At 40.8% G+C, this 72,089-nt stretch overlaps 2 protein-coding genes across 5 annotated transcripts; both read right to left on the bottom strand.

Annotated features, from left to right (window-relative positions):
- Positions 1–10,714: 10,714 nt before the first annotated feature.
- On the bottom strand, positions 10,715–29,935 carry LOC146671295 (uncharacterized). 4 transcript variants are annotated; one of them, XM_085403498.1, is made up of 6 exons: positions 29,694–29,935; positions 29,127–29,601; positions 28,079–28,246; positions 19,748–19,872; positions 16,172–19,409; positions 10,716–12,577 (listed from the first exon to the last, which is right to left on the bottom strand). In XM_085403498.1, exons 2-6 carry the CDS (start codon positions 29,577–29,579, stop codon positions 12,146–12,148), a joined length of 4,416 nt encoding a protein of 1,471 aa, XP_085259624.1. In that variant the 5' UTR covers positions 29,580–29,601; positions 29,694–29,935; the 3' UTR covers positions 10,716–12,145. The 4 variants fall into 4 exon arrangements, with proteins under 4 accessions (XP_085259626.1, XP_085259624.1, XP_085259627.1 ...); XM_085403499.1 differs by adding an exon at positions 13,002–13,078 and having other exon boundaries at positions 12,438–12,577; positions 29,127–29,935; XM_085403501.1 differs by having other exon boundaries at positions 17,213–19,409; positions 29,127–29,935.
- Positions 29,936–35,303: 5,368 nt separating this feature from the next.
- On the bottom strand, positions 35,304–70,194 carry grapa (GRB2 related adaptor protein a). Its single transcript, XM_085403497.1, has 5 exons — positions 69,770–70,194; positions 62,930–63,027; positions 61,714–61,833; positions 49,559–49,727; positions 35,304–36,606 (listed from the first exon to the last, which is right to left on the bottom strand). Exons 1-5 carry the CDS (start codon positions 69,845–69,847, stop codon positions 36,421–36,423), a joined length of 651 nt encoding a protein of 216 aa, XP_085259623.1. The 5' UTR covers positions 69,848–70,194; the 3' UTR covers positions 35,304–36,420.
- Between the last annotated feature and the right edge of the window lie 1,895 nt (positions 70,195–72,089).

Genomic DNA, 72,089 nt, shown 5'->3' with positions numbered 1-72,089 from the left:
AGACTGTTTTTCCCCATAGACCACAATAAAAGAAAGGTGTGTAAAGCTGTCTACATTTAGGAGAGAGGGTTATGATGTCATTAAAATGTAAAGAAAATCAATCAAGTGCACCATGGAATACCTAATTTTGTCGCCACAGCTCCTTTGACAAAAATGTGAGTTGGAATTTTAATGGACTTCTCTATTATTGCAGAGAATAAGCATCAGATACAGAGAAGACACTCTTTACTGTCAAAACACTACAACTGCTAAGCTAACTGTCGTCATATTTAGCCCTCTTATAGGACACATAAAAAGCTTCAAAATATAAGATTATAATTTTCTAACTTAAATATTGCATGTTGTAGAGTGAAATGAGAACATATCTTTAGACTTAATTTTAGGCACAGTACCAAAAACCTGTTGTTATGAAATCGAGGTAACTCGAAGCTAGCAGCTACGAAGCTAACAGCTAGTGAATATCCTGGATATCCTTCCTTCTTGCGCTTAGAATAACCAACATTTACAAAGGGGACTTTATGCTTTATACAATGTTTAAAGACAATTTATGTTTTAAGACCATCTCAAAGTCCTTTCAGAATACAAAGATGGATGTAGTTTGTAGGTCTGAAGAGTGGAAGCGCTTAGTCAGTCGTTTTAACTGCCTACCCTCTTGAAAGCTTAGCAGTAACTCTTAAAGCTTTTTTTTTTTTAACTGAGTGGTCATTTTGTAAAACAACATTTTGTGAAACAAATGGACTGGGTGTGCATCAAGTTAATGAGGGTGGCCTCTACCTATGCAGAGACCACCGTCATTAACTAGGTTGGTAGTTAGGCAGAAAACCCGGGAAAGTATTCTGATGGTCCTCATGCATCTTTATTAAAATATACTGATGTGTCAAAACGCGTCGTTAAGGGTACTGGAGAGTTTGCCAAAAATTGTCTTTATGAGGAAAAGACTTAAACCTAGATTCCCTTTAATGGCCAGCAGGGGGAAATACCTGTGGTTACAAAGAGACTTCTAGTTCTATAGAAGTATGGGAAATCAGCCCTCTGTCCAGACAGCTGTGACAACTCGTTTCTGATCATACAGACAAAATCAGTAAGTCCATTTAATACATTTTGGTCAATCTAGGAGTCAGAAAACAGGATTGTCAAGGGTTTGCTCAGGTATGTCATTGCCTAATGAGGTTGCTGTTTTACAATCAGGTGGGAAAAAATAGTAAACTGACTGAAGGGCCTGATGACTAGCTTCCATCATCCTTTTGAAGGTTGATGTAGTTCAGCTGAATTATGTTGTAAATAAAGTAATTTTTTAAAAAAAAGTTTATAGAGAGATATTTGTCAAGCATAAAGTATACTTTTCCAATAATAACATCTGTGGCATTGAATATGTTGCAAATGCTTTGCTGTGGTTTATGCTGTACATAATTACATAGAAGTATTCCATCAAACCAGTGTCCACAATGACACTGGTCCTTAGCTCCTGAGTTAGTTTAAAATGTGGCTAATACTGTGAGTGGATGAATGAGGGAACTGGTGGACAACTGGAACTCAGCCCATGATTTCACAAAGGAAAGTTACAGTTAATGTTTACATGCAGTGGGTCTTGTGAATGTACAGTGATGTGAAAAAGACTCTCTGCAAACCTGTGAAAAGTAAGTACAGTGCCATGATTCAAAAGCTTGAACCAACTTAAGCAATTACTGTGTGATTTTATCAGTCTCTTACATTACTGTGGAGGGATTTTGGCCCGGTCTTCTTTAGAGCATTGCTCCAGTTCATCGTTTGCAGCTTTTATTTATCAGAGCTCTCTTAAGGTCCCATCACAGCATTTCAATCAGGTTGAGGTCAGGACTTTGACTGGGTCATTGCAACAGTTCCACCCATTCTGTTGTAGATTTGCTGCTGTGCCTGGGATCAATGTCCTCTTACATGACCCAGTTTCAGCCAAGCTTTTGTAGAGGTGCTCACACTTTCTGATTGTCAGTTATTCAAGTGCCTATGATTAGCTGCACCAAGCTATTGCTTACCCTCTCAATTCCAGGAAGCACTTGGACTTAGTTTCCAACAGGAGTGCATAGTTGCATGACTGTGAATGCCTCTTTTGGTCTTAGACAGAATCAACAGTTTAATGGTATTTCCCCTTCTGCATATAATAGAAAGCAGGTTAGCTGATTAACTATGATACATTAAACCAACAATGAAAATGAACTGTAACAAGGTTGTGATCTTAAAAAACTTCGCAAACAAGCCCATGCACCTGATTGCCCCGTGAAGTATGTAACACGCCCTTCCTCCCGGAGGATCCAGACACATAATTCATCTGGGTGAGGTGCATCTTATTTTGTAAAGGACTGACTCTGTCTTTGTTAGCAGGGATTGCCTTTTTTCTTTTCTACCCAAATAGGTAGTCTGATCCTGTGCCAGATACTTTCTGCAGCACAGTGTCAGCTGATACTATAAACTGTAGGGTCCCCAGAGTACAAGAGAACATGAGAGAGTTGCGTTTAATGAAGTCTGTGCATTCAGCGTCTGAGTCCGTGGTGTTTTATACCTGCTGTTCCCTCCCTAAGGAAAGTAGTCAAACTGAAGTCAGGTGATAAAACTACTGGGCAGCTAAACAATTGTGTGATGGGATGAGCCCTGCAGCTTCTGCAAGCTGCTACCGCTATTTTTAATGTTGCTTCAAAGAACTGAGCACAATCACACCTATATTCTCACTAAATCTACAAATGTTCAATATCTGTGACTGCAGAGACACTTTAAAATTAGACATTTTTATTAGAATTTGCTGCTTAAAGAGAATATTAATCCACTGCAGGTTGTCTCTCTAGGGGTACATTTAAATCTTTATAATTTAGTTGGTTTAGGCTGTGATTTAGCTGGTGAATGCAGAAAACAAATAAGTCATATGGTTTGCAGTCAGTCGTCACTGGCATGATGGTCATTGTAATTGTGGGCCTTTAATTATTTCTTTTACTTGCTCTTTTTCCAGGATGGAATGACTGTACAGCACACATCTTTAATGACTTCAAAAACAAGAATTGGGTGTACAATTGGAATTTATTTAGGATTTTCTCTCATCCACCCATGGTCAAAAGTGTACATATAGACTCAAATTAGTGAAAGGGGGATTTGTTTGACAGCACTCATCAATTTGACCAACACTCAGAACAATGGGAAACTAAAGAACTAAGTTAAGATGTAAGAGGGAAAATTTTAACTCTACACATGTTGGGAAAGTCTCTTGGAGCCATTTTTAACCAACTGCAGACTCTGAGATCATCACTTCAAACAACTGCACACAAGTAAAAGTTATTCAGATGTGTCATCACTTGTTGTGGATAAATGGCCTGCATTTGTATAGCGCTTTTCTAGTCCATAGGACCCCAAAGCGCTTTACACTACATTCAGTCATTCACACACACATTCACACACTGGCGATAGCAAGCTACACTGTAGCCACAGCTGCCCTGGGGCGCACTGACAGAGGCGAGGCTGCCGGACACAGGCGCCACCGGGCCCTCTGACCACCACCAGTAGGCAAACACGGGGTTAGTATCTTGCCCAAGGACATTTGGCATGCAGCCAGGATGCAGCCTGGGATCGAACCACCGACCTTCTGATTAGTGGCTGACCTGCTCTGCCACCTGAGCTACAGCCACCCCATATTCAGGAATAACCCAGGTGGTAGCATCATAATGGTGGTAGCATCATGCTTGTGGCTGTTTTGCTGCCAGTGCTACTGGTACATTGCATAAAGTGGCTAGAATAAAGAGAAAAGAAGACTACAGCCAAAAAAAACTTCACCTTAAATCAACAGCTAGACGGGTGAAACTGGACACAGTTGGGTGCTCCAGTAAGACAATGATCCTAAACACACAAACTGTTTTTTGAATGGATAAGGCTAACATTAAGCTTCTGGAATAGTCTTCACAAAGCCCTGACCTCGAGGACTATGCTTGAAAGCCAGATTCATGCCAGGAAACAACCGATTCAAATTAACTCTACCAATTGTACCAAGAAGAGTGGTTAAATATCCAGACGGAGCTTTGGCAGAAGCTTGTCGATAGCTACCAAAAGCATCTGGTTGAGCTGCAACTTGCTAAACAACATTTAATCAGATATTAGTGGGGTATATGTGCATATTTGAATCCATGTATACTTTTTACCCTGTGTGGATTCAAGAAAATCCAAAATAAATTCAAACCTTGGTTTTTAAAGTCATTAAAGATGTATGCTGTACAATTATCCCACCATCGGAAAATAGCAGTTCAGAGGAACCATTAAAAGCCCCGATGAGTGGATGCAAATGTCTCACCACAACTGCCATCTGCACAGCCTTTTATTTCTTAATGTGTCAGTACTTTGTATTACGTGTATCAGTGATAGGTTCAATGAAGTGAAACATTTTCAACAAACATATTTCACTATCAGACATTAGTATGTCATCATCCGCTGCTGCTCAGAAAGGATGATATGAACATTTCTCCAGCTATTTAAAGAACCAGAGCATTACTTTCCTCTTCATTCACACAGCTGATCCAAGAGTTAAACAGAGACACCCAGAAAAACTGAAGCTTACATCATTAAATGACACGTGTGTCCACAGTCGAGTCCAAACTGGCTAAAGGGACACTTCATTACACAGAGGGTGGGCCGAGCATGAAAAGGCACTAATTACAGAATTACTCGTGTCAAGTGTCAGAAACGTTTGGCATCAAAGGATGTCTCGAATTAATCCCCAGGTCACCTGCACCTTACCTTGCCCACAGACACAAGACTCTCAGACCTGTGCATCTGTACAGCAGTGCAAACAATGCTTTCATTTGTGTGTGTGTGTGTGTGTGTGTGTGTGTGTGTGTGTGTGAGTGGGACACTTGGCAGCTAAAGGGCCCAAAGGGCTGTACACAAAGCAGTGACCTAAAACAGTTTTGACTCAGTGTGTGTGTGTTTGTGTGTGTGAGAGAGAGAGAGCCCATTGTGTCATTCTTCTCTGTGTTGCAACCTCTGAGAGTAAATCTGGCATTTTCATTTATGATGAGCTTGGAGCGATCAGCTGAATGGATGATGTTACGCTGACTTCTACGCTCTCACGCGCGCCTGTGTGCGTGCATGTTCACCATGTATTCAAGGCTCTCATCTCCATATAAATAGCCAAGAGGAGAGTGGATGGTTTCTATTTAAATTGTGCGTGTGTGTGTGTGTTTCATTGTGCATGGTGTGCTATTCTGGGACTGAGCCATCCCAATCTTACACTCATCTACAAAAACAAAACCATCATCATGACAGTGCTGTCGCATGTTTGAGGGTGTGTGTGTGTGTGTGTGTGTGTGTGTGTGTGTGTGTGTGTGTGTGTGTGTGTGAGTGTGTCTCACTAAACAAAAAAGATCTGGATTATTTTTGAGCTGGGCAGAGAGGTAATGAATAAGTCTTATGCGTAGGTGCTGATCCCAGTTAACACTGCACAGCTTACTGACAATATAGGTTATGTATCTGGCACACATTCATGTCGCTGATGCATTTTTCTTCTGTTTCGTTCCCCTTGGGGTTGCTGCATGTCTGAACCATCCAAACCCCGGATCCACCCACTTGCTTAGATCCTAATTTTCTGGCTTTAGTCGAGATAGCAACAAGCAGTGAACACAAAGTCAGGATCAGATCATCTAGCATCACAAGTAGATAACATAAAAGATGCTATTTGCAAGCTTATGGCATGTTTAATTGAAACACATTCTTATCCTATAGCAGCTGCATTATATAATGTTGTTTTATCAAATTCCAACTACATATTGCCGTTATGCATAAGGTGTGTTTTGGCTTCTGGTGCCTGGGCGCCTAGCCACCAAGAGATAGTGGTCCTGTTTTAAGTTGTAGGTTTATCAGCCAGGAGGTCTTTGTTTTTGTCTTGTTTGTGTTTTGTTGTTTTTTTCCTCACTTTGAACAAAAACTGGTGATGATTTGGGCTTTTTGTAGCCACAGGACATGGGCAGCTTGCAGTCACTGTGTCAACCATGAAGTCCTTCGGCTAGCGAAGAATTCTTGAGTCAAATGTGAGGCCATCTATGTGACAGGAGTCCAAACTCATCCAGTGATCCAAACACAGCAGCAAATCTAGAGCAGAATAAGTGAGAAAGATAAGAATCATGGTGTTGCAATGCCCCAGACCTCAAGTCCGGACCTCACCCTGATTGAAGTGCTGCAGCAGGACTTGTAGATGTAGATAAACTAATGCCTGCAAACTTCATGAACTGGCCCAAAATTTCTCCACAACGATCGGAGAGACTGATAGTCACATATAAACTGATTAGTCTAGGTCATTGCTCCTGAAGGTGGTTCTGCAAGCATGTAAAATGATGGGATGCACTTATTTTTTCACAGGTCTGCAGGTCTGTAAAAACTTCATGACTGTAGATGCATCAAGTTTCAAGAGCACTGTGGTCACATGCACAACAACACAAGTGGCACGTGGAAGACATTCACATTCGCCTTGTCACATGGGTTTTGACCACCTGATTCGTTTTAAGTTTGGATGCGTGACCCAGAAAACATTTTTAAGGCATATTGCATATCGAAAATATGTATTATTTTCTTTTATGGTTTTTGTAATGTTGCTAAAACTTGCATATAGACCATATTAACCTTACATGATCTGACAGGACAAAAGTACTATTCCAAAATACTGTGTAATTACACTTTATTGCATACATACTGTCTCAGCTGAACTCTGGACACGCACACACATACATATACACTGATATGCACACACTCATCCCCCCTCCCTTCGACGCTTATTCCCTTCCGATGCTGACAGTGGATCAAGGAGACCAGCGCACAGGCTTCAGGCCCGGATGTACTGTCTAAATCGGCTGTCTCTCACCCTTTACCCACCCCTGTTGCTTGTCATGTGTTTCTTTGGTGTATTAAGAGTTTTTTCATGTGCTATGTGCAGAGGTGTTTTTTTTTCTGTTCTCGAACTGATCTCCCTGTTGGAGCTCAGTCTGGGGGGAGTTATTTTTTTCTCCTTATGTTTCCTCATGTGGTGCATTTTTCCATTGTTATACCTCTCTGACCTGTCTTCCCCATGTGATGTTTTGTGTAATGTATGTATGGTCGGAGGGTAAGATGGCGCCGCCATTGCGTGCAATAGGTCGGCAGCCTTATGAAATTTCCCCTTGTGGGACTAATAAAGGTATATCAAACATATAATCATCTAATCCTATATTTTTCTATGAGCCATGTGCTTAGCAAACAATGTATTTTTAAGTGAAAATATGATTCAACAAATGCGTGGAGGCAAGCCACACCCAGGACCTGACCTCCAATGACTTGTAACATGTGAAACCTAGTGTAGGAATGTGTTAGCGTGTTTGCACAACTGCATTAGACGTCTCCTGTTACTTTCCCTTCCTCTTCTTATCTAAAACATGCAGAGCAGTGTCATGGATCATTGCATGCCTTTAACGGAAAGAAGACTTAAATTACATGCCTCACATTTCACAGATTAAAACACACATATTTCCCAGCAGATTTTCATAACTCACATAACTTCCTTTACTTTGTTGTCAATCTGAATATTAATTGACAAAAACTTTGTCGCGGTCTAGAAGAAGATCCAAACTGTCACCCACAGATGAGATGAAATTGGAAGCAACTCAGGAACCACCAAGGCTCAACCCTGCCATGAACTGGAAACAGCTGGAACACCAATGTCGCCATAGAGAGTGAAATAAGTTTTATCTCACAATGGAGTGCAAGGTTGTTGACCAAAAAAGAAGCCAATGCTCCAAAATCAGAACCTTCACGCTTGAATGAAATTTTCTGAAGCTGCTCACTTGGACAAGCCAAATGTTATTAAGAGAAAATTCTTTAGTCAGACAAGACAAAGATTGAGGCATTTGGCCACAATGACAAGAAGTATGTCTGGAGGAGTAAAGGGGAGTTCTTAGGTTTTCAAACCTAAGAACACCGTAGCAGCTGTCAAGCATGGTGGAGGTATCATCATGTTTGTGGCTGTTGTGCTCCTAGCAGTGTTGGGTAAGTTACTTTTACATCCAACACAAAAACTGCAGTCGTGGTGCTTTCGATTGTACTCAGACCTCGGAAATTCTGCCTTCTGAATAGGAAGATGTAGGCAACACCAGACTGCAGATGAGCTGCATACAGGGCTGGACTGGGACAAAAAAATCGTCCCGGGCATTTTGACTAAAGACCGGCCCACCATTATAGGAAAAATCATAAAGCCTTTGAATGAAAACAAACGCTGTTGTGACAGTGATGTACACTGTTTTGATGGTATATATGCATCAATCTATCAATCGTTTGTTGTAAGATTCAGATAATTATTTTTTAAAAGCTAGACATTTTAAATGAGAATAAGAAAGAAAAGTATTTCTTTGTGCCCCCCTTTCCCTGTTAATGCCCTACCTTGCCCCCTGGCAACACTTTGCTAGACCCGCCCCTGCACAGTTACCAGCTGTCAGCTACCTAAAAAAGGATCCTGGGGTTATTTGTCTCTCAGAAACAGTTCATAACTTCCCTTCAACTCATTCATGTCACCTGTTCAGCTCTGATGATTCAGTAAGGACATCTCCTGGTTTCATCTTCATGTTTCCCTCTCACCAGATAACCAAACCATATCATGACCAGCAGCTTTTTTGCAGATGTGGCTCCAGCAAACATCAGCTGATACTAGAAATTAATATTAAATAAATTCTAACAACAGCTGATCAAGCTTAAAAGTGCTGCTGTTGTTTAGCGCGACATCCGCTGGTTTCCTCTTTCGGCGCAAAGTGAGCGATAAACAAACAAGAGAGCCGATCAGCTGATCACTGATCAGTTTTCATGATTGAAGTAGAAACAGGAGAGGGAGGGGGCAGAGGATGAGAGAAGAAGAGGCAGCTGTGCAGCGTAAACACAGAATAACTCCAGCTTTGTGCCTTTTTCATTGTAGCTGAATTACGGCACACACTGTTCCTTTTCACCTCAATAAGAAACGCGTAATATTTTCTCTGAATACCAGACGGGACGGTTGGCAACTCTAATAACTTATGAACAAAATAAAGTTCAACATCATTAACTTCATAGCACCACCCAGCTGTATAGAAACTCCGTCATGCTAGCTAGCACGCAGTATGGAAAAAGTCAGCATAACGAAAATAAACTCCACCTAAACTTGGTTCATTTCTGACCCAGATAGACTGCAGGTCATAACTTCTTACCTGAAGTTCAATTCACACTTGGACCGGCGGCCGCCTCGGGTCTCTTTTCCTTCTGCGTCCCCTTTCCTTCATCCACCTGCTGGCTTCCACCACTTGCTAATGTTACTGAATCTGTGGAAGCTCCGCGATAGCCACCACACGAAGTAACGAGTAACGAGCCTATCTAAATCCCAGTAACGACTAACGCGTTCCTGATTTTGGCATAATAACTAGTTACCGTGCTCGTTATCACAATAATAACGTAGTTACTGTAACGCGTTACTTAATAACGCGTTAGTCCCAACACTGGCTCCTAGTGATACTGGTACGTTGTACAAAGTGGATGGAATAATGAAGAAGCAGGGCTTCCTCCAATTTATTCAACTTCACCTCAAATCAACAGCTAGATGGTTGAAACTTGGACTCACCTGGGTGTTCCAACAGGACAATCCAAACACACAGCAAAACTGGTTTTGGGCTGGATAAAGCAGGCTAACGTTAATGTACTGGAATGGCCTTCCCAAAGCCCCGACCTAAACTATCATCTATTTAGTCTTTCATTTCTTAATGTATCTGTACTTCATGTTACGTGCATCAGTGATAGTTTCCTATCAAGTGAAACATTTTTAACTATCCGGTTGTTCAGTGATGACGTGACGAATCCTACTTCCGGGTCTAAAGTAGTCTGCGTTTAATATGGCTTTTGTGTTGTTAACATGTTTAATGTTATGTATTTTCTTCTATTTGATCTTAAAAAGCTCCTAAAACAGTTAGTGATCCCTGTTGACCTCCCTCGGCTTTTATTACCACTAATCATTTATTTAAGCTCAGTTTTTAAAACCTTAGGATGGAACCACAGCCCAGCCCATGCAGCAGTATATGAATGACTAACCTCGTATTGTGGATGGATTATCTCAGTTGTTCTCCTGGCTGAAGTTTGGTCCTTTTACAGCATCCTGCCATGCGATTACATTTGTTTCTGACCACTGAGAACACTCACGTTAACTTTTATCGAGTGGAAAAAAAGTTAGCTTGTTTATATTATGCTAACATAGCTGTGTCGCTAGCGGTCACGTAGCACATCATTATATACCAGCTAGCCCAACTTCAGTAACCCTACAAACGTCACTGCTGTTTAGTTTTCTGTCTTCATTTATGCTGGAAGTGATAACAGAGCTGTACGTTTGAATTTGTTTTCAAAACCCGCAGTCAGGACATGCTATATTGTATTTAGATAGAAGCTAGCGAGCTAACTCCCTGCTAACTTCTAACTCCGTTAAATGTCATAAATTCCGTTTTCATGGATGCCTGGATGTTAAACTCGATTGTTACACCTGGTAGAGCAGAACGCTGATCATTTTATTAAAGATGAAAGACTTTAGACAGTTTTTCAACTCTCAGTAATGCCACAGTGATCGTTTGATATATGGACCTGCAGCGGAGTTTAGACCCAGACACGGCTAGTGACGTCAGACTGAACAACCGGATAAGATGTTAGTATGTTGCTCAGAAAGGATATTCATTTTTTTCCAGCCATTTAAAGACACAGAGCTTTATTTTCCTCTATTTGCATAATTCAACCCTTGCTACAAATCTGAATCTAATTTGAAGTCAGAAATATGGTGACAGCTCATGACCATATGTGTAAGCTCACATGAAGTGAGCTCTGAAGTCGTGCTTGCAGATGTCTACCTGTCTGCAGTGGATTCAAAAGAGCTGAATTCATCTTAAATCTATGTAAATCCACTACAAACACACCAATGTGGACACTTAACAGTTAAATACAAAATCTTTGGCAAAGGCGTAAACATGCTGCACATTCATTAAAAATGCATTGTCCATTAACTATAACATTACAGACAGAAGATGCTTCTATATTTATTTTATTTTTTACCATCAAACGACATATGATATTTGTGATTTTTAGCATCTTGGACATCCTGCACATTTCCACTCTCATTTGGAAAAACCTGTGCACTATCTGGTGCATTCCTGCAGCAATTCTTCAGAACATCTTTATCTGTCTTCAGAGGTAGCAAGTCTGTTGGCACAGTCACTTCCAGGACAAAAATATTAAGAATCTAAAAAAATACTTTTGATGTGAAAAAAAGAAAACTGCTCTTTAGCCTTTCAGTGTAACAATACCAAATGACCTAAATAAAATTATAATTGTTTTCACTTTTTTAACATGCACCCCCTTTTTGAATGTACAGATATACAGAGGAGAAAAAATATATTACAAATTCAGGACAAATGCTCCAGATTGCTGTAAAAAAAAAAAAGTCACAAAATGCTGAGCGTTTTCTTTATTAACTGTAAAGTAATGTTAGATAACAGCCGGAACTTTAATATGGTATATAATATAGTCCTATGTAAATGCAGTTAGGTGTGTACCAGTTTTAAACACTATTAACGTACATTTTCATCAATCCCCATTAATCAAACAGCAAAAATTTTAAAAAATAGAAAATACGATATTAAAGCCGTACGTTAATCCACAAAAACATATGGGAGTCATCCAGTAATGCCAATAATATATTGTTTTTCTTTTTGCTTTATCTGCTGTATATGTGCAGCATGTTTAAATACAGTAAGTCAAAGAGCTGATTGATGTAAGAGTTTTTGTTTTTTTTGACTGACGCCTGAGGTTGGAGAATGAAAACACACTATTTCAGTTTCCTCATCCAAGTTATTAAAAATGTATGCAAACTCTGGTCTAGTCTTTTTATTGCACCTGAAGTCATGACCTCCCGGGGAAGAAAGCTCGCTGTAAACTGGCAGGCAGCTGGATTTAAATATGAAAAATAAATCTCCACGAGTTTAAATGCAGACATGAAAAATTAGTCATACAACACGAGGAGTCAAGAAAGAGGTAACAACATGTGTTGGTATATAAACATTGGCCCAGTGGTGATTTCGCCTGACGCAGTAACATTAAAAAGACGTGATGACCAGTGACCACGTTAACTGGTGGTTTTACTCTCATGTGCTGGAGTGGCCACGCTGCCTCTTTTACTGTGTGCTGGAGTCTTGTTCACTTTGCCATTCATCCCCTTAAGGTTGTACAGCCGGCTGAAACTCAAGTTAAATGGAGTTCTCCCATCCTGCACTTCCGGTCCAGATGCCGTCTGGTTGTGAGACTGAGTACTGAGCTGGATCTGTGGGTTCATATGGAGTAAGGAGGAGTTTGGATAAGGAGTTTGGTTCTGTGCTGCTGAATCCTGGCTCTGCTGGCTTTGGGAGACCCGTTTCCGTCCGGCTATAGATCCCACAGTACCCGTCACCAGTGGTTGAGGTGGTCTGGTTGACGTTTTGTGAAGAGATGACATATTATCAAAGAAATTCGGATTACGTTGGACCCTCTGTTTTTGAGGTTTGGGTGAAGAGTGTGAAAGCTGCAGAAAAAAGAAAGACAGAGGAGATGTCTGACTCAGGGTGTGTGTAACACTTCTGCAGCCAACAGTTTCTCATATTTAATCTATTATATGTGGGGCAACTTATCTATAATGCAGTGTAGGATTCTTACACTCACACACGCATTAGCAAGTGACATATAAGCTTTGTTGCAAATGGAAAAGAGAGGGTGCAAAGTGTCTGTGTTATTTTCACGTTCATTAATATTACATGACTGAAATAAGCTAAAACATGCAAACAACACTTCACTGACTCAGACTGAGTACTCTGAGATGAAAGGCAGTGGATTCGGGGCAAGAGTGAGTGAGTTAAACACCAATAAATGTGAAACCTATTCATCTTTTAGACTCCTTTAAATACTCTATCAGTGCAAACACGCACAGCACGTCATTATAAATATGCCACCTTTATTCGCACGAGGCATCCTTCTTCAATAATGAACAAAGCATGGTTGTGCTGCTGTGTTTCAACTTAGTGATGCTCTGCTGGTGAAAGGTTCATGGATCAACACACAAACACAGAAACAAATGCTGTAAATTATATTACATAGGATTTCAATTATATACAGTACTGTGCAAAACTCTTGATCCAACCCTGAATTTGTTATATATTTTGTACTCTTTTTTTTTTTTTAAGTGATCTTGAGCAATAGTTCTTGAGGCTTTAAGAGTCTTTCTTTGAACAACGGCTACTTTTCACATGTTTAACAATAATGGAATTCCTAAAGAGCTATAAGCCAAAAAAGAATATGATGTGCAGTGTGAGGAACAGTATCTGAAAGTCATGTCCTTCAGAAACAGGGGGGGGGGGGATCCAGCATAAACCTGAGAGAAGCTGGGCCTTCAATGATCTACTGTTCACTGAAGCCTCATCAGAAATGGCCTCAATGGAAAGGTGTCTGTCAAGAAGCCATTCCAGAAGGGAAGCAGAGAGAATGGGCTGAGATATACAAATCACATAATAACTGGACTGAAAATCAGGGTCAGCAGGTCTTATAGAGTGATGAATCCAAATTTGAAAATTTAGTTTAAATCATCATGAGCCAGCTGAGGTGCAAGGTAAAACAGTAAGTCTACACGGTGGAGGCGCTGTCACGGTTTGGATCTGAATTTTAGATGGTGGGGATCTTACTGGAACTGATGGAATTTATGAATGCAGAAAAAAATCCACCATGCATTACCTTCTGGAAAGCATTTTATTAGCATGACAATATGACAACGATCCAAAACACACTACCAAGGCAGTAAAAGAATACCTGATTAAAGCCCAGAGCTCACACCTTCAAGTTATTGAAGCAGTATGGGATCATCTTGACAGAACAAAAGAAAAGGCAGCCAACATCCAAAGAAGCCTGGAGAACTATTCCTGAAGACTACTTCAAGAAATTGCAGAAAGGCTGCCTATCAGACTTCAGACTGTGTTGAAAAAAACATGCAGTCATATAAATGTTCAAAATTAGAATTGTGCAAACTCTGTTTTTGCTTTATATACTTTTCCTGCCCAAGCATAAAGAAATGAGGGGCGGCTCAAGACTTTAGCACAATACTGTATGTTATTAAAGCCTTTCACATTCAATTTTTCTAAACTTTGATGAAACTTAATATACAAAACTGTCAGTGAAGAACAAAAAGGCACTTTGATAAATGCAGTATTTCAAGTTTCTTTATATAGCACATTTCATATGACAGGCATAGACTTAACAAGCTTCAAAGCAGAAGGAAAAAGGACATCACACATGGCAAAAACTTCTAAAATAAGAGATTAAATGGTCTGTATTTGTATAGCGCTTTACTCAGTCCCTAAGGACCCCAAAGCGCTTTACACATTCAGTCATCCACCCATTCACACACAGGTGCACACAGCACTGACAGCGCCACCAGGCCCTCCACCACCAGTAGGCAACGGGTGAAGTGTCTTGCCCACGGACACAATGACTGAGACTATCAGAGCCGGGGCTCGAACCGGCAACCTTCCGATTACAAGACAAACTGCCAACTCTTGAGCCACAATCGCCTTTTACACTTTAAAAAGGGATTTTGATCAGCAGGATAAAAAAATATAGGAATAAAAATAACACTGATCCTGAAAAATTTCCCCATTGATCACACACGTGCAAAAAGAGATACGCTTTGAGTCTCTTTTTAAAAGAACACACTGGTGTAGCAGTAGTAGTTGTAGTAGTAAGTGGTAGAGTGGGACCATAAAACTAGATGATTTAGAAATCATTCAGTATTTGCTTTGTGATTCAAGCGATGCCAGGAGGTCTAGATTCAGTAAGCACACCGACAGAGTGAAAAGAGGCTGTCATTCATCGATTTTACAAGCAGTGAGAAATTATTTTACTGGGAGGCGAAGAGAAGAAGAAATAAGAAGGACGTTTAAACTTTTTGGTTTTATTTAAGACTCTCCCTGCAGCACTGCCGTCAGCTTTCAGGCCCCACTTCTGTGGAACCAACTCCCAGTTCAGATATAAAAGACACCCACCCTTTGTTACAGCTTATAGTTACAGCTGGATCAGATGACCCTGAATCCTCCCTTAGTTACACTGTAATAGGCCTAGACTGCTGAGGGCTTCCTATGATGCACTGATTCTTCTTCCCTTATTTCTTTTCATTCTATGTGTTTAAACACATCTCTGCATTTAATCATTAGTTATTAATCTCTTACTATGGCTCTCTTCCACAGCATGTGTTTTATCTTGTCTACCACACCTCACCCCCAACCGGTCACACCAGATGGCTGCCCCTGCCTGAGCCTGGCTATGCTTGAGTTTTCTTCCTGTTGAATGGGAGTTTTTCTTCCCTGCTGTCGCCAAGTCAATGTTTGACTGTTGGGGTTATTCCTTTGATTTGGTGAAATATAATTATGCATATATTTACTTAATACCTGCATTGTTACAGTAGGAAAAGGTGCATAATTTTCTATTGAAAATAAAAGCATCAGAAAAGGCTGAGACTGTGACAGGAAGCACCTACAACTGTAGATATGTTGTTTTTAAAGATGATAAAAGGCCGGCTTAGAGATAGTGAGCATGTGCTTCTACAAGCTAAGATCACACCCACATTTTTGGCATGCTTCGGGTTTTTTCCGTCACGCAAGTTAACACAGAGTAAAGCCTTGGGATCTACTAAAACATTTATTTTGCCCTCATTTAGTTGTAAAATACATTTGGGCATCTAATTATGAACCCTGGCAATGCAATGGGTGCGTTTCTTCAAGAGACTAAGGATGTTGGCGGATACAGATATGTTTACCAAGGCTCCAATGGAAGATTGACACCACTTTCATGTTTGCATACTAAACAGTTTCAGCTGCTTAGCTCAGCTTAGCACAGAGACTGGAAACGATGGACATACAGCAGCAACTAAGTGTCTCAAGGTCACCAATTGAAAAACTGTGTTTTTTTTAATTAAGTTGTCAAAGAAGGAAAAATGTGTTACCTTAATTTCAATTAATTAGTGTGATGTTTTTGTTTTTTAACAAAATCCAGTTGTATATATACCCATTTGGATATGATTGGCAAACTAAAGAAACGTTTTGTTGGTTTTAAATGTTATTCTGATCAGTGCTCATACCTTCTGTCCCTCTGTCTGCCTCTTTGACTGGGGGCTCGCTCTCCTCTCTGTACCCCTGGGTCTTATTTCCACCTGGTTTGAAGCGTTCTCCCTCCCCTCTCTGTCTGGTCTCCCTCCCTCTGTTGATTTAATGTCACCAGCGGACGATCGCTTTGGCTTTGATCTCTCTTTACTTGACCCTCCTGCAGTCATTCCTCCATCCACCAGTCTGTCTGCAGCTGACTGGCTCCTTGCCACCTTTCTCGTAGGCGTTTGGACCTCTTTGCCTTTTCCTCCTGTTTCAGTTGAATCTTTGCCTCGTTTAATTTGCACCATTATTCTATTAGTATCCTCACTGCCTCTCATCTCTGTCCCCTGGGATTCTTGCTCTTCCCTCGTCTCGGCCACACTCAGTTTCCTCCCATGTTCGTCCTCTTCACTCGCTTCTTCTTCACTTGCCTTGTTCTCTACCTCCCTAGTTTCCACTTTTTTTCCAAGTAAAGAAGAACTGGGGACTTTAGCGGCCCCAGTCAAAGTCTGTGTTTCACTGTGTGCCGTACCTAATGTAGCATCACTTGAGCTGTAATTTATGTGTGCAGGACCGGTGCCAGTGGCGGGAGAATTTAGACTATTTGTGTGTGCGAAATTAATGTGATCCGCTATCATCCCCTGGTCACGAGAAGCCATGTGGTCAAAAACAGGCTCATTAAAAAGCGAGTCGCTACATTCATAATACTCTTCAGAGGTGGTGGAGAGAGTGGAGTCCTCTCGTGAGGAGATATAACCATCAAAAATGTCTGGCGATAGAGAATCCAAGGCTGGCGTGCGTGGAGAAAATCCATCAGGAGTGGGAGTGTGTGCTTTAAGCGACTGTGATCGGTGCACAGGTGTTTGCGAACGGAAGTCCGGCAGGTGTGTTTCGGTGAGGTGTAAACGCAGGGCTTTTTCGGGCGTGTGTGTGCCAACACGTCCTGTAGAAGTTTGTTCTTGAAAGGTGCTGTGCGTGTTGTGATTTGCAGTATTTCGCATATTAACCTCATTGTCTACATGTGTGAGTCTTACTTGTTCACCTTGCTGGCTGTGGGTGTCTGTAGCAGATGTGTGTGCGCCATCGCCGTTATGAGGTCGCAGACATGAGGTCGAGAACACTGGCGCTGTCGAAGAATTCAGAGCCTCCATCTGATCCATGTCCTGTGGTTTAGAAAATGATATCCTTTGGGGTTCATGTACTCTTGCGAGAAATGTTCTGCACTGTGTCACATTTTCACCTTTTCTGTCTGACACGTCACCAGATTCAGAGCCTGTCAGAGTCCTTTCAGGGCTCGCTGTATCTGCCTGCGCTGTTGCTACACAGCGTGCGTCCATCTTCCCAATAATCCTGCAATCTTCGGAAGTTTCGAGGTCAACATCTTTTGGAATGATTTCTTGAATTTTCAATGCGGCTGCCTTTGGTGCATCATTAATCAAAGCGTCTGACTTGTGCAGCTCGCTTCCAGCGACCGTCTGGGATGCTGCTCCGTCATCGTCTTGCTCATCTGCTTCCACACTTGTCTCTTTAGATTCTTGCTTTGAAGTTTCTTCAGGATTCCCTGTGTTCTCTGTGTCTTTTTGTGCCCCTGCCTTACTGGTACTGTCGTCCTGCAGCTCAGGGACAGTTTGACACTCTTTTACCAGAGATGTCTGCTCAACAGCTGCCACATCAAACGCACTGTGGGCCACGAGGGGCCCTGTGCTGGCCTCGGGCCTCCTAACAAGACGGATCTCCGGCAGTTTCTGCCCATTGCTGGTGCTGCTGTCACTCATAACTATCTGTATGGTACGAGGTTTAGGGATAGGGGGAGCTGGGGTCAAAGAAGAGGATGCAGGGAGGGGTGGATTTGGTGTTGTAACGGAAGAAGTAAGAGGAAGGGCAGAGGAGCTGGTGGAGGGAACAGAAGTGCTAGAAGATGTGCTTGAGTGCACTGTAGTAATAGGAATGTGGTTATTTTTAGACTGTGTGGCAGAAACCAGGGAGGTGGAAATGTTGCTGTGGACAGTTGGAGTCTGGATGCTAGAAGCCACTTCAGTAGAGATTTGCGGTTGCTTGTGAACAGCTCGTGTTTGTGAATCCGCCTGTGGTGGTGGGGTCTTTTCTTTCGTACCTTGTTCTGTGTTTAATTCTGGGGAGTCGGGAATCTGAGGGGTGTGTGCACCGTTTGGTGTTGGGGTGTGTGTCCTGTGCACAGCAGAACTTTGTGTGCTCAATCTACTTGTAGGTTCTGCTTTCTTTTCTGTGTTTAATTCTGGGAGCGAGCCTGACTCAGCGTGACTGTTTGATGAGACGGGTTGTTCTGCGTGGGAAATCTTCCCCTCGTCAGAAGCGGGTGCTTCGCTGCTGGATTGGGGAAGTGCTTGTGCACCGAGGGGAGTATCAAGGCCTGCCTCTTGGTTAGTGGTTGTGCTTAAATCAAATTTATTCTTGGGGCTGACAGAATTAGCGGCGTCTGACTGCAGGTCAGACTTTTCCTCAGATGCAGGTGATTTCTGTTCAGATGCCTCTTTGTTATGTGTGACATCACTGAGTTGTGCTTGCTGTGCTTTTTCTACAGCATCATCAACCATGGATTTAGCCTGTGCTGGTTGGAGTGCATTCACCTCCTCTTGTTTAGGAGTCGCCTGTGTGGGCTTGGCGACTTCTTCCTTGGATTCCTTTGTGCTGCTGAACGGACTGCTAAACCTGATCGCCTGGCTGGTTTCAAACATCTCTGAACGCTGCAAGTGGACTTGAGTTGGTTTTTTGGCATCCCGAACATTAATGAACCCTATGACATCACTGGGGGGGTCAGGTTCTGGCCATGTGGGCAGGTATGCGATTAAGCATGCTTTTTCTAGATTTATTAATCCAGGATGGAGAGGAGGAGATTCTTTTGTCGATTCTTCACTAGCCTTGCCTCGCCTCTTCTTCTTGGAGTTCTCTGGATTTTGGGGTTCTTTGGGGCTTTCTTGGTTAACAGAGGTGGTGGGGCCGGGGTTGGTCAAAGCAACCAGGGCATATTTTGGGCTGTACAACTTCCTCGCAATCTCAGCAGAAGGGGGTATGACAGGGGCGGGCTGTGGGAGGGGTTCCGGCTCAGGTTCAGGCTCTGTGATGGTCTGCCGGAGGTCAACAGAACTGGAGGACAGATAGAGGAAGCGAAACAGTCGGTCGAAGCCATCCACAGCCTGGCCTGTAACCACGGTGATGAGATTCCTATCCAGACGTGAGGCCATCCAAGTGAAGCTGCACAAAAAACAAATATGAACAAATAAAAAATGCAAATTCAGACTTATTTAAACTGCACCACGATACCACAAAACAAACTACACTACACTGCAAGCATAATGAAGTAATCAGCAATGACTGCAAACGTAAAAGTATAATAATCCAGTCACTTAGGAACTGCACGGTTACTCTAGTAGATTGGATACATTTACAACCTGTTTGTCTGCTATGTCGACAAGCCATTGTTTATTTATCTCTTGTGCCAAGTTGGCAGTTTCAAAAGCAGGTGGAGCACAAGGGGATAATCTTTTTCTGACACATTCTCCCTCCTTCTCACACACGTGATGTGCACTGACCTGTACGACCCAGACACAGCTTTGTCTCCATCAACGAACATGAATCTGTGACCCATTCGCCCTCTGACCTTGGTGCAGGACCTCGTGTAGAACTCCGCTCCTTCTGAGCAGCGGACACGAAGGTGCTGAAACACAAACAAACACGCAATTTTTGTACATATTAAAGACCTAAAACTGCCTTCATAACCTGTGACCTGCATTATAGAATAAAAGCCTGCCAAACAATGTGAGTAGAGACCGTGAGTCACACTACGTCAGCCAAAGAACAATAACATCCACAAATAATAGTAATATCAAACATTTACAACTCAAATGTAGCCAATGTAGAATTTTCTTTTTTTGCTAACAAACAACTGTTTGCAGCCAAGTGGCAGAGGGCTTTCGCTTTGGTGGCCTCAGAATCTCAACTCTGATTTTTGCAGATGATGTGGTTCTGTTGGCTTCATCGGGTGATGGCCTCCAGCTCGCACTGGAACGGTTCGCAGCCGAGTGTGAAGCAGCGGGAATGAGGATCAGCACCTCCAAATCTGAGGCCATGGTTCTCAGCCGGAAAAGGGTGGAGTGCCCACTCCGGGTCGGGGATGAGTTCCTGCCCCAAGTGGAGGAGTTCAAGTATCTCGGGGTCTTGTTCGCGAGTGATGGGAGAAGGGAGCCGGAGATCGACAGACGGATTGGGGCTGCAGCTGCAGTAATGCGGACGCTGCACCGGTCCGTCGTGGTGAAGAGGGAGCTGAGTGTAAAAGCGAAGCTCTCAATTTACCGGTCGATCTACGTCCCTACCCTCACCTATGGCCACGAGCTGTGGGTAGTGACCGAAAGAACGAGATCGTGGATACAAGCGGCAGAAATGAGCTTCCTCCAAAGGATGGCTGGCCTCTCCCTTAGAGATAGGGTGAGAAGTTCGGCCATCCGGGAGGGGCTCAGAGTAGAGCAGCTGCTGCTCCACATCGAAAGGAGCCAGCTGAGGTGGTTCGGGCATCTGACAAGGATGCCCCCTGGGCGCCTCCTGGGTGAGGTGTTCCAGGCATGTCCCACCGGGAGGAGGCCCCGGGGCAGACCCAGGACACGCTGGAGAGATTATATCTCTCGGCTGGCCTGGGAACGCCTTGGTATTCCCCCGGATAAGCTGGAGGAGGTGGCTGGGGAGAGGGAGGTCTGGGCCTCTTTGCTTAGGCTGCTGCCCCCGCGACCCGGCCCCGGACAAAGCGGATGAAGATGGATGGATGGATAGATGGATGGAACAACTGTTTGCCTTAATAATAATCCCTAAAACATAGATACAGAAGTCATTAGCAGTCATTTTCCACTTACTGCCTTAATCTAAGGCAATTGCTCCATGTGTTCAAACATCTAAGCAATCACACAAACTACAGCCAGTGTAAACACTCTGCTTAAAACTTACACAACCCACAATATGATGTCTGGCTTGTCTTTACTTGATTTGAAAACCTATATTCCCCACCTTTGTTGGAAACTGTCTGTTTTTCATGCCTCTTAAAAGCACAGCATATGTGTTATAAAATAAGCCTTCTGAGTCAATTTTCCTGCACCTGCTTTTGCCACACTACAAATAAAAGGTGACAGCAAACGCGCTCTAGTGTGAATCCTCAAAGCGCAAAAGAAGACGTCACACACACTGCACTCTGTTTAGATCCAGACCAAGCAGTATGGTTTGACTGATGGCTGTTAATATAAAGACTTGTTTCGGACTTTACGTTTCCCAATTTTTGCTTCAAGTTATTTTGTAAAATGTAATAATTATCCTTATTGCTGTTTTAGAGAGGAGCGGTGCTTCAAAGGATTATACAGTACAAATAAAATGTTCACGTTTCTCCAACGTTGTCTTCTCAACAGTTTCACTGACATCTACACTGGATAACCAGGAAGCGTTCGCGATGTCTTCTCGGGCGCTTCTCCGGAGCTGATAATTGGCGTCTGTCTTGTGTCCGTGACGTAAAAGATGGATTTAATGCGACATGACTGTTCAAACAGCAGTTGCTTTCTAAAAAATCGGATATGTATCGGATTCAGTACCACATACGAAAGTGACCCAGATCGGATTTAAAAATATCGGATTTGTGCCGTTCATACTGTCATACCATGATCGGATATGGGTCGCATAGCAAAAAAGTCGGATTTGATGCGCTTTCGCCTGCAGTGTGAACGTAGCCTTAGTGTTAAAAAAGTCTGTACTGTTTTTAGGTTAAAACACAATGATCCATGCGTTTATTTTCCCAGATGTTACAATAAAGTTTAACGTTCAGGTATCCATGACAAGAGGATTTATAAGGTTAGCTGTGTTATAAGCTAGCACAACATTAGCTAGCTAGTTTCTAAAGATGTTCGACCATGTTTTGACAGAGACAGAAAACTAAATAGTAGCAACATTTGGAGGGTTAGTGAAGTTGTGCTAGTTGGCACACAATTATGTCCTACCTCTGTGGCTAGCTACAATGAAGAGGATTAGGCCCACCGGGGGGGGGGGGGGGGGTGGCCACATCTTTTTCTTTTCTTTTTTTTTTGCAGAATTCTGAGATTAAAGTCAGAATTCTGGAAAAGAAAAAAGACATGTCCACTTTTTTTCTTTGTTTCTCCTGTGGCCCTAATCCTCTTCCATACTGCAGAGTTATGGTTAGGATAATATAAAACATTAGCACAGGGAAGATGGAGGATGAGTTAAACTGTTTTCAGTAAAAGTTCACGGTTCCAGTTAGTAGAGACAAACGTCATAATATGGCAAATAGAAGATGACGAAAATGTCTGAAATTATTCATCCACAACAAAAGATTAGCCGTTAATATCCCAAACACATTGAATAGCAATCAACTTTTTCTCAGCAGCTAGTGGTGGCTGAAAATAAAAAAAAATAATTCCAAAATAAAAGTTGAACTGATGCCTTGGTTTAAGGTGCTTCTTAAACAATATCTGGATGTCCTTGTTAGACTTTCTATCAACAGTAATTTTGTGTTCAAGGATAGTTTTCTAAAACCTCTGCATCAATTAAAATTAAATGAACGAAATTTAAAAATGAAATGAATGAGAACTATATATATTTACACAGACTGCTGTGGTGACTGAAACCTGTGACCTCATCACTTATCCTACTGAGCTTAATGGCACATTTGAATAATATCATTCCTGACTGTATGATGCTAACATTGTGGAAAGAGCCTGATGTTAGGTTCAACATGCAACAAATGAAATACAACAGAGGTATACAAAACTGTGACTACCTTAAAAGTGTCTATTTCTTAAAATCAGGTTGCAGTAATACTAGTTTGTGTACATGGAGAAGACCAAGTTGCATTAAAGTCTCATCACAATCATGTACTAAAAAAACAAAACAGAGACAAATGCCTTTTATTTCTTCTTTGCAGTAATCTGATCTACATTTCTTACTTTGTAAGAGACGGGCTGACGCAACAACTATTCTACGTGACACAACATCAACATCCATATATGTACGGTTCAGTTTCTGGCATCAATCATTGACAAGTTTTGACCAAGGAGATGACGCCGCAGTTTTAATCATGTTTGCTGGGTGTTGCTGCACGGTTTGGATTACTCACTAAAACAAACGTCTGATCCTGAGCTTACTTTCACTTTGAAATTTTGTTCAGACTGAAAGTGATTCCTTTCTGAAACGTTCAAATATTTGGAGTCTGGGACACCGTGAAGCCTGGGAGTTTTTAGAAACAGCTTAAAAACATGCTGTACATGAACAGTGCTAACAGAAAAACTGGAGCGCTTGAAAGTAACCACAGTAACTGAATCCTCACATCATCATCTAACCCAATGCACTTTCAGAAAGCAAAAGACAAATAGATACCAACTAAGCCTATGCAATCTCTGTGCATATGCATGTGCAAACATGACCTCTGTGAAAAGCCTGTTTTCAACTATACACCAAACATATAAAATAATGTATGTTGCAATGCTAACATTTAACCAGTGTAAGGTTCATAATAACTGAATGGTACAATATCATTGTTGCAATCATAATCTGATATTAGAAAGTCTGACTCAGTCAAACTTTTCAGAGTTAAATGTTGCAAATATTTTTTATCCTAATACTTGCATGGTGATATTGTATCAATACAGGAACACTAAATATTGATATTTTATTAAAGAAATTAAAATATGGTGGGAACGCTGTGAACAAAAGGCACATGCAACACTACCACCCTAAAAGTACCCCAAAAGGTGCTTTTAGGGTGTTTTTCTTCATTGTCTGTAGTGTTTAAGAGCTAAAAGTCTGTATAAAACTAGTTTAAAAAACATGGTTTCCTTCCATCACTTTTCTACATCACTAGCTGCTTGTCAACTCTGTTGTCATTGACCATTTATAGGTCCAATTGCTTCTTCAGTTCTCAAATATTAAGATACCGCTGAGTGTTAAAAACAATTTATTTCGTTTCAGCTCCAACAAAAAGATCCCAGTTGTTACAATAAAAAAAATAAAGGTTTAGGTATCCATGAACAGGTTTACAAAGTTAGGCAGTGCTATAAGCTCGCAGGACGCAAGCAAACTCTCATTAAATCGACTGAACTGAAAGACCATCTGACAGACTTAACCTCCTAATTTGCAACAAGCTAATACCTAAGTTACATGATTAAACATAGGACATCAATCTCCTTGCATCTACAAAATAAGAAGAAAAAAAAAAAGCGTGGCTTCCTGGTGACAATATTGAATTTTTTCACATTCTGCGACCGAGTGCAACTTGTGGTGACTCAGTGGTTGCCCAGAGATTGAGGGTGTTGCACTCATGACCATGTGGACTGACTGAGGTCACTCTCAGAGAGACTGTTGGAGGTTTGCAAAGAATTGCTGTCTAATTTATAAATGCAGACAGATTGCCAGCATGTTGCCATCAGTCTGATTGAGTTTTTGTCAATGAGTGCAACTTGAGGGACTCGACTCAACAGGCTGCCAGCTGGTTGGATTCTGGTTATATTCATGTAGAAGAAGAAATGTTCATGTAATAGTTAAATGTGAATTTCAATCTATGTAGACAGCAACACATATATATTCATGGATGATTTATCACAGTTAATTGTTGTATTATCCAAAAAAGAATGCATGGAAGTGTTAGACTGACAATCTCATTTTACAAACATAATACAGTAACGTTGGAGAGAGAAAAAAAAAAATCACACCATTACACATATTGACCTTAAGTTGTGTGGTTCTTGTTGTCGTTACTCAGCAGTACATAAATAAGCTCCATAAGCCCAGCAAGGTGTGTAACAGACCCTCAAGTCACCTTGACACACTAGTCCTTTGGTTTGTTGTAAGTGTAGACTTACACTGTCTGATCTGGGGATTTTCAGCCTGCCCTTCCGGATGCCTTGACACAACTTTGAGTGCTAAGTCTGTCTGAAAGCCACATGATGCAGCCAAAACATCATGCAGTCAGTCTTCTTGTTTCAGCTCCTCCTCGTTTCTTTTTTTCTGGCATGCTTTGTCTCACAGTAGAAACACTTGTTTTCCTCCTTCGTTTAGGCACACCCTAAACTTTCTCCTTCCCCCAGTGCATTCCTTTGGTTAACCGATTCGATAAATTGCATTGCATGCTCCAAGTTCATGACGACGAGCATTTGAGCAGTTGTTCAATGCATTTTATGCGGAAATAAAACCACCTCCGAGTGCACTGTGGTTTCAACAGTCTCTACAGTCAATGTGCACACTTTGCTAAACTACTTAAATTAAGCTCTGTCAGCTTGAAGTGTGGCAGTTGGATATTTTCCTAGAAAACCTTCCTGAATAACTGATGGGTAAGAAGAATTTAGTACCTTATTGCCCACTCAGGTGCCAGATTCCACTTACTCTCACTCACTTGGCAACTCATTTCACCACTCATCTGCTCCTCCTCCCATCCCTCCCCTCCAGCCGCTCTATCTCGTCACTTACGGCTTGTGGTAAATTCCCAAACTATCACCTGTTTCCTGCAAGTCATCCTCTGATTGTCTTTCTTGACAGACTTGTCGCTTTTAGAGATGTTTGTGTTAGCTGCTCATCGTCGTCACGTACTCCTGTCTCTTCAGATTTTCCACATAGATGAGCATCTATTGGTGCACTGTTAATGTTAATGTCATAAATGGCTATGTAGTTTTACTTGGTGAAATAGGCCCCACGCCAAAGGTTGCCTGCCAGTATAACAAAGCAGCAGTATATGACACATCAGGGAGCAAGCCCCTCCAGTGCACTTCATAGGAGAACCTAACAGACTCGCAGTGTATGACTAAGAGAAAGGAAGCACGCTGGCTGTCAAACAAACAAGATTGTGTCCTACTACACTGGATCCATCTCTTAACAGCGTTGTTTTACTTGCTGCAGAGCCACCGTGGATTAAACAGAATAGCAGCTTTGCATGTCATTTTAAAACTCTCTGTCAGGTGTACGTTGTACGCTCCTGTTGGCTAAAACCAGAGAGTGACCTACCTGAAGGAGATACACTTGTCTCTCCATAAATATTAGAAGAAACTGTGGCACAGAATGTCTTTTCTTCATACAGAGCCACTGTGCTATCAAATATTTAATTTAGCAGAGCAACTTCAGCCTGTGTGTCTACTGTGAAGCAAGTAGGAGTAAAACTGTTAAAGACAGATTCTCAGTGCTTATGAATCTAAAGCAAGAAAAAGGTCTGGGACGTCTTAGTAGGAAATAATAACATGGCATTTAATTCAAAAGGCAAATGCAGTGAGTATGAATCGCATATGAAAAACTCATTAAACTGAGCAACCGCTTTCACTTATCATGTCATGTGCCACACAAACGTGTGCTTTTGTTGACAAAGCAAACACTGCTGCTATTGAATTTCTTGCTGTTTTGTTGGCAAATTGGATCCAGATGGTACTGAAAGACTGTCAAGCCTGTTTAACTTTAGTTACTCTGAGGCATAAAGTGACAAGTGTGAGTGTTTGTGCATCTTTTCTTATCAGCATGATCTGCACGCATGCATGCTACTTTAGATATTTTGAAATATTTCTGCAGTATTACAGGGACCACTAAGCACACAGGTCGAGCCAATAAGGTACGGCTAATGCTGCAGACGGTAGGCGTGATCATGGCTAAAAAAAATTATTCTTCAATTCTGACCAAAATGTAAGTGAAATACATGAAATCAAACATTTATTTAATCAAATAAAGAGCTGTTGAGGACAATGTGCTTGGTGTAAACTGTATAACAATCAGGTGAATTTCATTTTGCCAATTTCATGGAAAATTTCCATTAAATTTTCTTCTGTACTCATGGAAAATTTCAATCCTTTACAGTTGAACCAAACACTCCAACTGGAAACACCTTGCGTTGGATGATTTCAGCTCCTTCTTCCACCTGTCAAGCAAAACTGTGTCCAAGTGAAACAAGCAGACCTTGTGAGAGGCCCCATCTAATGCTGACTAAGCCATTAAAAAACACTACACAGTGAAGTAATATGAGAGAACATTAATCCTGCACAACGACACTTTAACCAGTAATCTATCCTAAACTGTTCTTGAGAAATGATCACACCTAACAGAAAGCAATTGTTTCTTTTGGTTGACTTGAGTTAAAATGATTGTGTTTGCTTTGGCAGCTTTCTACAAAAGATTTATGCCCCAAGAAAACAGTTCAGTGAAAACGCATTTTTATATTCCATGCAACTCCCTTTTAACATGTCCCGGCACGAGAAAGATCTGTTTCATATCTGTGTTTTGATCGTAGCTAGCTACTTACAATATGTAACAATAAAGGTAGGCAGAATGGGATTTATCTGCGTTGCAGTACCAGCTGGGTGGATCTACTGGTGGTTGTGTGGACTCTAGCGTGTGTGCGTGTGAGGGAGACAGCGAGAGACAAAAGAGAGAGGGGAAGCCGGCATGTGCTTCTGTTTATCCGTGCATAACAGAAGTCTCTTGACTTCAGTTGCTTATTTTGCGAGATAATCTGTCCTTGTGTTCTACATCAACAGCCTTACAAAGTTATTTCAGGCTCAAAAACACAGCAAGACTTTCCATTTTGTCCCAAAGGTTTCAATGCACGCGTTTGGGGCCAACAGGCAAAGACGCTCAACTCGTCAGTGAAACATTTACCCTGTAACATTTTGACCTCACATGTCACACAATGAAATTTCGCTTTCTATCTCATTATCATTTGAGTCGTAATCACCTTTTATTGCCTAGGTGGACCGCTTTGAATGGCGACGTCTGTCCAACAGCGTGCTGTGGGAAAACTGAACGGCTGACTTTTATGACTGTTTTCAGCTTTACTTAGAATTTGGACTCACTCTTTCATGATAAGATTCAAATTGCTATGCAAAATGACGAAGTGGGTGGTACCGGCTCACCTTGAGGTGTCCGGCGTGCATGTTGGCCCTCCGACACATGGCCAAGAAATGAGGTAGCGTTGCACGTTCCAGCAGGATGTAAACAGAAACTCTCCTTTTGAAACCAGCATCAAGCAAATCTCTGAAGATGTCGACATCAGTGAAGACGTCCATCACCACTGCGATTACCTGGAGACGCAGAAGCACAGGCACAGAACCTAGATCAGCCTCAGATACTCCTATGTAGTTCATGCATGAAAATGAAAACAAAATTCATTACAGAGCAGAAGGATAAAAGCCTCAGCCTTAAGGTTACTGCGCGGACACATTTTTATGCCAAAACAAATAACACTCAAGTTGTTTTTCAGGTTTAAGTAAAATAAGTGTTTCCTATGCAGAGGGAAAGTTCTCCCAGCTCTCACAGCTACTTATACAACCGATAACTCGTTTTCTGTCTGAAGCTCTTGAGGAAAATGATCCAGCGAGCTCGTTTCAGGCAAATAACACGTCACAGAGAAGTGATGCTAAGAAATAAGACATGTCATAAATTTCTGCCTCCAGATGACTCAGCCGCATAAACAGACACAAACACTGACTGATAGGCATGAGCGCTGCAAATTACCCATGCAAATACCCCACCTAGCACACATAGTCCACTGTTAGTGGCATAGCTGATAATGGCCATAAATCAAGCTGCACTTTACTCATTTGGTCAGCAGTCTGTAGTCTGACTATACTGACTTCTTTAGACTTTATGCCAGCACTGTGGGTAATTTCAGGACTATGCACAGCTGATTAAAGAAAAAAAAAGTTAGTTAGATGGCTAGAAATCAATATTTTCGGATTTTTATTCAGTCATTAAATGAACTCAGGTGAGTAAACATTAGCATGCTTTGAAGATGAACCAACACACAAGTCATCCAGGAAGCTCAAAACACACATAAATATTGATGAGAAAACAAAGTTTTCATCCGCACTTAAACATGGTTATTTTTATATATTATTTAATGCACAATGTGATGATGAATAGTGCCATTTAATATTATCATAACTGCATTGGCCCACCTACCTTTTGCGCCTGTGCGATCATTTTTCTGACAACCTCTTTGATGTGAGCGTGACCATCCAGCGGCGGCTGCGTGTACACCGTAGTGCGCGTCACCCCCCGGTACGCATCGCTGTCGGGCCAGCCCAGGTCCATCTGCGGGATGGACGTGTCCGACAGCTCTGGCCAGTAGTGAAGCGACAGCGGGGTCTGCACGTCTTCGGCATCCCCCGAGAACAGCTCCAAGCCCGGGTCATAGGGTTCGACGGCGCCGGTGAGAGCTTCCAGCTCCGGGTCTGAGAGGAAACCCCGGAGGCCGCGAGCCTCCAGGTATTTAAAGAACGCCTCGCGACCATCCTGCAGGAGAGCCTCCAGCGCGAGCCGCTGGTCCTCACAGTAGAAGAACTCGGGCTTGGACTCGTGCGTCCGCGGGTTCACGTGGTTATCATCCAGGCACTGAAGCTGGGATAGAGCCATGTCGCGAGCCCGAAATAGTTAACTGAAAAAAAGCAATACAACTTTCATGAACCACCCAGTTCTACGAGGCAGTTCTCCAAAACGTCTCCAGACTTTGGCTGAAGACAGACGCACCTGTGTGCTTTAATTCCTCGCGTTTCTTTAAAAGAGCTGAGCAGCTTAGCTCGAGGTCTGGTAAATATCTTTCATCGTGTCGCCTGCTTCGGTCAGCGCTATAATTCCGCTGGTCAGCCATAATGCATTAACACTGAGCCATTGTTACTACCAAGCTGAAAGGCTACCCGGCAAGAGAGAAAGTAAATAATGAGCGACATGCTGCCTGCGGCACCGCCCGACAGGTGTGACCTTAACAGGCAAAACACACCTACCCACACGCTTTCAGAAAAAGGCAGACCTTTATCACGTGACCTCCAGGGCTTCCCAGTTTTATGAAGTGTTGCAGCAGGAAGATGTCCATCCCTCGATTTGTTCATTAAATCATTTAGATGGCACCTCATGTGAAAACCATCAGCGGATCATACATAGCTGTTTTACCTGTTCTGTCATGGTTTTTTTTTTCTTATTTAACTTCCTGCCAGGATGGAAAAGCCCCAGCTTGTGTTTTGTAAAGATCAAATTGAAGCACATAATTACTTTAAAGAAAGACTAAAATATGACGGTGAGATCAAAGCGGGATTAATAAGATGTAAAATATCACCGAGGGGCAATAGGTACATGCACCATTAAGTTTTTGTTTTTGGTTTGTTTGGGTTTTTTTCTCCTGGTGTCTGTGTTTTCAACCACAAACTTCAGCGTCTCCTGCCTTGTGCACTATGTTTCTGACCTCTGACCTGCACAGAACATGTTGAATAAGAGTTGCAAATAAATTCCCAAATAATTAAAACATTTAGATTTACGCAACCCTTTACAAAACGAAGAACAAGTCTTCACAACCACCGCCAATCAAATGTGTTGCCTCAAGACTTTTATGATCGTTATATCTCTTTTATCAAATAATAACTTCATTTGAACTGCATCTAATACCAGAAACATAGTACCTCGTTGTCAGTAGATTATAGTGACAGGGCAGCCCAGTTACATCTATAAGCATGCATGTGATGTTATTACTGTGTAAGAACAAAGAGATTGCAGTCAAGGCTGAAATTTACTTTTCAGCAGGGAGGTGTTCTCGCCTACAGCTCACTGTTTCTGTTTTTAATGCAGAGCAGGCCTGATGCAGATGCTCAAACTAGAAGTCTGCACATTGCCACCTAAAGAACAATGATGCTTAGAATCAGGCAATGGCGGTATCGCAACATTTCTGGGCACGAAATTTAAACCACTGCTTGTGGTTTTGGGAGAGGCTATACCGTGAGATATTTAGCAATGATTTGTTGATAGAGCTGCAGATTCCACACACACAATTTTACTCCAACTCTGGCTAATGATCAGTTTTCAAACCTCTAAAAGATTTATTATTTTAGTGAGCTAAAATGAAATAAAATTGAAAGATTGGACAGATGGATAAACTAAACAGTGTTTTTCACGCCTAGTTTTAGTTTTTAGTTTGGTTAACTGCAATAACATTGATGCAGTCAGAAAAAGAAGTACACCCTCGGTCAGTTTTAGTATCAGGACACAATAAAGTCAAGAGTTAATATTTATTTATTTTTTTAAACGGATCTAAAATGTTGCAATAATGTGTGAAAAAACAAATGCGCCCCACGATTCAGTAGCTTCTATAACCACATGCAGCAATAACTTGGAATAATGGTTTCCTGTATGATTTTATCAGTGTCTTGCTGTGCAAGTCCACTTTTGTTTACAGCATTGCTTCAATTCAGTAACCTCATGTTGACATTTGATCTCTGAGTGGGTCATTGCAACACCGTTAGTAGAAAAATAGCCTCATTTGACTCCAGAATACCTTGGTATACAAACAAGTTCATGGAGTTCATGGTCTGCAACGTCCCAAATCATCACCCCTCCACCACCGTGCTTGACACAGTTCATTTGTGCTGTTTGTGCTGATATGTTATGTTTACTTTTCTCCATACATAATGCTGTGTATTACAGTCAAACAGCTTCATTTTAATCTTGTTGTGATTTCTAACTTTGCAAACCTAAGCTGCACTGCCATGTTGATTTTAGAGAAAAGAGGCTTTCTTTTGGCATCTCTTCCAAACAAGTCATACTTTTTCAGTCTTTTTCTAATTGTCCTGTCATGAACTTTAACATTTAACATGCTAACTGAGGCCAGTAGAGTCTGAGAGGTACTCTTAGGCTTTTTTGCAGTTTCTCTGAGCATTGCATGGTTTGACCTTGGGGTGAACATGCTGGGATGTGCACTCCTGAGAAGACTGGCAACGCTCTTGAATGACTTCCACTTGTGAATAATCTTCCTCACTGTAGACTTCAAATTGGAACTCTTTCCCGATTGATGTCTAAGATCATCACTGCTGTGTCAGTGCAGCACCTGAAAAACTGCCCGAACTTCTGCTTTCATAGGGGGGCTCGCACTTGCTGGCGAGCAGTCGATCAAAAGTGTTTTTTTAGACCTTTAAGGACAGGATGATTTTTAATTATTTCCTACATTTGATTTTGCTCTGAATTGCAGTCATTTTAACTGACATGGACTCTCCAGGTGTGTATAAAGCCTGATATTATCCCTGCATGATTTGGGTGTTCCAAAGAGCTCAGAGTCATCCACTGTGAAACGCCCGTCTGCCTTCTTGTTCATTGTGGCTGAGGTCACGTGACTGTGGAGGAAAATCAGCGACAGTCAGCACTCCTTGGTCTTCGTTGGTGTCAAAGTTGGAGTGCAAACCAGGCGTTAGAGCATGTCTCTGAAGAATGGAGAGCTACTTCTTGTGGGTCAAACTTCAGAGTATAGTACAAAAAAACCTGCAGACTTGAATATCATTCACTGCAGAGTAGATATGCTTCATCCTCTCCCCTTTACCGATCCATCAGTCAATACAACATTACAACATCCACTGTGAAACGCTTGCCTGCTTATCATTCCTTCCTTTCTTACTTCATGAGATAAATATTCCATCGCATTCACACTTCTATCAGTGTTTTCATATAAAGACGGTCTCTCTATACTGTATAATCCAAGCTTTCTTTATGCCGGACTGTCAGGTGGATGTCAGGTGTAAAGGTGAGTATAGTGAGTGATGACTCATCTCGTCTTTCACTCCCAGACTGGCTGCATTTGACCCATTAGTTTAGTAAACAGTTTTTCTGGTTCGCAGGATGTTTGACCAGTTTCCCTTCACTCCGTGGTCTAACCAGCCAGGGGCCAGTAAGTCAGTCAAACTGGTTCCTCTGTTTCAGTGATTTTACTGTTCACACCTGTAAATAGCTTTGATGTAAGAGCTCACACGCCTTCCTCAGCCGTTTGCTGTTTAACCATCAACCTCGACTGAGAGACCGACACACTTGTCCCTCACACTGCCTCCTCATCTCTCATCAGTAATCTGGTTCATCCTGTGTTCTTTTCTACCATCTATCTTGTCCCGTTTCACCGTGACACAAATATGTCACTATAGAAATCTTGGCATCTCTCTCACACACACTTACACACAAACCTTATCCCTTCATCCACAACTCAGACACTTCAAAGTGACTCAGCAGTTTTAAAAAAGATCAGAGGGAGAAAACAGCAGTGCTATTTCTGGTACACCTTTAACTCCTTTTCTTCTTTCCCCCCGTTGGATTGCGGTAGCTTATTGACTAACTGTCAGTGACAAGCCAGGGATGACTCTGTCAGGAAGAATGAAAATAGAGGTTTGTTAGAACAAAAGCAGTGACAAGAGAGTGAAAGGCAACAGAAGTGATTGAGAGCAGAGGAATGGTCAAACGTAACCCAGTTTACCAGCTTCATGTCAAACATTACAGTGTGGTGAGAGAAGCGGCTCTGCATTCCTTACATAACGGCGGCCGAATGTCAGCGCAAAACTGTCCTTAACATCGGTGACGTGATGCGTTATCGCACAGATCTATTATTATGTTGACAGAATTACATGCCAGTGAGGCGTCTCCTGGCACAGGATACAATAAGACCATAAAATGAGCAAGTGTTGTAAAACTCTAATTACCATATAAGTAACATGTACATATTTGTTGACACTTTTATAAAATACACCTAAAAGACAAGTAACAACTCTTTTAACTTGACTAGAATTTCATGTTTAGGTTGTGTGGATATATACATGGATATGTTTTCCTCTTTAAGAGAGTTTTAGACACGTCTAAAGTGATTCTAGTTTTTTAGTTCCTTTTTGTTAACCAGGGTTTGATTTACTCAATCATAATACCAATTTTTGTTTAATCAGAGAGATCAAGCTTTATTGTATTTGCACGTTGTGCTCAGTGTCCACTCAAAAATGTATTAAGATCCAGGAAAAACGAGTAGATTGGCACGCTACAGTAGCTTTTCCTGTTGATGCAGTTAACAAGCTGATGTACTTAATCAGACTGAGAAAACTTTAAAAAAGATAGATGTTGTTTATATGTTAAAAGCGGGTCATTATATTCTCTTGCAATAGATACCGACCTTCGGGGGCCCAAGATGTACCTGTGTGCCAAGTTTGGTTACTCAGCTCCTGATGGTCTATGAGGAATTAATGGACAAAGAAACAAACAAACAGAGAGACAGCCCTTATTATTATTATTATTATTATTATTATTATTATTATTATTATTATTATTATTATTATTATCTGAATTTAATATAATTATATTAATTAATAATTATATCATTTAATTTACTGAAATTGTGATGAATATGCTGTGTACATATGAAAATAATGCCCCTGGAATTTTGCTGTTTGACATTAAACAGAAGAAAGACTCATAGTGGACTCTATTTGACCGGGAGCATTTCCATAACTTTTAAGTGTGGAGGCACAGGGCAGACCAACAATGGTGCTTGGAGGTAGCAGGGAGGATCAAAATGCTTAGTATATTACTTATTAATATTTAATAAGTTTAGAAAATTTATGTACAAACCACAGTTTTTAAGCTCATATGTGGCCCTGCCTCCAGATTTATTATGTATAAAGTGGAGCTGCATCAGAATTTAAACCTAATCTTTTGATGGATAGCTGAAAAAAGTTATAAAATTATAATTTTACTTACATGGCATAATAATTCACTGGTTACATATTCAAACATGTTTAAAATACCTAATACCTAAAGTCATGTGAAATAAAAACAAATCAGAATCATATACATGATATTATTGGATTTTAATTATTGATTTATTCATGTGTATGTTCCTGTAATGTTGCTCAGCAGCTTGGTTATAAAACTGAAGTTAATCTGTAAAAATAATAAGTATCTAAAACTTTAAATTATATAGCATTGGGCACAAAATTCAATAATTGCATTCAAAATATGGAGTAATCTAAAGTAAAAGCCGAAAGTAGCATAACATTGAAATACTCAAAGTACAAGTACATTAAATCTGTTAAATTTAATTGACCATTTAATTAAATGGTTTGGGGGATTGTGAGATTAGCAGTGCTCCAATGGCTTTGGTAGAGGGAACTTCAGGATAAAACTGATTATAAAAAAAAAAAAAAAGGGGGGGGGGGGGGGGGGGGAAATAGCACCAACAAAACTGATCAAGATCACAGCAAATTATGGCACATGTGACCTTTTCATTAAAAAGAACACAAGATCATTGTAAAATACACACTAAAAGCAGATACAGTAAATACCAAATAAAGTCCAAGCTTCAGGGCTCAAAGATGTGAATCTATCACTTTATTTCAATGATTTTGTTACAGGATAAGGAAGACCGATCCAAGTTCTTGCTGTCAGTCACATGAAGTTTGTTCCTCATAAGCAACTGCAACAGTTTCAACAGAAGCAAAACATGTATACAATGTTTAAATTCACTTGCAGTATATGTATTTTAAGATCACACGTGGATAAGAATAAATACTCAAGAACAAACGATTGATCAGTAAATTGAGTTGAGCATGTTACATTTTAAGCAGCGCGTTTTTCTTCTTTTTTTGTATTAACAAAGCGATGTCGGGGCAGTGTTCGTCTTACTGTCACACTGTAACACAGTGACTCCTTTCACTGGTCCACTGAGCACGCTCAAACACACACACACGCACACACACACATATATACGCGCACACAGATACAATCAACACAATCAACACACTTCTCACTCCCTCATCGTCACACAACATGCATGTATGTATGTAAAGACTGCAGCTTTACACCTGTACAGACACCCCCCCCCCCCCCCCCCCCCCACACACACACACACACACACACACACCAGCTCAGTGACAGAGGAATCTGCTGTGTCAGTATCCTCTAAGTGTTCACACTCACAATGACTTTCTGTCCAGCTCCTGGTGAAAAGGATGGCAAAATACTGGAGTAAATGAGCCAGAGAGCAAGCCTGCCCTTCCTTCAGGAGTTTTCATGGGCCACACACTTTTCCCCTCAGTTTAGTGTTTATGTGTGTTACTTTTCTAAAAGAGATGGTAAGCTGTAATAAATGATTATAACTGGGAGTATGTATGCCTTTGAATATATGTGAGAGTTCTCCACAGTGTAAAGGTCCATGTCTGGATCGGAGGAGAAAGTGGAGTCTTCAGGATCAGATGAGGAGATGAGCCTGCAGCAAAGGCTGATTTAAAGGGCGACATCACAGGGGGGCATTGGGAGGAATCAGTTTAGGGAACGGGTCGTTCGGTGGTAGCTCCGTCGTTTGCTCCAGGAAGTTGACGGGCGAGTGCAGAGCGGGGGAGCAGCGTGAGTGTCTTTCAGGATGGCTCGTCGGTGAACCCGAAGGAATGGCCGTGCGCTTGTTTGACACGAGGTCAGGTCACTGGCAGTGATAAATGGGCTGGACGTACTCTGGAGGGAAGTAGCCCACGCGTCCATGGCAACGGCCCCTCCAGCGCACCGAATCAGAGCAGTCAATGAGTTCAATGACATCACCACGCAGGAAGCGTAGCTGGGACGGGTGGTGCGGGGTGAAGTCGAAGACAGCTTGGGCATGATGGGAACGCTGTGGGTCAGGAGGGAGAGAGGGAACAGGAGGGAGGGGAGGAGGAAAAAAAAAGAGAGTTAATCACACATTTTCATCACAACAGTAAGTTAATACCCAGTTAATAGCGTCAAAGAAAATACTAAAAGTAACCCACCCCTGTGTTGAAGACAGCTATCAAGCTATATAAGATTTACACATTAGCCCGGGGAAGTGAACCTTAAAGCCAGAATTGGCCCAACAAAGACTCCAGTATAAAGTATAAATGCAAATATTATACAAAATTTTAAAATGAAAGAATTTCTGTATTCTGAATTTTTTAAAGATTTTTTTGTATATTTTTCTTCAACCACACATTTGCCATTTACAGAAGCCTCTGTTAAAAAACAGGTAGAAAATTACTGTTGTTGTTGTTGTTGTTGTTGTTGTTGTTGTTGTTTTTTATAGTGTGGACAAGTGAGCTACCAGAACTCTTTCTGTCAGTTTACACTTTAAAGTCCAAAGAGTCATAATGACAGTCTTCTTTCACTGATATAACAAACTATTATGACTGAACTTCTTTTTCTTAAATTAAAATATCTCTGAGATTAAATGTGCAGTTAAACTTCTGTACAGTCACAGAAAGGGGAGTTTCACTGGCCTGCTTAAGTAGGCTGCATGTGGCCCACGATGTAAAATGAGTTTGACATCCCTGTATTAGAAAATGAGAGATGAGGCCTTTTCATCGCACAATATAAAGACACCACATGTCAAATGTCAATGAAGCTCTTTTTTACCAATTCAATCCAGAAACAAAGAACATGAATGCTACTTTTCTATTTTTAAAAGCTGGAAAGGAGGCAGTAAGCTTCTGTAATCCAACATCTCCCACATAAAATGAGTCATAACACACCGGTGCAATGTGTGTAGTATTCAGTGGGGTTACGCTGTAGCAGCATGGTGTTATTTGCATGTGACGGTCAAATATGTTACTCGTCAAATGAGGGGGTTGTAGAGTTATTAACGTGTTTATCTCGCTACGTTTAGATGGCTGCAGAAACCAAATCAACTTAATGTCCTGCAAAAGACAGATGTTTCATGCTGATTTAATATCACAGCCAGTTTTGGGTTACCTTTGTTTTTTTATCAGTGACTCCCAAAAATATGTCTTTCTTTATGTTAAAGTAATATTTATACATACCAGTGCGTTTTCTGCTTATCATCAGGATATAAGATTATAGAAAAAAAATAGAGTACACAGTTTACAAGGGCTAGTTTGGAAATTTCTCCACTACACGAACTTAAAATGAATGTTGGTCAATAAGGTTCGCTGGTCTTATCTCCTAAAGGCTTTGAGAGGTATTATTTAATTCACCAGCCACAATCTAGACAGTGAATTTTTAAAGTGAGCGCAGTTTCTTTGAAGCAGGAGGCCAAACAAAACAAGAAAAAGAATACGAGCTCCAAAGAGATTAAATAAGTCTTGGTAAATATGAAAAAACAGTCTATGTATTCACACATTCATACAGAGCACGCACTTGGTGACAGCAGGAAGGAAAAACTCCCTTTTAACAGGAGAACCCTCCACCAGAAGAAGGCTAAGGGAGGGACAGCCATCTGCTACGACCGGCTGATGTTGAGGGGTGAGAGATTAATAATAACTAATGATTACATGTACAGTAGTGTGTAAGCACCTAGAGAGTGAAAAGAGTTGAATGAAGAAGAAACACTGTCCATCATGGGAAGTACCCATCAACCTAGGCCTATTGCAGTGTATCTAAGTGAGGACTCAGGGGTAGCTGAGCCCTGATTATGAGAGCTTTGTATCCTGAATCCAATCTGGGAGCTGAATTCTCTGCTCCCCATTCTACTTTTAAGTATCCTAGAAACTGTTAGTAAGCCTGCAGTCTGAGAGCAAAATTCTTTATTAGGGTGATACAGTACTATCAGGACCAGGGAAACAACTAGATCTATCCAAGAGTAGCATATGCTAATGGACAGATACTTATATAGCACCTTCCACTACAGCTACAACTACACTACAACAACTCTCATTCACCCAATCACACACACTACTTCTGGTACTTCAGCTTCCTCCCACAGTCCAAAGACATGCATGGGGTTAGGATAAATGGCTAAATTGGCCATATGCATGAATGTAATGTGACTTGTTGACTTGTTGTTTGTCTCTCAGTGTTGTTCCTGTGTTAGACTGGAGTACAGTCCAAGGTGTACTCCCTCTCTTGTCCTATGACAGCTGGGATAGGACGGTGAACTGAAGGTGAAACTGATGAAAATGAATGGGTGGCTGGTTTTGTTTCGAGGGCTTCAAGGACTTGTGATACTGAGAAAGTGATGGAAGCTGTAAAGAAAACCATGCGTGTAGGGCATATTTTCAAGGGGAGAGCGAGTACAGACACACAGCGATGTTAGAAAGGACCTAACAGACAGAAAAACAAAGAACATGCTGCTTACTCCCACTCCAGACACACCACTAATCTGGCCCTGTTGGGTTTAAAGTTACCATTCTGACACATTCCACTTTCTTTACCCTTCGATTCTCAGACTGTCCTTACCTGACAGCAGGTTAATATCAATGAGGCAAGATATTTTAGATTGCTGTGACACTTTTATGGTGATGAACATCATGTGCTTTGCATAAAATTCTCATTATGCGCACCTTCGTGAAGCATGAAAATCACTTCGCGCCACTCTTCTCCTCAAAAGCCTTGTTTAGCGTTGGGTTTTATCCGATATTTAAATTGAGTAAATGGTAGATTTTAGTTTCTCTTGGTCATAAAAGAAAAACACAGAGGGATGGGTATGCAACGGAGAGGTGCTATCAGTCCAGAATGATGAGTGTAATAAACACACATGCCCACTAAAAATAACAACAACAAACAACGCTTATAATGCTTGTCGCTGTGATGTTTGATGGCAATCCAGGGCAAGGGGAGCCGCTTTAAATTCAGCCCTCAGATTCTTCTCTCTCTTCCTCAAGATGTTTTTCTTTGAGTTCACAAAAGTACTGTTTTTCTTCTCCCTCGATCGCCGGCCTCCTCTGATCGCTGCTGACTCGTGAAGTAAAAGCAGTTTAAGAGTGGCAGAACAAAAGTGGCTATTTTAAGGAGAGAGGCTCGAACTTAACTAACCCGGCTATCACTGGCGCTCCCACAGAAGAAGGTGGATGTGATGTGAACTGCGAGGGAGCGGGGAGGCTGCAATGAATACCAATATTGTTTTTTATATGTAGGTGCGTAGATATCTATGTTGCAATTCTGGGCTTTTTTATTGTGGACTGCTTTATCTTAGAGTAAGGCCCAATAAAATGACATCCAAGTAGCGGTAGGCACACAAAACATGTACACAGTTACAAACAAGTACATGCACTAACTAGACAGTGGGATTAGGATCAAGAAACCCAGACAGAATCCATCAGGCCTGCAAATCTATAAAATCCTCACAGTCTTATGATTTATTGTTTCACTGATCTAGTCGAGACTTCTAGTTTGTGTGGGTTGCACAAGAAGAACCCTTTCATTCTTGTTCTCTCTTGTAAAGACAAATACAATCCATGTATCCTTGTGATTAGGGTTGACTCTACCGCCTAAGAGAGCACTGACAGTACAGCTTTTGCTAGTTCCCTTGTGCACAGAATGCAACGAAAATTCCTCCAATACTGCTTGTTTGCCCCTTTGCACAAGGTCCAAGTTTTCCAGGGTAAAAGGGAAGGCTTTGCAACACAAGGACATGAGGATATTAAGGGATGTGTTAGGAGAATTATTTCCTATTCTGCCATACTGAGATAAGAAGCTATCAAGAGCCATGTAATGAGCTGATGTGGAATTAGTTTGGGAAGACAAACCAAACAATAGGAGGGTCAACACACACACACACACACACACACACACACACACACACACACACACACACACACACACACACACATACAAAAAAACCCACCATGGTGCAACATGATTCAAGGACTCACAAGTGCTCAACACACTCGGTTCACGTCTGTGAAACTGACCTATTTAGTCGAACACAAAAAGTAAGAGAAACACTGAACACAATCTTTTCATAACCTCGTCTTTCTTTATAATCTAAATGGTTAAAGGGGGGGAATGAACAGTTTTTTTCTTTGTATTCTTATTTCTTTTATGAAAGAAAAAGAAGTGATGCTGTGAAGAAGTGGATACTGAATACTGTTAATATTTCAGAGCTTTGAGCGTGCACATCAAGCTCACAAAGAAGAAAGAGCTGCTGAGCAAATACACAAGAAAGTGCCAGACTGTTTATTTGCCAGTTTGCCATATTGTTGTCTGGTTAACTGGTCTTTAGGGCAAATTTCTTTCATTTAGTATTTTCTTTGGGGGTTTTTTCTTCTCCAAAAATGGCACAGAGTATTTTGTAGCTCACACAATTCTGTCCACAGTGGCACCTCGGAGATGCTTAAGAGTCCTTCTCATGATCAAAACCCAAATAGAAACCCTAAATATGGTTTTGCCACCATAACCAGGTTAAGTCATTCATCAAACAATCTTTTCTCCAAGAGAAGTAAAGCGTGAGTTGTATGACCGTGTGCAAACGCTGCCAGTGGAAGACGCTGGGTGTTGGAGCTTTGTTGATGCCCAAGGCCAAGACGCGAAGACCAGCTGACTGTGATTTTATATAGCTTGACGGTGAAAAAGCCAGATGGGTCCAAAGCTAATATCAATGTTTCATGTGTGCTTTTAATCTGCGCATCTACCTACTGGGAAACCAAGCCCACTGATGAAGAAGAATTGAAGATAACTGGATACGGATGGAGCCAGTGCAGAAATGATCGGCTGGTGTTTACATGATTGCATCTCTCTTTTTTCCCCCCACCTTTGATCCTCTCACAGATTAAATTGTAAAGAAGTAGAAGGCTGTAGAAATACATTATGTTTATGGAGATTCAATGCTAAGGAAAGCTCTCCACAGACAGGCACAGAAAATACACCTTAAAGCTCAAATTAAAACAGTAAACACATATGGAGACATAAAGAACTGACTAAGCTGCTGTGATCTCGTGTGGAAAGACAGAAAGGCTGCATAGCCATGTAAGGAAAGCACGGCACCTTTGGCTCTGGGGCATGATGTGATTCAGATTCAAAGTGACCTACAGGGCAACAACATCACAGCCAGTGTGCTAAACACAGAACGATACAAGGATACTGTATATGACCAGCAGCTGACACTTCACTGTAGTTATTTTCACTTATTTTTCTCAAAACAAAGTCACACTGTTGCTGTATGTGGGCGAAACTCCACAGCAATGGATATAGAATTAATTTGTCATGTCCTAAAGGTACAGTGTGTAAAAGATGTCTAGATGTCTGTGGACTGCAGCCAACGGAAGTTTGTTTTCTTACTCTTCCTAATTCAAGTGCATAATCCTAGCTAAGGTGGCCACTATAGGATAAACAACTCTATTTATATCTTTCTATATTTATCTGTAGTGAGCATAGGCTGTCTGCTGTTTAAGTCAGCTGGTGTCTACGTCTGTTTACTCTGGAGGAGGCTGTAAAACATTTAGAAGAGAGTCTGATGAGTGAATGAAACTCACTTCTGTCTGATGACTGCAATACTGAGGTGAGTTGTTGATATCGTGAACTTTTCTGTGTTTGCCCCAGCTAGCCTCTGCTGTTTTGGCTCACAGTAGAGCTCTTAGTCTCTATTGTTGCTGTTAACCTCTGTTAGCTACTGTTAGCCTGTGTTAGCTGCTGTTGGCCAGTGTTAGTGTTATCCTGACCATTTCTGTGTTTGCCCCAGCTAGCATCTGCTGTTTTGGCTTACAGTAGAGTCTCTTAGTCTCTATTAGTTGCTGTTAGCTTCTGTTAGCTTGTGTTAGCTGCTGTTAAAAGACACTTAATGAATGAACTTGCGATGTGAGTAATTAAATGTAATTAAACTTTGTAATTAATGTAGTTAAACTTTTATTAGAGGGTAAGTGTGATTTTTAGGACACACAAGCCTAGCTATATTACAATATTGGGAATAAATGAGCATGTAGAGCCCTGACTTCAGTTCAAGAGATGAGGTTTGATGTGAGGAGGAAGACAATGAAGTGGAAATGAGGGAGGAGAGCGAGCAGTGGTGAAGGAGGAGAAAAGCATAATGAGAAACAGATCATGAAAATATACATGTACAAATGTTCAATAGTCATATAAGTACAACATATTTTTCTATTACATACGTTAAAAAATAAGTGACTGCATTTTTAAGGTTAGCCATACATGTAAACAACCAACACTGTCACAGTACGGCTGTGTGCAGGCAAAAGTAGGACCCAAACGCAAACTCACAGAGACAAAAGGTAAACTCAAAAAACACAGCTTTATTGCTGGCGTGGAGTGGGAAAACAACAGTACAAAACTAAACTGGGAGAACTAAAACACACGGCGCCACAGGGAAACATCACACAGCTATGAGGGAGACTACGACACTGACAAAGAGAAACACAGGGCTTAAATACACAGAGGGATAACGAGGGAATGAGACACAGAAGGAGGGCACAGCTGGGAGAAATCAGGACTGGACGAGACAGAGACGCAAAACTAGAAACACTCACATGAGGCATGGACCTTCAAAGTAAAACAGGAAGTATCACACAGAGACGCGAACTAGACACAGTGGAGACAGCAACTAAGAAACAGAGACAAACCATAAGGCAGAGGTCTAAGAACCAAAATACACAGAGGGAAATACTCAGCTTTGAACACAAGAGACTAGACTAGAGGGAGTAACAAAAGACCAACCATGAGAACATAATGCACAATGCAGGGTGACAGAAAACAAGAAACTCAAACATGCAAAAGACACACCATAAACAGAACAGAGGGGGCACAGAGAGACATGAAGGGCAGGGGAGACTTAACATGGGTTGAAACACAAGGGGGAACTAATAAGCAAATCAACATAGGAGGCCTAATGAGCTAAACATACTATAAACATCAAAATGAACTAAAACTCAAAACACTGGGTCCTAAGACCCAGGATCGTGACAAACACATGCCACATTTTATATATATTATTATTATTATTATGAACACATGTTTCAGGAAGATAATTACATAACACTGTCCTAGTGGACCCTTAATAAGCTTGCTTCTGATGGGGCAACTTTCTGACCTGAGACTAATGATGCTGCGTAATATAAAGACAATCAGAATTTGGTTTTGTGCCTGACTCCTGTCACTGATGAATGGAACAGATATGATATAATATCATAGAACCAGGAAATTAAGCAGAACCAAATGAAAGAAAAAACAAAATTAAAAAAAACAACAACAACAACATTATTTGGTAAAACAGAAACAGTCTTTTATGGTACTTGAGGACCATGAAAGCCATATGTAGTGATAATGTGTATTTTTGTGTTTTTCTTTTTTTATTCTACTGCACGTATGTGAGCAAATTTAAAATACACTTTAAGTAATATTGAAGGTCCTGCTAAATGCTGATAGCAGAGTGGAAGTGGCCTGAAGATAAGAGCTGAAATAATCGATCATGAGTAAATGAATCTGCAGCGACTTTAATCATGTCCATAACTGTAAAATGAATTTCTTTTGGGTGTTGAACCATTAAATTAGAGCTTGTAGATGCATTTTCAAAACTATGGGAATTTTACATTTGCTTCTTTTGTTTTTAAAGAACAATTTTCTTAATTTCCTTAAATCGGCTCTGTGGCGTTGTGATTAACACATTTGCTTTACATGCAAAAGATTGATGGTGGAAGGGTAAGAAGAGTTAAGGTTAGGATTAGCATAAAGTGCTTTTACAGATCCTTAAATGTACAATATGTAGAAACTCCACTGATCATGAAAGTAATGCTGCTCTACTAATGCTTAGATAGACGCTGGGTGAACAGTGGCGGTTTCCATAAGCCCTATTATTTCTTAAGTTTAACCATATTCTTAAAAGTAACAGAAGAGTCACAGCTGACCTCTAATACCTGCATATTCATTGAGAATTCAGGGCAAATTGCCTGTGTCATCATAGTAAAATATGAGACAGAATAAATGGGGTGTAAAAAGCAATGAAATTAACAACCATAAACATCTTGTTAAAGCCTCCAGGCTGTTTTCTAGCAGTAAGTGCCAATAAAAGAATACAAGAATGCAGCATCTGTCCTAGTTTTGTTTCTCCTGTGTTCGTATTCCACTTCAGCTTGAGTTTGTCAGAAGTCACTGCACACAAGTGGATCCAAAAGTGTGTTTTTGAATGAGCCGTTTGAGCAGATGGAGAGAGGACAGTCATCCTTTTTGTGCTATTTCTGCCCAAACCACAAAGCCAGAAGTCATAACATAACACCACCTCCTCTGTGGTGGTGTCGTTGGTGTAGCCTTAAGCTTCCTGTGCATGAGCATGAGAAATTCTCAGAAAACTGAAATATTCAGAAACAAAACCTGGTGTTGTTTTCATGTGCTATTCACTCGCATTAAAGAGAATTCAATTATCACAGTATTTAGGTCATACAGTTTATTAGTCTCCCGGGGGATGGCTGTAGCCATCTTCCGTTTAAGTACCACCATAACTGCCTAAAGCTAAATTCATCACTTCACACCTGCTCCAGCTGCATTTGCACAGAGAGACGAATGCACTGCGCATCATCCCGAGTGATTTGGAGCACGCTCTGAACGGTTTTATGACCAGCCATGATGCAACTAATCAGGAGCTCAATTTGCAAAAAAAAGACTTTTTTTTAGGATGAAAAAAAAATCTGAAGGTTTCCTGTTCCATGAGACAAACTACAACAAATCTAGAAGCAGCTACTCCAAAAGCACATCATCACAACGATCAAATGCATCATCTTCACGACTCAGATATGCATACATTTTGTAAATTTTGGCTTTTTGTGTGCGCTTTTTTTGCCGTGTTAAATGGTTCATTCAGAAGGATTTTGGTTTACATAATTTTTCTACTGAATGCCCAGCTGCTTTCCTGTTGGGTGATGTCAGCTGCTCTTGCTAAATGTCTTTAATAAAATGTCCCACAATTAAAGTCTAACTTGTGGACATCCACTTTTTAACCTTTTGTTAAACAGTAAAGGTAGAAGTCAAAGTATTATTCTTTATCAGAGCAAATAGCCCTTACAGGTTACCCTAGCCTATTAAAACAATCTTTCCTTGGAGCCTGCTGTCCAGGCAACTAAGGTCATGTTAACAAGTGCCACGATCAATAGGGAGCTACCGTTAGCATGTGGGACTGATAGGACACTCAGGTTTCTTCATATCAGAGTAAGCATGGCAGACACCTGGATGATTTTGAGGTAGTACTGGGCGGGTCCTCTCATCCACATCGGCTCCAAATTTGGAGGGGTGGCCATGCACATGAGCTCAGTTAACCTTCGTATAGCTAAGGCACTGAGTATGAGTTAGCTTTTACACAGAAGTCAGTGCATTTTAGTGTCAATCCTGTAAATTATAAGTGCAAAGGTGTATTTTATTCTTTAGTAAACAGACATTTCCTTTTTTTAACGATGGTTTAAAATAATTTAGTGACGATTCTGGTGGTTTTACTTTGGGTTAAGGCTAATAATCTTTTTCTCTCTTTTTGTGGTGACATAAAGTATATTACTGCAGGCGTTCTTCTCCAGGCTGGATCAGTAAGGATGCTATTATTACTTCAAGCAGAACATAAAAGGAACGTGGAGAAAGGAGGGCGAGAACTACAATGTGCTGCTACCTTGCCTGAAATACACTCGTGCATGTGTGTCTGTTTATTCCCTGCCTCCCTTTAGTTGTAATAACAGCACTGACTCATTGGCCACTAACATCACTTCTTCTCTGATCATCTGCAAAACACCACAGAGCAGCAGTGACTGGCTATCTGCAGGCCACCACCTCGGATGTCAGCACCTCTCTGCTTCTTTTTTGGCACTTCACAGAGCTGATCGTTAGGCGAAAGGTTTGATTTCAAAGGTGAACCGAACCGAGGCAGTGAAAGCAGTGGTCGCAAACAGATCCCATCTGCAAGGGTGCTTTGAAAACAGATGGCAGCATTAAGGATAAAGCTTGGATGTAATTCTAAGCTGCTCCAGAGTTGCTTTAGGATCATGTCTTCTTATTTGGGGTATTAAAAACATTATTAAGTCAATAAAGAAAACATGAGACAGCTCTATGGCAAAATTTGTCTGTGCATGTACTGTAAACACAGAGTACGAGGGAGCTCTTGCATTTTCTAACATAAAAACTGCAATTAAACCTTTATCACCACTATCATCTACAATCAAAAGAAAACATGCAGAAAACTGAAAAATCCAACTTCTTGAGGTTAAACGATCCAAACTTCAACATCATCTGTAGGCCATCTGAAGCACTGATTCTTAACTGATACTCAGTTGAGCTGTGGGCTAAGTAACCACATATGATGAGATCCATTTCAATGAGTGATGTGAGCAAAATTTACCCTGTCACATTCTGTTAATCCTCGACTCCCATCGAGCCCAAAATGAGAAAAGTGTAAAGTGCTCATGTAAATGACTTAAGATCAAGCCCATCTTGATTGTGACTCTTTTATTTTAAATATACAGGATCTGGAAATTACACTGCGCTGATATTACTCTTATGACGTTACGGCTCCCTAGCTGGAATAAGTAAGAAAGTCTGTGCTAAAAATCCAGCTGAGAAATTCATCCAGGGCACATTAAGCTTATGCCTTTGGCTTCTTCTGTGCTTCATATGATTGTAAAATACTGGACTCCATTCAGAAGTCTGAGTGAGTTACATGTTATGCATTTTGCAGGACTTTTTGTGTAACATAATTTTGCACAAATTAAGAAAAACAGCAAACCCTATTTATTTAAAATAACATATAGTACTGCGCAAAAGTCTCAAACTAGCCCTCGTTTCTTTATAGTTTATTAGGAAAATGACAAATAGGTGCAAGCATTTAATTAAAACATGCGACATGCACGATAATACAACATAAAACACCAAATTCTGACATTGTCTTAAGCAGCTTAACAAGCAAATGAAAATGATAAGATACAAGACTTTTGCACAGTACTGTAAATGACTTTTTGTTTGTTTAAAAGAAACTGGGGACTTTGTGATGTACAATAACAGCCAGCTGACAGAGTAGCAGGAGTAAACCATGAAGACAGGAGGCTGACTAAAAGAACGACTTAAGACAAAAACCACGCATCCAGCAATGCCAGACATTCCTCGGTTTCATTTTGAGAATTATAATTTTTGTCAGTGTAGTAAATGAAACATGATCTCCATGTGACAGCTAACACTGGCAGATGACTGCACTAAATTGATCGTTCTGTTCGCCGATGAATCGAGGTCAAATCTCGGGGCTGAAACCACAGAAGTGAATATGATGTTATATGAAGTATTAGCTTGTGGTTTGTGTTACAGTGACACAAACATGCTGTCAGGTCGGGATTGCTGTGGATCGGTGCAACTGGGTTCGCCTGCGGGTGCGGCACTGCCTGCCGCTCCCAGGAGTAGTTACTGTGCAATACGAGCTTGTCTACATAATGACAACAACAACAGCAGCTTTTCCCATGATGACGCCTTCTCAGGAACTAACTGTCATTTCTCATACTAAAAATCAAATAAAGTACTACTAATGCTTGGGCTGTGCTTCTGGTTTACAGCTGTAGTATCCCATATGGAAAAGATATATATAAATCTTATAAAGTTTTTATCTGTCTTGTATGAAACTTGTATGAAAAGCATACAAGAGTGAAAACACATATAAGATCCCTTGAAAAATTATATAATGAAACTTGTATGTTTTGTATACCTACTAAAAAAAATATATGAAAGTAATGAGAAAGTGGCCACTTTCATGAGTAAATCATATATGTTTTTACTATTTCTTTTCCATATGGGATATCACTATCGTGTGCAGTCTTTTGGAGTCTACATATCACACTTTACATAGAGTGTGATCCACCTAAGACTGATCGGGTGATTGAATTATGGAGTAAAGTAATAATATGCCCAAATTTGATATGTAGCTACCTCATGACTAATGCGTAGAATTGCCTTTTAGAAAATCAGTTTCCTTTAACACTGCTGTGCTCAGTCCGTCTGGCACGCTGTCTAAGATGACTGATTTGATTTTGCTCCAAACTGGCGGCTGCTCTGTGATGTTTCATTACAAGCTGCACCTCTACGTCAAACATCAAACTCCGCCGACGCAGTTGCAGCTCCAGAAATTCCACATATGGAGTTTTTCCCATAGTTATCAGCTACATTAGATTGACAGGTTATGCCTTCGAGTCAAATGAAAAATGAATACTCAGCTTGTTATGTTTGTCCAGGCGTACTGATTTGATAAGCACCGGATAATTTACTGTGTCTCGCCTGATAGTTAACATGATGTATGGGAGTACGGCGGAGGGAAGAGGAACGAGACAGAGACAGATGACAGCAAGAACAGATGTGTCTTAAATGGTTTGGTGAGGACACTCATAAGGATAATGGGATTAAAAAATGCATAGGGATTTTTTTTATTTATTTTTTTTTAGGTGATTTAGGTACATTTAATTTTTTTTAATTTAATATATTCCATTTCAAATAAATTATATTCAGGTTGCTTTTAAAAACTGTTTGTTTAAAGGGAGACTTTTGTGTACATTTTTACTTCTACTGTATATTTTTCTCCTAGGACTCCACTGGAACACATTTGCATTAGTCACAGTTTTAGCTCCTGCCTCTTTAAGGCCACCCCTCCCTTAAAGCACAGTTTAATCTGATTGGTAGCTCCTCACCTGGCTTTCACAATCAGAATCCAGTGCTAGCAAGCTAGACCTCCTTATCTCACCTGAAATGACCATAGAAGGAGACCTACAATGAGCAGATTGAGCTGAAAACTGATTGATTAGATCAGTTTAGAGGGTTTACTTTGTTACAGTACAAATACGAAAAAAAAAAAAATCAGGTTATAGCTTCCCCACTTAAATTTTATTTTAGATTGCTTTAAGAAAACCATGAAATCAAAAGAAACTCACCCTGGCGAAGTGCTCGGGGTCTCTCAGAAAGACCGTCCTCTCCTTGGCGATGCTGTTGCTGTGGTAGAAGTCCACCAGCTCGTTCAGAGAGGAGAACGCCTCGTCCCACACGTAGTACTGACTACAGCGATCCTGCAGTACCTTGAAATGCTGAACATGATCCCCATAACTGCAAAGCAGGTAAACAAAGAGATGCAAACGATCATAAAACTGAGTATCTATGAGGATATGTGCTTCCTCGCAGTAGCATACCTTAACTAATGAGTTCCATTTTTTTGCCATTTTGTTAACTAACACTAAAAAAAATACAAAATCGTGAGAAAATCCTTATTTTGTTCCTCTTGATAAATCTTAATTTTGCTCATTTCTTTCTCCCCTGGTCATCCACAACACCACCCTGCAGTGGCTCCATGCTCACAAACACTGAGAATCACTGCCACAGCCAGTTTCCCTTTATTGGATTAAACTTCATGGAAATGAAATCTATAAAACACACTGGGCAAAATTCCCAAATCTCATTAAAAGTTTGAATATTTACTATTGTTTATATGGGACAAATTGCATATATATATATATCTGCAACAACACGGGTCATTTACTCTCAGAAATAATTTGGAAACAAAACGGTGACTTGTTAACTGTGTTGACGGTGCTTGGGCTCAATTTAAGGTCTATTGTAGGAATCATGGCTGAATAATCCTGCTTTTTAATCATGTACTCTATTGTCAATCACAAGGTCTCTTTATTTTTCTTTTAGTTTATTTCTTTTTGTCTTACAGTACATCTGGACCAACTATTTCTTAATAGTCTTAATGTTTAGCCTGCAAAGCCTCCTCCCAGATGTCAGCTGCTGATTGGACAATGGATTTAGTGCATTTCAATTTGCCTCTAAAATCAGTGGAGTGACCTCTGCTTGGTATTATACGTATAAGCAAGAGAAACGCTTGAGATTACAAGTCTCTTCCGTAAGAGTGTCGTGTCCTCGCACAGGCAGAATTAACCTGGTGTGTTTTTCATTTTGAGCCGGAAGCTGTGCCCGAGTCCAATCCCAGGACCCTGGGTTGACTTAAAGCTGTTGAAATAATGTGAAAACAGACAAGCTGTTACAAAGAGAAACCCAAACTACTGTGGAAATATCTAACACAGTCAGTTTCTCAGAATTCATAAAAGCAGACAATGACATTTTCACAGACTGCTCTGTGAGTCTCATGTCAAATAAACCCAATACCCTTTAAATTTAAATAAATGTGGTTTAGATGCTTTGTAGCACAAAATCAGCAACATTTTTAGACAGATTCTGATCAAAGCCAAGCAAAGCAAATGACAAATAATAATAAAATAAAGCCATAAGTGACACAAACAAAAATAGCCTAGGTGTTGAAGAGCTTTGTCTTGTTGTTATAATTAGAAGAGTTTGGCCAGCATTCATTGACAATCATACCTGCTCCCCTTGTCCTGGTCTGTGGTGGTTGCTAAGTAACTTCCCAGCTTATCTTTAGAAATCTGGACATCTCACCGTGATTACATGGTTACATAACTGCGTCTAACATGCAGCGGAAATCAGTGCAACACCCCCATATTTCTAAACACATCGCAGAGTAGGTGTGTGTGTTAATGTTATGTTAATGATTGCTAAAATATCACGTCGGTGGTTAAAGAGAGAGCCAACATTCTCTCTCCCGTTTCTCTTCTAGCGCAGCGTCATCGGTGTGGATGGAAATACCGCCACTGAATGATGCATCCTAATAAGCGAAAAAGCACAATGTGGGATCTCTTTTTGGGGGGATTTGTGGTTTAACCTTGCTCGGCTCCTTCTGAATCGCGTCTGATTGGCCGTGCTCCAGGCTCGCGGAAAGTAAATGAGCATCGGCTTTTTTTCACCCAGAATTCCTTTCTCTATTCAGACACTGTGCTCCTGTGAACAAGCAGAGCTGGCTCCCTTATGACTGGATGGCATTCAGCTACACCTCCACCCTGCCCTTCTTTCTCTGCCTCCTCTTTTTCTCCAGCCTGTGTGTCCTTGTTTCTCTCCTCTCACGATCTGACTCCCAAAACTGAGGATTTTATTTTGCAGGAATATTAAATTAATCAAATGTGTCTTTCTAAAATGACAGCCTACCAGCATGTGAATATTAACTCATTCTGTATGACCAACAGTGCTTTTATTTTGCCCACAGGTCTGGTTGGCTTCAGCTATTTTGGTACCCTGTGCGAGGGTTTGAGGTTTGGTGAATAAACTCTGAGGAAAATTTCTGAACAGCCAGAAGCAACAAACACAACTTCACCTTGAATTAATGTTTAATCGGGTCTTAATTACATTTAATTTCGGGGACTCTTACAAACAGATCTGTCTGTGCCCCTCTGGCAACACACGAACACTGTGTTTTAAGCTGTAGTGTTCCTAGACCAATGCTGGGGTGGTAATGTTCATGAACTGCTACTTAAAGGCCACAATTTTTTTTTTATTATTGTCATATTGTTGCCATATCATTGCTGTCAGTGCAGACAATCACCTCTTAATATCAGTTCTTTCTAACTTTTCTCTCTTTATCTCACTTTGTCTCCATTGCCTTTCTTAATTCAGCTTCACACACACACACACACACACACACACACACACACACACACACACACACACACACACACACACACACACACACAAAGCACAAAACTGTGGTCTTCTGTCAGAGTAATCTTCATCAGCCCCAATAATCTCCCAAGGTGTCTGGCGCCCTCTGCTGCACCCTACTGGTGGGGCTCTGTAACTGCCACCAGCTCTGCAACTGTGCAGCAGCTGCTTGTCTGAGGTAGCAAATCACACAATAAGCCCCTGCTGGATAACAAAGTCAAAATAAGTAAGGGGTGCTGTGAGAGGTGAACAGAGACGAGAAGATTTTAAAACAGGATGTGAGCTCAACACGGACTTTCCCTCGAGGGGATTCACAACAATGTAAAGCACAATTAAACACATAAAACAGATGGAAGAAAAGAAGAAAAGAAGGTAATATTTGAAGTTATTCTGCACCCTCTACATCCTTCTCAGTGGTAGTTTGAAATTTGAAAGAGAAAATTTATTTTCAGGAAATTAAAAATTATTATTATTTTCAGGAAAAAGAAATCAATAGAAAACGAAAAACAAACAAAAAAATTAATTTCAGTTTAGCTTTGGAATATTAATGTGAAACTGGCATCTATCATTAATGTTTGACATGCCCAGCCCCTCCCCCACCGGAAAAAGTGCCCATGCAAGTGACCAGAAGCTAGCTAAATACTGGCTGAACATTAAACCATGCTTGATGCTAAATTTACCCTGCCATGCAAAACACAAACACACATCAGTATCAGGAAAGAGGTAAAAATAATAATAACGCAGTTTGAGACTTTGAACACAAATCATGAGAAAACTAGCCTTAAAAAGTATTTAAATACTATTTTTTGCTGTATCGCAATGGCAACACACCTTATTTAGAATGAAATAAACCATAATCTAGAGTTAAATACTTGTATGTAATCAAGAGGAGAATGCATGATAATGTAGTTGTAACAATATTCGGCGATGTCATACTGATGGTTTTATTAATTATGACGGTGAAGTAGAGACAGTAGAGAAGCAGTTTGCTGTAAGAGCGCAGACAGCATCTGTCTCAGCTGGATCGCTCTCTCGCACACACACATACACAAAGCAGTCTCTCCAAGTGCCCTCTCATCTCTCTGATCCAGTGTAATTAAGGCCCACAGCGATGGAGAGATTATGCTCTGTTTCCGAGTAAAAGGAAATGAGAACGAGAGCAAGAATCTAAGAATGAGAGTGAGAAAGATTGAAAGACAGAAAATGAAATAGATTTAGAGATAGAACTCAGAGTCAGATATACTGTAGATGAGGACAGCAGTTACATTTCAGACTTTTGCTCTGCGCCAGCGCTATTGTGTGTGCTCAAAGGTCGTCCGACCATCTTTCTCTCAACTTCCCCCATCAATCTATTCTCACTTCCTTGTTCTTGCTGTCTCTCTCATTCTGCCAGCCCCCTTGTCTAATCTGCTGTTCAGTTTCTAAACCGCTGCAGATGTCTGGACTACTTCACACAGTCACACTAACACCTCCGGCCGACAGTTTTTAATCTGTGTGTGTTTGTGTGCCCATGTGATGCAAATTGCTGATTATATCATGTTTTTGTGCCAGCTAGCGTGCATAACCGTCTGCCATATTACATGCGTTGTAGGCCGCCATGCACACACATGCACGTTTTAAAGGAGCGTCCTTGCATGTCAACCAGGCATGTCAGTGAGTGAGTGGGGGGGGGGGGGTTTCAAACCGCTTGTGGCATTAATAAAGCATAGCATGTTTTGATAGATGGCTGAGGAGATAGGAAGGAAGTGTGACCGTCTGTGCTCTGAGGGTGCAGAGCGAGAGATGTGATGAAGCAGAGAAGGGGAGGAATGATAAAATATGTTTTGGTGGAGGCACTTTAATCGAAACTGTGTTGACTTAGTGGGCTGAATATTTCTACTGCATATTTAAGTCATTCGCGTCCACCTGAAACTTTGGGAAAGCGCTCATACCCCTGACTTCAATCAATTTTTTAAAATCAAGTTAAAACTGTTTACTTTCATGTTTTTTTTGTCTGTGTGCAAAGTGGAACAATGCAAGCATCCAAAATAAAACCAGGATTGTTGGAAAAGCAGCGCTAAAAATTCCATGCTATGCTTAACAGCAGTTGGGCAATACTAACGATGCTTTTCTCATTTTGGATGTTTGTTAAACGTGTATTCTTTTTTCGGCTTCCTTTTTTGTTTTGACCTTCTACATGAATAATTAAAAACAGCAGGACTTGCCATCCTAAGGTGACAGAAATTGTCAGCAAGCACTTCTGCTGAATGAGTCATGTTGGTCACAGGAAAAGTCTCCAACAAGCAGGCCTCTTTAAGCAGAAAGCTCAAATGACACCACTGTCATGATGCTGTCAAAAGATTTACAGATCTATGTCATGTCTTCACTTTTCATTAACTTTGTTCACCTTAAATTCAATAACATTTTAAAATTCTTAAGTAATGAGACTTTTACGATGCTCTGTGATTTCTTGAGTTCAAGCTTTTTTTGTGGTACATTTATGTTATGATTGAAAATCTTTTCAATCTGAGTGTTTGGAATTTGGGGAATAAATTTAATATAACTTTTTGTATCTGCTTTTTCTCAGAGTAAACTCGGTCTAAGCCTTGAGAGAGAGTGAGAGACAGAGCGAGTTTGGATTAATTAAAATGAGAAAAAAATGAATACATAAATAAGGAGGAGGAGACCCTCTGGAGCCTCTCACAGAGCACGTGATGGTCGTACTTGACCGTGAGAAAACACAACAGAAGGAAATATAAAGTCCTGTCCTTCTCTGACACTGTTCTTGCTTTGCCTCTTTCTCTCTTCCCCGTGTTTACGTTCCTGTCTCTCTCTGATGTGTTTTGGTCACTGAACTGTGGTATTAAACTGTGCCAGTATGAGTTATGGTTCAGGCTATGAAAACCTGACTTTCTACTGAAAATTTATGAGAAAAGCTCTTATTTGGGTTTGAATACAATATCCTCTCTCTAACAGGCTGTGGTTTTTGGTATCTGACAATGTTTTCCTGGTCTCAGTCATGTTGGCTGTGGAACTCAAACATGTCAATCAATGCCGGGATTACACATATTTATTGCAAGTAAACAACTTAAAGGAGAATTTCACAGAACAAACATTATTGTGCTGTGCACCACACATACAATCGCCAGTTACTTTATTAGGTACCTCTATTCAACAGAGGTGGCAAAAGTAGACATTCTGTACTTAAGTAGAAGTACAGATACTAGTGTACTCTACACCGACAGTTTACTGTTTAGGCTATCTTTATATTAGACAGTATAACGTTAGTATGAAGGTGGAATTCAGTCAGCAGATATAAGCATCATCAGCTTAACTTAAAATTCATCTCTGCTACACCCAATGTAACCTAACTCTGACCATGAGAACCACAGCCACTGTGCACCAGCCCAACACAGTGCTTTACTTTAAATCAACCACATTATTTATCCTGCACAAACATGCAGAGTATTTTCATGCAACCTTTAAATAACAGTTAGTCTATCTCAGGTTTTTTTGTTGGCTTTTTTGCAGCACGTTTCACAACATGAAAAAAATACATTGTCACATATACAGGCACAATATATGATTTAAAAACATGAGGTTTATCAAACACCACTGAGCAGTCTTTACCTTTACATCTAACCTCTCTTCCTCCTCTCCTGTCCTGTCTTTCTTATCTTTCTCCATCTCTGAGTAAAGTTAGCTCTCTTTCTTTTCTCTCCTTGTTAAATACAGCAGCTGGACCTTTAGTTAGCAACACACTGTGTGACAAACTGCACACAAACAGTTTGCTTCTTGACACATGAATAGGATTGCCTTTTGTGCATTAGTGCTGACCCTCAAATCGGTTTGATGTGTGAAGGCCCGCAGTGATAATAACTCCCCTCAAATGCGTAAAACCAAAAGTAAAAAGCCTGTTTTGAAAGCGTAAGGAGTAGAAAGTACAGATATTCGTTTAAAAATGTAGGGAGTAAAATTAAAAAATTGTCAGAAAAATAAATACTCAAGTAAAGATACCTGAAAATTCTACTGAAGTACAGTAACAAAGTATTCGTACTTCGTTGCTTCCCACCTCTGCTCATTAATGTAACAAACAGCCAATCACGTGGCAGCAACTCAGGGCACTTAGATATGCAGACATGGATGTCCTGCTGAAGTGCAAAGTGAGCATCACAATGGAAAGAAAGTTGATTGAGGTGATTTTGAAGGTAGCATGTTAAACTTGTCTGACTTGTACTTACATAGTGCTTTTCTACTCTATCTGAGCATCTGAAGCACTTTCTTACCTCACACACACATTCACACAAGCACTCTTTTCTGGGTCGAAGTGTGTTTACGTTCACACACTCACATTCTGATGGATACATCGGGGGCAACTCGGGATACTAAAAGCAGACTAGAAGAGCTGGAGATCGAACCATCAACCTTCCGATTAGTAGACAACCACAGTGTGGTTGTTGATGACAGACTGATCTGAGTATTTTAGAAACTGCTAATCTACTGGGATTTTCCCACACAGACATCTCGAGGGATTACAGCAGCAGCTGTCGGAGTAAAAATGCTCCGTAGATTCCAGAGATCAGATGAGAATCCCGAGACTACTTTGAGATGACTCAAATAACCACTCATTACACGTCAGTACAACACACTGAACTTAAGGCAGATGGGCTAGAGCAGCAGAAGACTGTACCAGGTGTCACTGCTGTAATCTCAGTAATTGGAAAAAAGTTCATCTGATGAGACTCAGTTTCTGTTGCGACATTCAGATTACAGGATAAGAATTTGTTGTAAACAGCATAGTCCATTGGTCCATTCTGCCTTGTATGGATGGTTCACAGTAGTGGCAGGCGTTTTTTAACACACTCTTTTTTATTGTATCAAATAAACTAAAGCACTTTTTTTTTCCTGATGTTCACGAAGTGTGAAATTGTCCCCCAAATGATGACATTCACAGGACACTGAACCCACTCTGCGTTACTTAAATCTCTGAGCGGATTATGTAGCTGTAAAATAAGCATCACCCACAGGGTCAGTTCCCTTTAATGGTTTCCCTTTGTAGAAATGTCCCTGAAAAGAGGCTGATGATAAATGATGACTAGGAAGCCGAATGAACAGCCAGAATCAGCGCTTACTGTATGAGCCATCAGTCAGTGTAGCGTGAGTCAGTGATACGTGAGGCCGTGTCAAAAACAACAGCATCCACACTGAAATGGTAGCGCAGTGGGCAAATTGCCTAGTGGCCCTGTCTATATAATTTTCATCTACCGTTAATAGTATTTACAGTCTCCATGGAAGGCGAGTTAATCACTATAGATGCCCATGTTAAAAATGAGCAACTTTACAGAAGCACTGCATTTTAATCTAACCTATGCTTTTTAAACTTTCTTGAAGCAGATTTTGTTTTTAAGTAAACCCGAATTTTACTATATTATTTACATGTTGGTACTAATTCACAGGCATCTGTTTCTATGTACTCTTTGATGAGTCAAGCTAGAGAAACTAGCAAAGTTAGCTGAAAACTGTGAAAAAAAGCCATCATAATTCAAGCTTCGAGTTAATGAGTCAAAATTTTGAGCAAATACCTAAATTGTCAAGCTGGATCTGACAATCAGGGGCTCTGTGAAGTTATGCCATTACCTTGTCACCTGGAGGTAGATTGCAGAAGACGTCAGCTGTCCAACAATTCCACATAAACACCTTTTATGAATTATCATTCGCTAGAAGGCATTCAAGTGGAAATGAGGTCCATCAGGGCCCTTTCTGAATACCAGAGCTAACTGAAACTTTCAACTTACTAACTCAAAATTTCTAGTTTTTCGATGTCCTTAAAACAAGGACATAAACTCAAGGCTTCAAAAACATCCGAGCCCACAAATCAAAGAGTGAAATCAGATAGCCAACCCTTTTTCAGGGTGGTGATTGCTCTTGGCAAGACATGCAACAGACCTCAGTCCTTACTGTTCAGAGCACAATGCGATTGACAAATCATTATCTTGAGACTATGAGTCATCTTCTGGGTGGGGTGGGTGGGCGTTCTGAGGCTGAGAATGTGGACTCACTGGTCAAGAAGACATAAGGCCAGACAAGTTGTTGGTGAGCTTCTATCAGACTGTTACATCAAAGAAATGGTGTTTGTATGACCTCCAGGTGATACGGGACAGATGCAACAGGAAAACCGACTGTGTACGTGTCTTTGTGCACGTGTGCGTCTGCGTGCAACACCAGACTATAGTCTAAACAAACATTGGGTCAAGCAGGAAGAAAATATCTAATGGAACAGATTTAGGTCTTTTCAAAAGAAAAAGGAAGGAAGTGATGTTGACTCTTTGGATGTGGGAAACATGTGAAACAAAACCTTGATAACCACAACCACAATGCTACTCCTGCCTGTCTAATAAATTTCAAGTGAACTGCACCTTCAAGACAGGTGTAGCTACTTTTGCTAAGGCACTCGATCAAATTTTTCCTGAAGTGTCTTTTGGTGACTGCGCACACTTTTTTTTACTTTGAGGGAGTTTGGGAGTCGGCCGCAAGGACTTGCAGTTATAGCAGCTGTTGAAAAGCCTGAAAAAGGAAGTGAGATTTAACACCAGACAGTGAGAAAATTGATGTTGTCTCTCTGCAAGTATCTAAAAAGTACCCAAACAATAGAACTGGATTAGGTATTGCTGAAAGTATTAGATCTAAGTTGTGCCACTGTAGCGCTGCAGGAGAAGACCAAATATATCCTTTGGGTGCATCTGCTGCTGAGTCAAAGAGAACTGTAAAACCACCCGGCATGGCAAAATAGATTTCTCTTCTTGGTCTCTGTCTCTCTGTGTCTAAAGTCTATCTTGGCATCACTTTATATTCCAAAAATAAGCTACTAAATAACCCACTGGGATAGTTTTGCTGGCGTAGTCTGAAACTACAGTCTTCTGCCACATATTTTGCATGTTCAAAGAAATTTTGAAGCAATTACTGTTTTAAAAAAGGTCCCTTGCATTATGGCTGGAGTCATTAAATTACTTATTTTAGGCCACAAAACCGCTTTTAAGACTGATTTTATGGTGAAGAACTATAGCGAACAGGACATTGAGATCACGTCAGTTCTTTATTCCCCTCCGCAGATGTTTGTGTTCCACATTTGTGGCTATTTTACACTTTTGTGCACAGTTTCATTCACTTGGCATCTTATATTAAGCGCCATTTTAGTTCTCTAGCTGTACCAGACTACCAGCACATTCTTTTAATGTTGTTTTTTTTTATATTTGCTTACATCTTGCTTTTACGGAAGCCCTTCATGTCAGAATCCTTACTATATTTTAAGATTGAGATTAGACTTTTTTTCCCCCGACAGTTCAGATTAACTCTGATCCAGTTTTGGTTTATGTGTTTGGTTTACTGTAGGTTGACATGGGTATAACTGTGGCTCACTTCTGACTCAGATCTGTTGGTCATTCGCACAGGATATTTGCTTAATGAAAATGTCAGGATTTTTCATCGATTTAAAAATCCTCCTCACATACAAGGCCTTGAATATTCAGGCCCCATCTTAACTTGAAGACCTCATAGTACCATAATACCCCAATAAGGCACTATCAGAGGCTTTCTTGTGGTTCCTAGGATATTTAAAAGTGGGGAGACATTAGCCTTCAGCTTTCAGACCCCTTTTCTGTGGTGCCAGCTACTAGTTTGGAGTTGGGAGACAGTCAACCTCTGTACTTTTAAATATAGACTTTTCTTCATTTTAAAAAGGAGTTTTTCCTCCCCACTGTCTCCAAGTGCTTGTTCATAGGGGGCCATTTGATTGTTGGGTTTTTCTCTCTATTATTGTGAGGTGTTTACCTTATAATATAAAGCTTTTTGAGGCAACTATTGTTGTGATTTGATGCTATATAAATCCCATTTTTAGATATTGTACATTGTTGTTTGCGATATAAAATCTAATGACTGCAATATTTGATAACAAAGCAATGCATGTTTTGTTGTTTGAGTTTTTTGCGGAAACAAGAACAAAGATAGTAACATTGTTTGCATTTAACAAGTACAACAGGGACAGATGTAGATGACCAACAAATTAGAGGATAAAGAACTAACCACTTTATGTTGGTTTTTCCTTTAGTAGGTCACCCACATATATTTATGTTAGAATTACTTACCACAAGACCAATATTTCAAAGAGATCAACGCGGTGGAAATATTTATATTCACATCTTTACACGGGACTTTAACTATTTTCATAATGGACTAAAGTGGTTTTAAAGTTAGATTTAGATCTGCCAACCCTGCCTTCCTAAAACAAAGTTGCTAATTAGCCAATTTTATCGTACATCACACTTGGAGGATTTCTGTCTCCACCAGAATTTTTCTTTATGACAAAAAGAGCCACGACGTCTCTTCTAGGATTCATTCATGGCTGTGAAAGTGGATCGGATTTTTCACAGACTGACGTCAAAGCCGGACCGAGCTGAGCTGAGACTGAAGTCTCTGCAGTTACTGATGTCCTGTCTCCTCTGACAGGAGCGGTGTCGGCACACAAGAACCACACACGCACACTGGCAAACTCACACAAACACCTGACCCACTTTTCAAGCTGCTACACCATCCAGCAACAACAGCCAGAAAGACATCAATAAACAGCCAAAAAACCCAAAAAAAACAAGAAGCATCAGATTCCGCTCTGTCCCCTCTTGGCAAATCTATTTTACTCGCAGCGTATCGCTTCTCTTCCATCCCTTGTGTCTAATTTTGTATTTTAGCTTTTTTTTTTAAACACAGGTAACCTAATTTTTTCCTTTCCCTTCCACAGGACTATCCTAAGACAAATCCACTGAGAGTGACATTGTGCCCAGGCGATTTAACAGCCAAACACAAAACAATCCCCAGATCTAATTCTTAACCCCTGTCTTGAGTTAAGTAGGAGCACAGTGAAGGGCCAAACCTCCATTCCAGGTCTGGCCTTTATCAGCACCAAAACTCAGACTCCAGACCTCCCACACTCCAATATCCACACAGCCCCTCAAGGCACAACACCAAGTCTCAGCTGCACCCTTCAGCGCCACGTACTGACAAGACAACCCATCAGCCCCATCAGCAGCTCCAGATGCCGTGGTGTGCTAGACAGGATTAACTCACATCAGGCCAGAGGGCCCGCAGATCCCCCCCTCACCCCTCTTAGCCTCCACCCCATACCTTATCCTCTAACCCTCCTTCTCTGCCTGCTTCTCTAATCCCCAGCCACCATGACAAATATATCGAGCATGCGCACGCTCGCCTGCGCGCATCCAAAATACATTAATGAAGAGATACAGGGAAATAATGTAGCGTTTTTAGAGGTGTGTGCTTATAGGTCTGCTAATTCAATTCTGTGGCATTAGATGAGATGCAATGAAACTTCAGTGATGGCTGTGGAGCAACCCTGCAGCTGCAGTAATGAGAAGTTACGCAGGGTAATATGAAGAAATACATATGAGATCAGAGAGGTGTATGAAATCCCACTGCGAGGAGCACGACAGTAAAGCAACTGTGCAGAATATAGTGCAAATCTTTAGTAATTTTCTCCTACCTGACAGACATGGAAAACTCCCCAGGAGCACTCTCGCTCTCTCTGACCAGGAAGGCGCCGCACTCTCTGTTTCTGAGTCGACTTTCTGCCACGCCGCGAGATATGCGACCGGCGAACCAGCTGCAGGCCAGTCAAGCAAAAACAAAAACAGACAAAAGAAAGCAAGTGAGCAAACAAAGAAAGAAAGGGGTCACCGGTGTTACCGCTTTATGCAGGTGAACTCTCCTGATCTGAGCATCTCCTCCAGACGTTTGCACACACACTCAAATTTAAGAAAAGAAGTTTGTGGATATCTGCTAACTCTGAAAGAAACTGAGAGGAGAGCAGCTCACAAAAGCACGGATCAAAGAGCTGAGAGAGAGAATGAAAGAAGTGCATTTTCTACACGCTGCTAAGTTTGCACATGAAACAAATCCAGCAATTCAGTTGTCAGCAGTGGTGCGGAAGTAAAGGTGTCATTATTCATTTCTTTTCTCCTTTCTTTTTTTTGCACTTGCTCAGTAGTGCGCTTTGCTTGGAGGCTCTGAGCGCAGTCAGTTTGATGACTCGTGAAGAGTGAGCATCTATCCAATATGGTGGAGAAACTCTAGGACCCTCGTGGCTAACTTCATGCAGTCAGATTTCAGGGATTTAAAAAAAAAAATAATCAAAGCCACGCAAAGAAATTTGGAGGCAAAAAGACACACATATATACACACACGTATCCTACACTCCCAGGGGTGTCCACAGACTTAACTAGGCAATTCCAACTGGGCTGTACATCAGGGTTCATTAATGAGCCAGAGCTGCTGTAACGTCTGTGTTGTCAGTTTAGAGTTTGTCACAGCAAACCAGCTGGTGCATGACCATCTGATGGAGATACAGGGTGTACCAGCAGCTTCACTGTAAACACACACACACACACACACACACACACACACACACACACACACACACACACACACACACACACACACACACACACACACACACACACACACACAGGGCTGTATCATGTGTGATTACACAAGTTAGCGAATGAGTGTGTCCCTTTGGGTAGGCCGCCTTATGCCAGAGTGCAGATGTCCAAAGCAGAGCAGAAAATGCCCGGGGCAGCAAACTGCTCACATCCTCGCTGATGAGATGTTTAAATGGACCGGTGGTAGGTAGATGTGTGAAACGCTTTATACAGATGAGCTAAAGATGCACATGTGTGCCTGAGTGTGCGCATACTTACGCGTGTGGACGTAGGTTGATGTAGTTTTTCGGCACGAACCCTTTTCGGTTGTGGAGTTCGGCCGTGTACCAGTTAGGATCATCCTCCATGTTGGTGATCTAAGAGCAAGCGCACACAAAAACACAGAGTGAGATGAAAAGCTGCCCATAATGATGTTGGTGCTGGATTTTGTCCTCACACTGTTTTATCAGCCTCCTCAACTCGCACAAGTTTGAAAAGATTACTGGGCGAGTTTTAAATGCCACATGAAGCCTTTCGTGATTTCACCATGGCTGGCAAATCCACATATTTCTTCAAAATTGATCTTCCTCGAGTTAGCTGACGTGAGTCAGTCGGTCTGCGCGGGTCATCACGCCGAATGCAGAAACCACCATACATCACAGATGTGTAGCGGAGATAAAAATGAAGTTTGATGGTATTTTCCAAATGTTTGTTGCCCTTTACTGCCCTTTATCACACTTTAATATGTAATGTATTCCTAACACCCCATAATAGGTGTCTTTTTCCATCAGTAAAGCCCAAAAGATCAAAGTAATTAAAAAGAATAAATACTGTAAACTTAATTCTTCTTAAAAAAAACCTTTTTTCTTATTAATTCAGATTTTCTGTCACATTTTCATCCCTATAGTATAATGTCAGAATAACTACAGTCTATTCAGTGCTATATTCTGCATTATGGAGTACAAAACCTGTGTGTAAGGGAGGCTCTGTGTTTACACTAATTATGGGTAAAATATAATGCATGCGCTATAATGTTGAGTGATTTGTTTGTTTCTATTACACTTACAGGTCAGTTGATCAGGTTGTGTTTTATAGCAGAGCTGTAACACCATGAGCAAAGTGGGTAGTGTAATGGAAATCATGACGACACCAGGTTTTACCTTGCGCAGATTCTCCAGGCGATCCAGAGGAATAATATGAAATATACATATATTTACTGTGGAATTTCACATGATATCGACGAGTAAAGATGAGCGCGTCTCAGCAGGCGTTGTCATTACAATCTGAAGTTGTAATCTCACACTGAGTTTCATCTACCTGCTCCTGCGTGTACTCTATAGATACGGAAACACAGCTTGTCACAACAAGCAGCCAGGCTGCCCTCGCTGCCCGTTACAGAGCCAAAACACCCAGCGCTATCTCTAGACAGTTCTTCGTACTCCTAAAGGCCCCACCGACACCAGCCTTTTTCCATAAACACAGACATCTCACCAAAAATACAGGAAACGCCAAAAGAAAAATCCTGTGCAGGTGATACACTTGGAATGAGCTTTTTTGCAAGAGAAGATTACATTTATATATCAGTACTTTGACTTTTTTTCTCCTCTTTACATTTAGTGACAAATTTTGATCTCAGTATGTATCAACGCAGAAGAACAGAAACCACTGGGCTCAGAAAAGAGCTTCTAGAAGCTTTTTAAGGGGCAAAGAGTTAATAATCAAAATTACACCGCTTTGGTGTAAGTAAAAAGAAATTAATTACATAAATAAAATAAATTGAACCCTTGTTTTTTTATAGCTTGAAAATAAGCCATAACTGAAAATATTTCAGTTGACTTTTTAAAGACTATAGTTACTATAGTTAGTCGCTTGCCTTAAGAAAGTCTGAAATGTCACACCAAAGCCTGCTATCAAGTTCACATTAGCTGGCGTCATTATCATTCGCAGGATGTGTAATCTGACAGTGGGGTGTGCAAAGTAAAATGAAAAGAAATTCAAGCACAAATGATAACAATGATAGTCATTTAAAAGCTCTTGCAAACATGTCTTATTTCTGCTAGCTACAGTAGGTAATAAACAGGGCCAGGGCTCCATCATGATGATGGTAATAAAGGACAGTCTGTTATTTCGACTCCTGATATGTTCCTGCTTTAAACCTTATCTGTTTTATCCCGTCTCCTTTCATTGCTTCATCTCTGTTCATGCTCTTTTTCAAAATCTTTTTTACATTCAGTCTCCTAACCCAGCTGTGACATGGCTTGTCATTTTGATATTTTAAGATGATTTTTATTTTGCGCCGCCTGCCTCGCACTGCCACATTTCTTCCTTATCTCCCTTACAGCTTGGGTTTATCACTTTTTGGGCTTTCGTCACGTTGCCTCTGTGTTTGATCAGCAGCTGTACCCAGCAAAGTACCACGTGTCATGTACTGTAGTTAAAACATCCTCCCTCACCTCAAGCTTCACGCGACATCCTGCCAGCAAGGACTTGAAGGCCACTGTGAGTTGCCCTGTCCCCTCTCTGCATTTAGAAACTTCATTTCATGCATCAGCTGCTTGTAATGGCTACAGTGCACATTTGTACGTGCACTGTAAATGCGTCGCAGGCTACGAAATGATTTACTGCTCATAACGTCAGTCATTCATCGAGCTGAAAGCTTGCCCTTTCAAGAGGCTGGAGGTTTCGGTGTCCCTCCTAAACAACCTCTTCCTATATTTCCCACAGTTTAAAACAACACGCTGGACTGTTTCTCATGAAACCCAGTGAGCCATTTCTGCATCAGTCTGACTCAGAGACTAACTTCCCCCCCACCACAATTTCAATCAAAAAGTTTCCACTTCCTGTACAGCTTCACCTGTTAATTTAATTTTTCCTGCTTGTACATCATAATAACGAGTAACTACAGGAGTTCTGTGGAGAAACCAAATCTTTTTTTTTGTCATATGTATTGTGTTCATAAAGCCTCTTAAGGGGTAACACTGGCAGTTTAAGAACTTTTCCTTATTTCTATTTCATAGATCGCTACTTTAATTTTATTAATAATGCAACAATGCCAGTAAGTACTAGCGCATCAATACAAATATCAACAGTATTAATATAGTAAAGTTCAACGTGCAGCCCATATTGTTGTTGTTGTGTTTTGGAAAGGAAAATACACACCTCAAACACGCACTATGAAAAATGTCTGAGCCTTTGCGAGCTGACTTTCATGCCTATTTTATTTATAGCCTGTAGCACATTTAAACAGAAGCTGACACAAAAAGACGAGCGTATCTACATCCCAGCTCTCCAAACAACCCCACTTTCAAATTACATGAAATGCTGCAATGTGTGCTTTGTTGGGTTAACTAATGACTGTGGAAAGTAAAAGTAAGTTATTTGGTTCAGCTCATAAGTCATAAAGGCTGCCTTTACTAATCAAAAGTATCAGTAGTAGTATTAGTAACTCTGGCCCTGTTTTTACTTGGTATCACATGCATACCAAAATTTGCATTATCACGCACCACTAGTAGCTACTAAGTAAGTAAACAATTGTACTGAATGTTGACCGTGTACAGCAGCGGTCTCCAACCCCCGGGCCATGGACCGGTACCATGGCCCGTACTGGTACTATGGCCTGTACCCGGGGGGTCGTTTGGTACCGGGCAGCGAGACATTAGGCTCGGGTGTGAAATTTATGGTTTTCAGGGTTTTTATTGTTAACTCGGTCTTTTTCCGTGCTGTAGTTGTGTGTCTTATTTTGAAAGAAATATTTACGTGTTACCATAGCAATCGGAGAGGATTAAGGGGCAGAGAGGAGGAGGTTACTCTCAATATTGTTGGCGCATTTCAGTAGGACGCTGCTAATAAAGTTATACAATTACACAGTGAATTTGCGTTTATTATTATAGTTACAAAATACCACAGTTTTTGTCTTTGTCTGTATCCTTTTATTTTGTTGTATTTATCCGCGACACCTTAAAGGCCGGTCCGTGAAAGTATTGTCTGACATTAATCAAATCAAATCAAATCACTTTTATTGTCACATCACATGTGCAGGTACATTGGTACAGTACATGTGAGTGAAATTCTTGTGTGCGAGCTTCACAAGCAACAGAGTTGTGCATTGCTTGGGGGAGCTTGCGACGAGGCTGCCATACTCGGCGCCATCTTGAAGATTATACCAGTTAATGGCATTAAACCGGTCCATGGCGCAAAAAAGGTTGGGGACCGATGATGTACAGTGTTTATCATATATATATGTAGAGAGAGACCGTATATAACCAATAATAGCTGATTATCTAGCTAGACCCTGTTAATTCAGCTGTGACTAACAGCTCCTTCCAGACCACTCCAGAGAGTTTACTCATTACATAATTAACCCTTAACAAAAGAGCATTAAACAAACAAAATCCGACAACGTGAACATCTGACATGGCAGTAGACTGAAAAGACCACACACAAAGCTCTTAATGAGGCTTAAAAACAGGTCAGGTATGGTTGACCGCACCTGACTGCTGTGGTCAGACACACGAAACTGTTGGATAAAGGAAGCAAATAAATACAGCAATATTTTTATTTCCAAGGATAGTTAACTATTTTCTAAAGAAATGAAGTTATTTCATTTTGTGATTAGAATGTAGTGCGTACTCTCTGGGTGCTTTGGAGGTTTTCATTTCCAGCCGGAGTTGTTACATTTTTTGTGACGGTATCTGGAGAACTAAAGCTCGGCTTTTGTGTCCCTCGTGTTAAACTTGGCAGCACGGTCTCCCAGCTTTACACATAATGCCAGAGCCACTTCTTTTTTTTTACAAATTCTTCTATGAAGCTATTTTTATAACTTCTTTATGAGTCAACACTCTGCTCAGCTCGATCGATCCAGTTCCACATGGAAAACGCACAATGCGTTCGCATTGGCAACAAGGTGTGAAAAGAAGCAGAAGTAGGCTTTAAAGCAGCATAAGGGCAATAAATGAGCACCAGTGAGCAGCTGTGAGGAAAGCAACTATCTCTTTGGTATTTTTGTAACTAAATTATAGAGTTTCTTTTTTCTTTTTCCGCACAAATTCTCTTGATGTTGTAAAGCTCAGGCCATCTGGCGCATCATGCAGAAACAAACAAATGTGGAGAATTATTTAAAAGTACTGCTTGACCCGAGTGTGAACCAAAGCTTTTTGGCAAAGACAAGACAGTCGCTTAGCCCTGCACGAGTAAAGAAACAAACTTAACAGTGGTTTAAGTGATGGTGCTGTTTTAGCTACTGTAAATTATCACTATGGCCAGACAACACAAGTACGCATCAAAGACTGCTGTAACTATCTGTCTTAGTGTCGAAACTAAATGCCATTGCATCTTAGCTGTAACATGCTGTGACACTCGACTTCTAACAAATGACTTTAAAGACAGCAGGAATAAGAGGTCTTTTTTATTCATGTTTAGTGCTGGAATGAAGTCAGTATGGGAAGAATAGTACACCAACTATCTTCAAGCAACAAAAGGTAAATTCACCCTCAAAGAAAAGCCTCAAATTAGCAGAGAAATATTCCAGTGAAAGGAAAAAATAAAGGTTTTAACTAGTGAGAAAAGTTGGACCTGCAGCACCGACGCCCACTGGTTAACTGAGACAAAATCCAGAAGACAAATTGATCTCACTGTGTCTTCCATCTTGCTTGATTTGCCTGCGTCTGAGTGTCAAACAGATGGTGCCAAAGCACCAGTGTTAGAAAGAAGCACTTGGCTCTTTAATTCTGAGGTTTGCTGTTGATGTCTTAGAGGGACGATTTTCTACTACACTAATTTCCAGCTGTGCCGGAACCATTTCAGCATGGTGTTTGACACAAATAAAAAGCTGCAGATTAAAAAAAAGATTGTTAGGCAACCTGGAGCAAAATTTAATTAGAGGAGTAGAATCGAATATGCCTATTTACTTTCTGTAAAATGATAAGAAGATTCAGCATTCCCATTTTATACTGTAAATATTAAGTTGTAGCCTGTGACGTTAGCTTAGCTTGGAAAAAAAGGTTTAAAATAGTGGTAACCTGTTAGCCATGTAGCCATGTGAAAATGACAACTTCCCATTTTAATATGTGAAGATTTAGACTACAAAGCCAACCGTGCTACCACTCATTCGTTTTTAAAGCTACATTTTAAAGCATTTTGTCTGTTGCCATGTTGCTTTTTTGTGGTATTTGCAAAAACTATCATTTGTTGAGACAATGGAGTGCTAAGTTCTGAGCTAATGTTAGCAAACATGACTGTACAGTACACAGATAGCATAGGTGCCTTTGTACTAATAAAAATATAACTAAAAATCTATATTTCACTCACAAAACTGAAACACAAACTTCTTAAATGGGCTGTTTGCACAATAAATAGTCCGTATAATTAGCTAACAGCAGAAAGAACACTGTTGTGAGGTCTAGCTCTGTAACTTTATACATGCTACAGCATTTTAGTGTCCAGCTCTCAAAGTGGCCAAACCACTTTCTTTAGTCCTTAAGGAAAATTTGCACAGTTATCAAAAATGTGTTTAGCTTCATAGACATAAAAAAAATGTTTTATCTTTCTGCTGTTAAGTAAGCCTTTTCAATATTAAACACGATAGGGAGTGACTTTATTGGTGGCCACTGAGGAAGTACAGATTTGGCACTTCTACAAGCTAAGGACTATTTGCCCTGTAGTCAGCAGACGCTCCAGGAAACCACTGGTTCAAGCCAAAAAAGTCCTCTAGCATACTCTACATGATTGTTTTGACACTTTTGTGTAAAGATTAGCAAATTAAATATAAAAAATAAGTAACTTTTCGCTCTTTTTAAGAACAAGGCTAGCTACTTCAAACTGTTTCCTGCCTTTATGGTAAGCTAAGCTATCTCACTGCTGTCTAGCACATTACCACACATACAGGTGAGTGCTATCATCCAAAATAGGTTTAAGCCACTTCTAATACTTTATCTTTCTTTAGACTATTCTTTCTTTAGGAAGCACCTGAAGCACTTGAAATATAATTTCAATGGCTTCTGACAGTAAAGTTTTAATTGCTGTAATTATCACAGTGTAGGCAGACGGAGCGAGAGAGAAGACAGAGGTGCTGTGCCAGTTTTACTCTTCAGACAGACAAAGATGAAAAATTCTTTTTCTTACCTTGAGCAAGTCTCCCTTGTTGAAACTGAGCTCATCACCCTCTGTGGCACGAAACGTGTACAATGCCACCGCTTCCATGCTGAAAACAGTACCGGCACGCTCTCACATAAACACACACGCACACACACACACACACAGTCAAAAAGACACGCCGGGACCCCCACTAATGCCCCTGGCACCAAGGTGGTAGTGCTAGTGGGCAGGGGGGCAGGCAGGGATGAAGAAGAAATGTGAGGAAGAAACAGATAAAAGAAGAGGATAGAGCAGAGTTAAGGGGTAGCAGAAGAGAAGAAGAAGTGGAGAGGAGAGGTCTAGTCTGTTCACTGAGCAACAGAGCGTTTGAGAGCCGGAGCAGAGGATAAGAGAGAGAGTGAGCTCAGTGAGGGGAAAAACACGACTGGCTGCTGCTCAGCAACACACTGCCATCAGAAACATTCAGAGAGCGAGAGAGAGAGAGAGAGCAAGTGACTAGGGGCAAAGGAGTGGGAGGCACTTCCTGTGTATATATTTGTCTTACACACTCAGTGCGGCTTCTGTGGAGTGTGTGTGTGTGTGTGTGTGCTTCAGCTTTTTCCATTATGTTCCGTGTGGTTTGTCGTTGCACTTCTGTCATCGTGCGAATTCAGCTTTAGTTTCACACCTTTGAAGTGAAAGGTGAGCTCACGTTTGCTGTTCCTATATTTAACATCTGTGAAGGCTGAAAACTTCCGGATGGTCCAGTCAAGTCAGGCATTTCAAAACGTGAAAAAAAAGAGTGATCGCTCTATGCCACAGAACAAGCTGAGAGATTACCGCATCGGTTTTCCCCTGACACCCTCTTCCTTTCATCCTGCTGACCGTACACATACACCGTGTGCTACATTTCAATTCTTGAGTAGCTTTGGTTGAGATTTCCAAAGCATCTGCGTGACAGTGAAGGCGTGTCTGATGCAACCTCTGTGCCAAAAATGATAACTGGGCAGCTGAGTGAACCTTTTCAAGATTTATTATTAAAGAAAAAAAAAGATTATAGCATGGATGATAAAACCAGCTATGAGGTTTTACATCATATCGTCGGTATTTATCATCTATGGACTGACAGCAGCAGCGGGCTGCCAGCTTCATCTGTCTCAATTTATGTCACATGCTGAGTTAAATTCATTGTTCCAGCAACTTCTCTGGATTGATGCTAGAAATAGTGGACGGTTAAAAGCAATAGCTTTTTAATTCTGGAGGCCCGTTCTAGGGGTTTGCTCAGATTCGTATGTGGTGAATCAGAAGCCCTGTATACACTGTATGCTTTGGGCTACACTGTAGGAAATAAAACATTGGGAATCAGTGGCTGTGGAGATCTCAGCTTGATTTGCCTATTCAGGACGATTATACTGGGGACAGTTAAAAGATCTGAACCTTATAGCCCCAGACGTCTGATTGGGTTATACACACTGAGCAAGTCAGAGATGTATTGAGAGGCCAAGCCATTGAGAGCTTTATGAACTAGTAGGAGAATTTTAAAGGTAATTTTGTATTGAACTTGTAGACAGTGTCTGTGTACTTGTAAGGATCTTCACCGTCTTTTGTATTATCAAATCCTCTTTCTGATGCTTTGGATAACCCTTCAAATAGAGCATTACAGTAGTCTAACCTTAATATGAATTTTCTAACTTTTAGGTTTTTTTATGGTAGAAAGGAGTCCTGGTGACCTTATTGGTATGATTATCAGTTATCAATTGAGACCACAGTCCACAAGAGTTCTGAGATTCCTACCTTGCTCTAGACTTTGTGGACCAACAACAAGTATTTCTGGCTCATCTCTGTTTGGCTCTAAAAAAGTTTGTAGACATACAGCAGTTAATGTCATCGTTTACAAAATACAGAATTGAACTCAAGATTTTAACTGATAAATGACTTCTTCAGGATTTTATCTGGACATTTTGGCAGTAGTTTGGTAAGAATGTGAGGCAATGCTAGATAAATTCAGAGGGAATGGTTTTGGAAGCATTGGGTAGTTTATCAATGGCTGGGAATAAAAGAAGTGGAATTACCCTGAGTATTGTTAGTCAGTTGGGAGACATAGGATTGCCTGCCTAATTTTATTCCATTGTTGCAGTAACAAAGTGTATTTTTATTGATTTCAAAGACTTGTTTTGCCATATTTACATTCTCACTGTAGACTGCATACATTAACAGTTCTGACAGGTGCGATATGATCGATAGACTGAGAAATGTCATCACATGACAACAGTACCAGTAATGTGTATTTTGAAAATTCACTACTAAATGCACTTGCACTGATGTAACGGCTGTTGATAAATCAGTTGGTGTTAGTTTTGTCAGACGA

This window comes from Rhamphochromis longiceps, linkage group LG4 (genome assembly GCF_057381845.1).
Source record: "Rhamphochromis longiceps isolate RC_006_pf linkage group LG4, R_longiceps_female_GT1.1, whole genome shotgun sequence".
NCBI lineage: Eukaryota > Metazoa > Chordata > Actinopteri > Cichliformes > Cichlidae > Rhamphochromis > Rhamphochromis longiceps.
Note: the sequence above shows the minus strand (reverse complement) of the source record. Positions and strands in the feature narration are given on the sequence as shown.

Bases quoted from the DNA above. Each gene is read 5' to 3' on its own strand.
- LOC146671295 (XM_085403498.1), bottom strand. From the start codon at position 29,579: ATGGCTCTATCCCAGCTTCAGTGCCTGGATGATAACCACGTGAACCCG. The intron at 28,247-29,126 runs GTAGGTGGGCCA...CTGCGTCTCCAG, and splicing joins TGATCGCACAGGCGCAAAAG to GTAATCGCAGTGGTGATGGA. The intron at 19,410-19,747 runs GTCAGTGCACAT...TTTTTTGTGCAG, and splicing joins GCTGTGTCTGGGTCGTACAG to CTTCACTTGGATGGCCTCAC.
- grapa (XM_085403497.1), bottom strand. From the start codon at position 69,847: ATGGAAGCGGTGGCATTGTACACGTTTCGTGCCACAGAGGGTGATGAG. The intron at 63,028-69,769 runs GTAAGAAAAAGA...GCTTGCTCTTAG, and splicing joins ACAAGGGAGACTTGCTCAAG to ATCACCAACATGGAGGATGA. The intron at 49,728-61,713 runs GTAGGAGAAAAT...CCTGCTTTGCAG, and splicing joins GAGTTTTCCATGTCTGTCAG to TTATGGGGATCATGTTCAGC.